Source organism: Oculina patagonica, chromosome 12, assembly GCF_052425735.1.
Source record: "Oculina patagonica isolate OP01 chromosome 12, crgOcupat, whole genome shotgun sequence".
Taxonomy (NCBI): Eukaryota; Metazoa; Cnidaria; class Anthozoa; order Scleractinia; family Oculinidae; genus Oculina; species Oculina patagonica.
In genome coordinates this window covers 2,405,454-2,466,401 of record NC_135769.1, presented here as the reverse complement: position 1 = coordinate 2,466,401, position 60,948 = coordinate 2,405,454, and the positions used below count along the sequence as shown (strand labels likewise).

At 38.9% G+C, this 60,948-nt stretch overlaps 6 protein-coding genes across 10 annotated transcripts in view; 1 reads left to right on the top strand and 5 right to left on the bottom strand.

The window, feature by feature from the left end:
- Positions 1 to 3,827: 3,827 nt before the first annotated feature.
- Positions 3,828 to 11,556, bottom strand: LOC144631363 (uncharacterized). 2 transcript variants are annotated; one of them, XM_078489788.1, is made up of 9 exons: positions 11,415 to 11,556; positions 10,938 to 11,005; positions 9,076 to 9,205; positions 8,076 to 8,297; positions 7,293 to 7,444; positions 6,791 to 6,967; positions 6,472 to 6,576; positions 5,369 to 5,419; positions 4,312 to 4,450 (listed from the first exon to the last, which is right to left on the bottom strand). In XM_078489788.1, the coding sequence occupies exons 1-8, from the start codon at positions 11,438 to 11,440 to the stop codon at positions 5,409 to 5,411; spliced, it is 891 nt and encodes a 296-aa protein (XP_078345914.1). In that variant the 5' UTR covers positions 11,441 to 11,556; the 3' UTR covers positions 4,312 to 4,450; positions 5,369 to 5,408. The 2 variants fall into 2 exon arrangements, with proteins under 2 accessions (XP_078345913.1, XP_078345914.1); XM_078489787.1 differs by lacking the exon at positions 5,369 to 5,419 and having other exon boundaries at positions 3,828 to 4,450.
- A 64-nt stretch (positions 11,557 to 11,620) lies between these two features.
- LOC144631370 (large ribosomal subunit protein bL28m-like) lies at positions 11,621 to 14,095 on the top strand. Its single transcript, XM_078489795.1, has 2 exons — positions 11,621 to 11,829; positions 13,078 to 14,095. Exons 1-2 carry the CDS (start codon positions 11,672 to 11,674, stop codon positions 13,436 to 13,438), a joined length of 519 nt encoding a protein of 172 aa, XP_078345921.1. The 5' UTR covers positions 11,621 to 11,671; the 3' UTR covers positions 13,439 to 14,095.
- A 100-nt stretch (positions 14,096 to 14,195) lies between these two features.
- On the bottom strand, positions 14,196 to 28,465 carry LOC144631362 (cyclic GMP-AMP synthase-like receptor 1). The gene is made up of 4 exons (XM_078489786.1): positions 28,060 to 28,465; positions 17,559 to 17,709; positions 15,773 to 15,924; positions 14,196 to 15,304 (listed from the first exon to the last, which is right to left on the bottom strand). Exons 1-4 carry the CDS (start codon positions 28,364 to 28,366, stop codon positions 14,799 to 14,801), a joined length of 1,116 nt encoding a protein of 371 aa, XP_078345912.1. The 5' UTR covers positions 28,367 to 28,465; the 3' UTR covers positions 14,196 to 14,798.
- Positions 19,076 to 26,149, bottom strand: LOC144631348 (uncharacterized). Of its 3 annotated transcripts, none has more exons than XM_078489765.1 (12): positions 26,082 to 26,149; positions 25,839 to 25,900; positions 24,614 to 24,673; positions 23,899 to 24,455; positions 23,327 to 23,379; positions 23,166 to 23,221; positions 22,725 to 22,790; positions 22,491 to 22,556; positions 22,303 to 22,356; positions 22,152 to 22,214; positions 21,963 to 22,031; positions 19,076 to 21,451 (listed from the first exon to the last, which is right to left on the bottom strand). In XM_078489765.1, the coding sequence occupies exons 4-12, from the start codon at positions 24,389 to 24,391 to the stop codon at positions 19,078 to 19,080; spliced, it is 3,294 nt and encodes a 1,097-aa protein (XP_078345891.1). In that variant the 5' UTR covers positions 24,392 to 24,455; positions 24,614 to 24,673; positions 25,839 to 25,900; positions 26,082 to 26,149; the 3' UTR covers positions 19,076 to 19,077. The 3 variants fall into 3 exon arrangements, with proteins under 3 accessions (XP_078345891.1, XP_078345892.1, XP_078345893.1); XM_078489766.1 differs by having other exon boundaries at positions 25,793 to 25,900; positions 26,082 to 26,143; XM_078489767.1 differs by lacking the exons at positions 24,614 to 24,673; positions 25,839 to 25,900; positions 26,082 to 26,149 and having other exon boundaries at positions 23,899 to 24,036; positions 24,167 to 24,171.
- A 2,780-nt stretch (positions 28,466 to 31,245) lies between the features above and the next one.
- LOC144631352 (cyclic GMP-AMP synthase-like receptor 1) lies at positions 31,246 to 55,437 on the bottom strand. Of its 2 annotated transcripts, XM_078489772.1 has the most exons (9): positions 55,313 to 55,430; positions 54,086 to 54,228; positions 53,452 to 53,744; positions 52,818 to 53,037; positions 52,291 to 52,442; positions 39,106 to 39,411; positions 37,618 to 37,729; positions 32,651 to 32,799; positions 31,246 to 32,240 (listed from the first exon to the last, which is right to left on the bottom strand). In XM_078489772.1, the coding sequence occupies exons 3-9, from the start codon at positions 53,738 to 53,740 to the stop codon at positions 31,576 to 31,578; spliced, it is 1,893 nt and encodes a 630-aa protein (XP_078345898.1). In that variant the 5' UTR covers positions 53,741 to 53,744; positions 54,086 to 54,228; positions 55,313 to 55,430; the 3' UTR covers positions 31,246 to 31,575. The 2 variants fall into 2 exon arrangements, with proteins under 2 accessions (XP_078345898.1, XP_078345899.1); XM_078489773.1 differs by lacking the exon at positions 54,086 to 54,228 and having other exon boundaries at positions 55,313 to 55,437.
- A 4,402-nt stretch (positions 55,438 to 59,839) lies between these two features.
- The window catches only part of LOC144631357 (cyclic GMP-AMP synthase-like receptor 1), a 21,828-nt gene continuing 20,719 nt past the window's right edge, over positions 59,840 to 60,948 (bottom strand). Inside the window, exon 4 of the mRNA XM_078489780.1 lies at positions 59,840 to 60,948. This exon is cut by the window's right edge and continues 1,739 nt beyond it. The gene's annotated coding sequence lies outside the window, so the exon portion shown is untranslated.

Here is a 60,948-nt window from a genome sequence, read left to right as displayed (position 1 = left end):
TAGCAACCTAAGCGGTACCAATCCACAAATTTTACCCCCTAAAATGTGCGAGGAGCACCCCCCCCCCCCCCCCGTCATTTTTATAGAAGAGTAACCCCTGGGTTTTCTCCATTATTGAAAGTAATGTAAATAAGAGAATTACAATGTTTGGGCCGAAGTAATCAATGTTATCAACCCTGTCATGCCGAGTCCATCCTCTAGTCAATTATTAATTACAATGTAAATGTGGTTCTAACTTTTAAGATTATGTGTGACCATTCAAATGAAAGCTACCTTCATGTGGTACTGTTTATTATGCTGTACAAGAACTCATGGTTCCAACTTTAAGTCTTTGGATGAAATCCTAGTGTGCAACAATTCAAATGAAAGCTAATGTGGTACAGACTGTTTATTTTGTGGTATTTTTGTGAAATGAAATGTGAGTATTTTGATTATTTATTCCACATTAATTTTGAGCTTAAAATTTTTTTATTACTATCCTTTTAATAAGCTGGTTCTGTTGAGATGCGCCAACTCTGAGGAGTGACAGTTAACAGGGTAAATAACTCGTACTCAAGTTTATACAACTGCTCTTCGTATTTTAACAAAAATATCTTATTAAAATCAATGGTTCCATGACCAGGTCAACAGTTGTAATTTCTAAGCCAATGACATCAGATGCCATATTTTTTAACATCCGCTTAATGGCCACCCAGTTTATACAACTACCTCCGTATTACAGCTACTTTCTTTCGGCCCCAGTATGAGCTTTGTCAATTATTTAGGACCCCTCCGCCCCCCTCCCCCAACCAAATTTGGTGGGCAATTAGTGGTTGAAAGAAAAGGGAAAAGGGTTTCACTCTTCAATTTTTGTTTTGAACAAGAAAGAGAAATTTTATATTCATCGGCACAAAACCAAGGATTGAGTTCATGCTTACGAGCTTTAGGCAGGTTCTTTTGAACTGTGAGTATTTAAATTCTCCCAACCTGTACAATAAGAAATATTAAGAGACAGGATATTGACATAAAGGCTTAAAGAGCTTGTTTCCTTGACTGTCAGGTGATGACCTGATTCATGACTGGACAAATTTCTATTAAATGAAAATATGCTAATTATCTTCACTTACTATTAAGTATTTTGGAATGGGAATCCCTGCCTGGCAAAGGGGGCTACATTGAGCTATTTTTGTCAATTCTTGCATATATTGTTATACTTAAATATCCGGTTGTTGACCCAAGTGTTACTTCTGTTGGCTTGTCAAGGGTCAACCCATTCCTTGTGTCGTAATTTAACATTTAAGCTATTTATGACATTCAAGGCATTTCTCAAAAATCTTGTACTTGTAACATGCATTCATGTAAAGAGTTTTTTAAATGAGTGGTCGTCAAGATAAAAATTTGAATCGGTTGCTGTGAATATGCTTTGAGCTTAGGGACGGACCATTATTTTCTTGGAGGGGGGGGGGGGGATGAAAAATTTTCCTCTGCAAACTTTTTTTTTTTTAGTTTATGCACCTCTGCAAACAATTTTTTTCGAAATTCTTACTATTTTTTGTTATACATATCGTTTTTGCAAACAATTTATTTTGTCTTTCCAGCCCCTGCAAACAATTTTTTTCAATATTTTTCATCCCCCCCCCCCCTCCAAAAAAATAATGGTCAAAGGTCCGTCCCTTAAGATGCTTGTACATTTGAGAAAATGTGCCCATGGCATTAACATTTTAATTAATAATAATTATTTTTGTGCAGTGGCGCAAGACTGAACAGAAAGGCTTTCTGGGGCTGCAAAGAAGTTCCATGCAATGACCACTAGTTACATGTATGGTTGCTTTAAATGGATTTGCTTAACTCTGTTATTAAGAGTAGAAAAATTATAAATACAATAAAAAAAGAAACAACAGATTTTCACGGTGGTTTTAAATATTTTAATCCAATTACCAGATCTGGGAACAAAATGTACTGATTGAATTTGGTCAAGATGACCAGAATTGTTTTCAAAGAAGTTTTGCAATTTTTTTTGCAGAATTTTTGTTCTGGAAATAGTTGGGAAAATTAAAAAAATAAATGAAAATATTATCCAACTTCAAAAAAAAAGTTTGGAAAATCTCATAGCCCTTTATCAAGATTTGTGCACAAACCTTTGTCAGAGACAAATGCCACCCCCGTTTGCTTGTTTTATTACTGTTTAGCAGATAAATAGCAACCTTTTGATTGGACTACGATAATGAGGTTGAGTACAAGTACGAAGTTTCAAACCAAATTTGTGTGCCTCCTATGATCACTTATCACACCAATCTTTTCCCTAACATTTATTTATGTGTTAGTCAGCAACGGGAAAGATAAAGTTATAATTATTTTGGGGGATACAATTGACTCAAAATTCCAAACTGGTACTCATACTTGATCTCATACTCGTAGTCAAATCTAAAGGTCGCTATTAGGTAAAGGCAAACTTTATTTATGCAGGGTGGCCCAGCTGGTATCCAGAGGGGCCCTGCTAAATACAATTTCTAAAAATGGTAAGAGTACTTCATGTCATCCAATGTTGTCCACTTAAACATTGTATGTATTTTTGGAAACTAATACAGTCGAAGCTCTCTTAACGGACACTCTCGTAAGCGGACAGCTCTACTTACGGCCACTTTGTTAGAAACCCCGTTTTTACTCCCATACAAACTCTGTATTTTTACATTCTCGTAAGCGGACATTCCCGTAAGCGGCCGCGGACACTTTCAGAGATTACGACTTAGATTTTTTCTTTGTTTTAAAGCTCCCGTAGGCGGACACCCCAAAGAAAATCTTATTTACAACCTCTGTATCTTGTTTTTATCAATCAACTTCACATCGTCATTCGTCACAATGATTTAACAGTAATTACAGTACCATATTTCAGTGCTTGTTTTGTTGTCATCCATGACCGTCCGGTTATCGTTAGCTGGGCAAGCTCCCGTAAGCGGCCATCTATCCCCTACACCTCGAGTGGCCGCATACGAGAACCATTCTCGTAAGCGGCCATCTCCAGTTACGGACACTTTTTTCGCGTCCCGAGGGTGTCCACTTACGAGAGCTTCGACTGTAAAAATAATTAAAATACAAAAAAAAAAAAAATCCAATGTTGTCCAACATCAAACTCACAATTTGTAGTACAGTGGAATTCTGATTTCTTTAACCTCTTTCAGGGTTGGAAACTAAAATTTTGGAGCACTCGCCATCTGGGCTAGTGACCTACAAATTGCGCTCGCCCAGATAAATTTTCTCTCGCCCAGTCTCCTCCATTAAAGAAAGGAAAATTTAGCCCTCCTCCTCTAACAATTTTAATCATGTTCAATACTCATTGTGCCACAGTGGTGGTCGATCATGATACAGACTGCAATCTAATTCTTGAATGAAAAATCGCCAAAAAAGACCTTCTTTACAGTTTAACCATGAGCATGCTTACTTCAAAAGTTGATACGCAGTTTTCAATTTGATAAATCTTCCCAAATTCCTGTATGTTGCAAGCAAAGTGTCGAAATTGTACAGAAAAAGAGGCAGGGAAAGCAATCTTGCCGCGTTTCGTGGATCAGTGGACGCTTATTTTGAAAACTATAATCTGGATACGAAAATCGTACTCGCCAAACTGGGCGAGTGATCCGTGATTTGTACTCACCCGACAGTTTTCACACTCGCCTCGGCGAGTGGGCGAGCGCTAGTTTCCAACCCTGCTCTTTGGGAAACGTTTGGTTTGAGTTATTGGGAGGTAAATTTGAGAAATTGGAATTCCACGGTAGTGCGATTTGACCAAATCAGATTCCACTAAGTCTTATTACCATTATCAACTGAGTACAGAATGGAAAAATAACCTTGCGGCAAGTTGCAATCACTTTATTGTAATCCCTTCTTAAAACTACTTCAAACTATACAATCATGCAGTCTCAATTCACTGATCTCTTCTTTTCTAGAACTAAAATATGACACAATATGGCACCTAAAAATAACCGAATCCCTTCAGTCTAAAAAGGTTTCTCTCCCCCATTAAAAGTGTCTAAATGTGCAAAGAACCACAGTTTGCAGCATTTTATGTTTCTTCTCCATTCATGTATCATTTCCTGAGCTGGACAAGCAGTACTGGCAGTCATCAGTCAAACAAAGAGAACTTGGCGTTATTTAGTACTGATTCGCAGGGAATTCCACATTCTGACTTTGTGATGGTTCCATTTTCCTGAAAGGTTTCATTTGGCAAAATGACAAGGTACATTAAGACAGAAACAGAGCTCGCAAAAACTTTTCAAATTCCAGAATTAATGTTGAACAGAGACATGCGAATGGAGTGGTTTGACTCGAACGTTTCTTGAAAGTCCAACACGTATTGGAGGTCCAGTAGTGTTTATTTTTACTCCACCGAGACCCATTCCTGGGCTAGTCCTGGGGAGTGTGGCGGAAGAGTTGGCCTTGGCTTGTTGTTGTAAAGGTTGATTTCTTGTGGACGGAACTGCAAGACATTGTAGAAAGAGTATAAAAAGAGATAAATATGTAGATCAGCCAAATCTCCAAGTAGCATAGGCATGCAATGCATGTAGAGTGTATACCGTAAAATTCCGGTTATAAGCCCCCCTGCTTATAAGCCCCCCGGTTATAGGCCCATCAACCTGGAAATTAAAAAATACATCCGATTATAAGCCCTCCCAGATATAAGCCCCCCTCTACCAGATGACATTACTGAACAGGGCTAAATGTTGCTTTTTGTGCATTTTTAACTTAAAAATGTATTTCGATCAACACTCCCGAGGCTCGTTTCAAAACGTTTTTTTCATTCCGCTTATAAGCCCTCCTGGATATAAGCCCCTCCGCTTATAAGCCCGCCCAAAATCCCTTACAAAGTTGTATAAGCCCAGGGCTTATAACCGAAATTCTACGGTATCAGAATGATTATGATATTTAACACTTAATGACTGGTCCTAAAGGGAACAGTCAATTTTGTTTCCTAAGGATGTCAATCTTCCTCTCAGCTCCACCTCAGGAAACACTGTGATTTGAGGCAAATCAAAGGTGATCACTGGTCAACATTTGTGGGTAACATTGCACTGTTACCATCTGACGTCACAGATTTTGCAATGTTGCCTGCTTTAGTTAAAGACTTGAAGGGAAACAGTTTTATGTATTGTTAGATGTCATCTGACCTCAAAGTAGCCAATGACAACCTGCATTGCTAGGGGGGAAAGTTAATTATTAACTTTAAATATTGAAGTGAGATGCAATGAGGGCAGCTTTAATTTGTAAGTTAAAATTTAATGGTCTTTTACTGTTATCATTACCGTTATTATTATTATCATTATTATTATTTATTAGTATATTACTTTAGTATTTATTTTTCATTTTATTGCCAGTGAAAAAAGCTTTTAATTATTACCTCTCTGTGGGTCAGTATACTGACAGTAATCTTTTTGTCTTCAGAAGAAACCTGTGAAAACACAGGAGACAAAAAAGACAGCTAAGTTGCTTGTTAAGACGAACATTTAACAATAAATTTAACAATAACATGTTTACAAAAATGTTGCTTTACTTTATTTTGGTTTGTTACACCTTGCTCATGAAGTTACATGTGTTTAGCAGATTTATCACTTTTTTATACATGAACTCCTTTAATGTTACAGGCAGGGTTCTAGATAAATTTTTTAGGCAAGGTATCATTCAAGGAATTCCAGCGGGGTTAAATACCCACTGCTTCCACCAAATCATGAGAAGTTTTTTTTCTGAATTTCTTAAAAATAATGCAAAATTTGTAGTGACAGACTAAAGTGGCCCATGCTGTGGCATGAAGCAACACGGAGTATTGCTACTCCCCCTGGATGGGATGCTACCTTATTGTTACTTATTGACATGGAAACTTAATTTCGCAAAAATGAAACAGGCATATTTCGCAGGACTTAATTTCCGCGATTAGGCCAAAAAAATGTTACAACAATTAAGTATACTGCAGAAACGTCAAGAAAATTGTTTTGCAGGTCTTGTAATCTTGCGATAATTTAAAAAATTATGAAAATCACAAAAAATAAGTCCCATGAAAATAAGCAACAATAAGGCAGTCCATCACAAGCTACCCCTAGCATTTTCTCAGGTCGCCATGGGTAGTACCCATCTATAATCCTGCACAGAGAGAGCCACTGCTAGTGAAGCATTCTGCCCAAAAACACCACAACATGTACTAGTTTGCGTTTGTTAGATCTTGCTCACAAAGAAACATGTTTAGTTTTGAAGACAGAAGTTACCGGTACTTTTACTGGGTGTCATTTTTAGTTTAGCTCAAATTATTAGGCCATGGTAACATAATAATGTCTTTGGTTAATGTTATTTTACAAAGCACTGCCAGTTAAAGTTAGTCTTCTGGTTATGAAATCGCATTGAGTACACATATCGTGCATGTTCTCTTTTTCTGACACGGTAATGCGACATTGCAGTATTTTTTTTATTATATTCTAATGGTGTATTTGTTTTCTGACATAAGCAACATACTTGATGGTGAATTGGATGCAGAACTGGACACTGAGTGACTGCTGTTGGCTGACGATCCTCTTCCTTTATTTTTGCCTTTGCCTTTGAGCATCTTGATTGGTGTGACTGAAAAATTGGAAAATGTTTGAAAGCAGTGCATCAAAAACACAAAACAAGTCCATAGTGCCTTTTACCATTAAGATCAAAACAGCTCGAGCTCCTGTAAAGGGTGAATTGCCCAACATGAAAATCAGTTTGTCCCAGACGACCAGACAGCCCTTTTGTTGAGCCCTGCAGGTGTCAAATACTCAATGCTCCTTTCACCATTAATTCTACCAACCTGTTACACTTGTCCTGGGTTTGACGCTGGGCTTTGCTGGTGAACTTGTTGTTGACTTGCCACGCCCCTTTCCTTTCTTACTTTTCTTCAGTTCTGTCTCCTCATTAAAATCACTGTCGTCTCCTTCACTAAAGCTGTCCTCATTGCTCAACTCTTCACTGAGATCAAAATCGCTATCTTTGTTTGAGACAATGTAAAGAAAACAAAAAAGCAAACTGAGAAAATGTAAATTAAAATGGAGAGATGATTTAATTGATTATTGATGTTTTGAACAGAAAATATGTTTGTAAATGCATTACTTTAACTGTTGTCAAGCCCCAGGTACGTTGCCGTGTGGGGGACTGCAAACCAGTGACAAATATTGGATGCGACGAGTGAAAAACCCAGTGTAAGTACATGGGAAGTTGTTTTGTTGTGGTTTTACGTTGCTTGAAAAATAACATTTTGTTTGAGAAAAGTGGGAATTTGAATTCTGTATGTAATAATAACAAAGAAATTGTACCATGATCATCGTCTTCTGCTTGTTCTTGTTTCAAAGCAGCTTTCTTTGTGGTTGGTTTCTTTCTACTTTGTTTAAGTTTTATGTCATCATTGCTACTTTCCTCCTCTTCAATGTTTAGATCATTCTTTTCAGAGTTGGCATGTGAATCATTGCTGCAAACCAACAAACTAATAAATTAGAAGTTGAAATTTTATTGTTTTGTACTGCACAATTTTGATTGACTTAAATCACAAATGTTGGCCGAATGCATCATTCACATTCTCAGGGCACAAAGAAAATGGTTTGCCAGCTTAACCTGCATGAAAGTTGAAACCACTGTGTGCTAGCCTGAAGCTAAGGCCTTCCTCTTTTGTGTTACTTCATCTGCTTGCATGATAGGGCAAGTGATTGATAAAATCCACCAGTCTGACAGAAAAATTCACTAGTCTCGGGCTAATGCACCTGACTTTCTTTACATGCTGATACTGCACTCTGATTGGGATTTGTTGTCTGAGTTGCCCTAGCAAAGCAGTGCCCTGAGAAAAATTGCAGGGTGCCCAAAGACCCTTATGTAAGAAATCTTGGGTGCCCAGCTCTTAAAAGCTTTTATGATAGCAAAGTTATAAAAGTCGCTCAAAGGCAAAAGTAAGTCGCCTGTGGCACCCAGACTCTGCTAGAGCACATCTCTGCCCAAGTTTCAGTTGCCATACTGTAAAGCTTTTTCAAAGGGGTCTGTGGGCCACAAACTTACTTTTAATGTTTAGTTACCAAATGTAAGATTTACGACTTAGCTATTTCACTCACCCACTGTTTTCTTTATTGTTGTCTTCTGTATCAGAAGAAGGAAGTAACCTAGGTTTCTTTGGTTTGGATACAATCAAATCTTCGTCGTCAGAAAGTTCTTGCTGTTCGTTATCATTTGCATTGCTACTGCTGTCATTCTCAGAAGACTGTTGCGACTCTTTTATGGAGGCTTCTAAAGCAGCCTCGAGCTCTTTTTGGTAAAGCTTTTCATCTCTAGATAACCTATGGAAGAACACAAACAGAGGAAAATCATCAAAAATGTTGCTGATGTCACTGTTTACATCTCAAATTTATAAGCTTGCAGGGATGTACATGTAGCTAAAAAAAACTAAGCTGGCTCATTTACAGTCAAAATAGTTAGCACGTTCCGCCTTATATCTTGGAATAGTTTTGATTAATGGCGAACTGATTGCATTATTCGTTTCAAACATTCAAATTCAATTTGAATAAATTATTGTAAATCATCCAACCGTGAACATGAGAACCTGTCAAAAATTAACCAATTTAATACTGCTAGTCGCTTCATTAAAAAAAATCAGAGTAAAGTGCTGGCTGTATAGCAGGCTGCTAGGATAAATCACAGACTTCACCTTTATGCAAAAAGTTCCTACTATCGGGTTTTCTTGATCAATTACCTTCACTGAGACCACCACATAAAAAATTTGGTAAAAACATGAGTCAGAGCATTAAGGACCTACATGTACTACCATTATGTTCATCTGAGCCAATACCAGCATCAGGTGGATTGTGTGGTTCCAGAAAATATCCATACCCTCCCAACGGAAGGGATTTGCCTTATGACCCTCCCCCCCACCTCTGGAAACTAATTTAGCTTCATACATTGCTTTAAAGTTTTGTGTTTTTGTGACCCCTCTCCTCCCCAGAATTTCCAATCCCTTCTGCAGGGGAGTATGGATATTTTCTGGAACCACACATTGTTAGTACAAATTTGTTTAGTATACTAATTTCATTCTTTATTTGCTGTGACATGTATGTTTACCTTTCTTTCCTTTTTGAAGATGTTGGTTCTTTACTCTTTGCTTCTTCTTGTACTTTAGGTTTTACTTTTGTCTTGTTTGTGGATTTTGCCTTCTTTAGTGGTGCTGGTCCTGCATCATCTTGAAAATCATCTGCAAAAAAATACACAGTAATTATCATTAACAATCCGAAGTTACTAGCCCAAGCTAAGTGCCTCGTTGAAAATGAGGGAGAGTAGCGTCATTGTTTTAGTAGAAACTCTAAATGATAGCAATCCAAAACTTATAATTTTATGCACTTCAAAGCCAAAAATCAAGAATTATTGTCTTTTTAAAAGAGCAATGCACGCGATTTTGTTCTACCAGTGAGTAGAAAACAGTGGGGGAACAAATCAGATCTGCGGATTTCCAGTACAACATGACTGAGTTTCCACTAACAAAGATTATTTGGTCAGTTGAAAGTTTAGCTGAACTACTGCAACAGTGGAGGGGGGGTCACTTTGACAAGGTATAATTTTTCTGTGGCTAACTCACAATACAGTTAAAATAGTCAAGCTAGCAGTGATTCCAGCGAACTAGCAGGAATCTATTATATGCGAAGAAATCTTTTAATTACAATATTCTCCAGAGAATCTTTCCAGTTTCCTCCACAGAATATACCCTGTGCAGAGGTGGATATCTGATGCCATCTCCCTGTATTCCCTGACATATCCCTGTAGTCACCCTGGGGCTTAACAAGCTAGTAATATGTACATTAAGTGTCTTGTCCGAAAATACAACATGATGAGCAGTTCTGGAAATATCCTTATCCATCCAGGAATGTAGCTAAAATTTGCAACAGGCAAAATTTTCTTGATCACAGCTGGAACATTCGGGTCACATTAACAGAGATTCCAACCCTTTTTGAAGGAAAAAAGGGAGTATTTCTAGCGCTGAAGGTGTGCGCCTCTAGGGGGGTCTAGAAGCATGTTCCACCGGGAAATTTTGCAAATTTAGGTTCTCTCAAGTGCCATTTCCGGCATTTTGACATCATTTTTGAGTTATTCTATAAGGTCTTTATTCTTTTCACAAACATTTTTGGTACTTTTCTTTACTTTTGCTACACTCAGGTCGCAAAAAGAACTAAAAATTAGCAATTCTTCTTTTGTTTTCAGAATTTCATGATAAATCGGGAGAATCTGATATAAATCGGGAGAGCGGGAGGCTACGCATTAAATCGGGAGACTCCCGATCAAATCGGGAGGGTTGGAATCTCTGCATTAAAAGAAAGATCTAACCAGATACAGTCTTTAAGCCGGAAACATCAAGTTCTCAGGTGGTTATTTTTATCGCCTTCTGTCTACTATTTACATCCTTGCCATCCCAAGGAAAGTCATTGGGGAGGGGAGAGGGAGTAAGGTTTAAAAGCCAAAGATTTTAAAAGAAAGTATGAAGCTTGACTGAAATTTTCAGTTAGTTGGTGGTGATGGGAGAGGAGGGAGGGCCGGGGGAGGGTCAAACCAGAGAAAAACCTTCTGTATAAGAGAAATGGATATTTTCTAAAAATCCCACCTTCTACATTTACTTTAGCTAACATTACTTATTATTTTAAGGGTGCTATGTTCTCATGTAAAGCCTAAATTGTACGGTCTAGTGAAATGGTTTCTTGTACTGAAAAATCAAGGGGAAACGTTAAAAGGTCTTAAAAGAGCAAGGAAATTCATGGTTTAGTCTAATGCCTTAATTGCATGAGTAGAATAACAGAAAAGATTAAATGAGAGTTTGCTGAATTACAGGAAACTATCAATATTAAAATTACACTAAGTTCATTACAAACTGTAGTTTACATGTGATTTATACATGTAAGCTTGTGTTAATTTACATAGCCTTGTATTTTACAGCTCACCATCGCTATTGTTTGTGCTTTCCTCTTCATCTTGACAAAACTTGGCATAATCGACTTTTTTACGTACTCTGCGAAGAGACATTCAAGGATGGATGACAAAATAAGACGAACAATTAAACTGCAGATAATTAAGCCTACTCTGATGTGAATTAATTTTAGAACGCAAACGTAATTTGTTCGTTCAAAACACAGTCGACCGAAAGCTAACACGGCCCGGCTGTTTACACATAAAATTTGTCAAAAACGATCAATGAATTCTGACTCTGTGACAAGGGAAATAAAAATGTCGATCACAACATGACATATCTAAATTTTAAATGTAAATTGAGTCAATTTTGGTAATAAATGTTAACGTTTCATTGATGAAATATTTAGCGAAACGACAAAAGCAATTTCATTTTCGCATGATGATTCCATAGAAATCGCACCGGATTCCCGCTCTGGGAAATGAATAAAATTCCTTCACAAGATTGTTACCTGTCCGATCTTCTCCCCAATGACATACCAGGACTTCAAGTACTTGAATACACACCAGGAACGAAAAAAATAAGAAAAAACCTTTTGTTATTCTTTTTGAATTTCTTGATTTGTAATCGTGTTATAATGAATTGGCGCCAAAACACTGGTTACCGCGATGCAAGTTTCCAGCGGTAAGAAGCATGCGCTATTCGATAGAAGAAAGAAGGATATCGGCGATGAAAAATCTCTTGTAAAATTTTAGCAGCTTTTTCGCCATGGTACGTCTTGGCGTTCGCTTTACGCTTTTTAGGACGCTTGCAGAGAAAGCGAGAAACCGAGCGTTACTGCGAGAATCTCGGGAATTGCCGCACAAAGGACTCTATCATGGAGAGGAGTATGTGTTTGGTCACAGAACCACATGGTCTGGAAAAAAGTAAGCTAAGTTATTTAAAAATTCAGTCACTGTTAACTAGATTTTCGCCTTATAACCGAGAAGATGATTGATCTCTCAGCTACAAAAGGGTTAGAAGAAATTTCAATGAAATATCGAAATATTATTGGTGGGGAGGGGTGAGGGGTGTGCACCCTTAGACCCCAGGGGGTACTCGGGGTTTCAAGTGACGGGGATTCATGAGCGAAGGATTTTTGTTGGGTTTGATATTTTCGATTCCGGGATTTTTTGGGTAGGAAAATTTGGCAAGTATTTTTGTATTTAAGTAGGGATGTTTTTGGGTATTCTAATTTTGTGGTGGTGCCTTGGCCGCGTAGTTCTGTGAATAAAGGGGTCAATTTTTGATCTAGGGATTTTTTTGGGTTATGTTGAAAGCCCTAGGGACTTTTTTGAGTCTGGATTTTTGCCCCTATTCGATCATCCCCGTCACTTGCAATCCCAAGCACCCCCCCGGGCCTTAGACAGGCTAAAGAGTGTGCAGAACTGACAACCCATGCAAATTGAAAACCTGAAAATTCAATAAACCAGGGCCCGGTTGTTAGAAAGCTGGATAACGCTATCCACCGGATAAATTGCTGTCCGATGAGTAGCGTAGTATGTTTTGCTAACACTTATCCGCGGGATAGTGATTTATCTGGTGGATAGTGTTATCCAGCTTTCGAACAACAGGGGCCAGGAGATCTTTGTTGAAGCCTGGGGACTTAGTTACAAACATAGCAGTGTTGGTATCAAGGTAGTCAGCCGCTAAGATCTGCAATTGTGCCGTGGAAGCGGCCTGACCTTTGGCTGTAAAGGGAGATACTGGTCAAAAGCAAGAGCCCCTCAGTGGGACTAAGAAATGGCTGGTCTGCATGTGCATGTGTATCCCTTTTACTGACACTCTTAGGCTTGCCTGCATTTCTACAGATTATTCTTTTAAAACCCCCACCCCCCTGGAATTTTCAATGAGCTTCCTTGGACTGGGTATGGATTCCTGGAGTCTGTAAACACAATAACATTTGTATTTTTCTAGCCTGGAGATGCTGGGATAGCTATCAAATGCTGACAAGTTACATCTTATTTACTTAAAAGCCTTTTAATGGAGAAATTATTATTATTATTATTATTATTATTATATTGTTATTATAATTGAGGCCTTGTGCGTCAAGTGGCGCAATAAGGACAGATGTTATCTTTATCATTGTTATTATTATCATTATTATTATTAAAATATCCCAATTACTTTCACAGAACTCCAAGGGTATGGAAGCCACATGTTGTTAAAAGGAAATTTTACAGTGAGGTGTTAGAACAAGAAATGACGATGACTGTCACTATTAAAGCTCTGAGAGCCATTGACGACGCCGGTGGGTTTGACAACTACATTATCAACACCCACGAAAGAACACTGCACTCCAAATTAGCAATTGATCTAAAGAAACTCATGTCGAGTGTTCTCAAGTGTAAAGAGGAAGGTGTAGAAATGGATCAGATCAGAGAGGAAGTTTTTCCTAAGCCCCCGCCAAGTCGCCATGTTTATGTTCCAAAGGAATATACAGACAGATTTTACTTCGACTGGAAGGGACCTCATAAACAAATGATTTTTTGTTAAATTTGATTAAAATTGGCATGTAGTGAGTCTTAGTAATTTTGTTGTCATTGTAACCAAAGCAAACTGCAACGCACAGGAGAATAAATAGTTTATTCCTGATGGAGACATATAGGACACAGAAGTTCCCTACTGAGCAATGATTTTTCACAGTCACTACAGGCATCAATGTACTATAGTATTCAAGTTTTCGTCTTGGTGTGGCCAGTTTAGCCCCTGCTTGATGAACATAAACAGTGATGATGTAGCACAATAGAGAATTGTAAAATTTCCCCTTCAACTCCCTGTTGGCCATTGCTAATTGGGAACACTACACGGAACTCTGTGTAAAACGCCACTTGTTTATTAAGCTGAGGGATAACGAGAGAAGTGGACATTGTATTTATCAGGCTACTGAGCAATCAACCAAGACACCACACAGATCTGTGTGCGCATGTCAGTAGTACGATACTTATGGACACTCAAATCTTCAGTGTATGTCTTGTGGTGTTGGGAAGATGAACCAGAGGTGGCTGTTTCCTTAGGCATTTGCTACTTAAGGAAGCCAAGAATTATGCTGGATCCTTGTAGAAACATAACTGCAAGGGAGGATCTTATGTCGACATATACCAGTAGTAACACCACTGAGGCATGTAATTTTGATCCAATTCCTATCAGGGTTTCAATGATGGTTTCATAAAACATCCCTCAAATTCATGTGATGTGTTTAAAAATAAATGTAAAAAATACTGGCACTTTTATCCGAACACAGGGAAACTATTTTATTATTTTAATGTCTTTGCTTTATTTAAACTGTAGTAAACTCGTCACTCCTTCTAAATTGTTTGAACAAGCTATACACTATCACATGTACATTCTTAAATTTTAACAGCATTCTAACACTTTTAAATAACAGTTTATATAATATCCTAAAGTTCTCTGTAACGTTTATACCTTTCCTTGTGCTTATATTTTTGTTACAGTTTTGTCCAACCTCGTTCCCAGGGCAACAAGGTTGAGTTTTGTCATGGTATTTTACAGTTAAGATTCACAAAAACTCAACTTGTAAAATTTTAAACCTCTGATTACTTAGGATAGTCTACTCTACATTAAAGCAAATTGATCCAAATAAAAACAGAAAACTGAGAAACGATACTATAGATAGACTGCTCAAAAAAGCTAAAGCTAGAAAATAAAATACAAAATTATATTTTCTAGCACATTTTCCTGAGCCCTAATATAATTTGAGAACCTGGGGAGGCTAAAGTCTTAGGCTCTCTCTGAATGGAGCAGAAGTGAAACAACTAAAAGACCCAGGGTTTACAAAATTTGAAGTAAAAGCAGAAAGTTTTGAGTAGATACCATTGTTTTTATCACTGTTTTACTAAACAAGTTCATTTAACTCTTTTCCTGGTTGCAGTCTAATCTGCCTTACCCTTTTTGCCAACTCAAAGCACTTTTGCCGGTTGAACAATTCAAACAAATTGATCTCACGGATAAAATAATGAGGGCAATTTGACTGCTGCAAACAATTTTCAAGCCTCTGAAGTAGGCCTAAGAATCGGTCTCCCAGATAAGGAGAGCTCCAGTGGGAAGGAAGGGGGTTTGCCTCACACTCGTACAACAGGATTGTTTTAAGGTGGTATGACGTAAGGGGCTGCAAATGAAGTTCCTCTCTCAGGGCCTTCAGTATACGAAAAACCTGCTTCCGGCAAGAGCTTGCTTCACCTTGATCACCCTCGCGAAACAGCTTCTTTATGGATGCTGAGAAGGTATATCGCCACAGAAATTCTTTTTCGCGTTCTGGAACACTGTGACCTTTTGGTGGCTTGGCAACCAGGTGACAGCCATTTTGACAAATTTCATGCACAAGTGATGCATTGGGCCAACCTAAATGCAAAGTCAAAACAGCAGCCATAAACTTTATGATGGGTATTTCTGACCTTTTCAAGCATCTTATGCCCAGTGAAAATGCCAAATAATTTAGAAATATAATGAGGTAGAAATAAAGGGTTAATTGGCTCTCAGCTGGGGTTAGTTTTACCTGCTTTCAGTGTGATGTCCATAGCTACTCCATCTTTCAACACTGTCTTTCGACATACTGTTTGAAATGAGCCAATCAAAGCCCATGCATACCAGTGTTGGTTTCATATAAATAAGCTCACAAGTTCAGAAGGTCATGTTAGTGGGCTGTGATTGGTGATTTGATCCATCTTGTTTGTTTAGCATGTCTAATGACGCATGGATGTCGACAGAAAGCCGCTATGCACATAACACTGAAAGCAGGTGTATGGTTAGGGTCATTATCTTCAGATAGACAGTCAAAAATTATTAGTTGGGCAAATAAATTAATGATACCTTTGCGACGCCTTGTTTTCCACTCCTCTGCATCGTCTGGCCAAGACTTATCCTTGATGGCAAGAGTCAAGTCAACTGAATATTTTCTTCTGCTCGCATTGGTTATCTTAAGGGTAACAGCTGGGCCATGGCATGCCACATCAGTAACAAATCTAAAAAATTGGATTACATTGTCAGAGGTGGTGGAGCGTTTTGAGACGTGGGGGTCCATTACTCCAAGCCAAGCGCAAACCCCCCACTCAAATTTCCCAAAATGTCTTTAACAGTGTCCGTAAATTTGTGACAATGCATAACTAGGCAGTTAAGACGATCCTGCTTCATGGTGCTTTTTGGGTTGTTCTTTAGACGTCGGAGTGCAGAGAATGTATGGAAAATGATGCCACAGGTATTGTCAAATACAATCTTACCAGATTGCGGACCTCTCCTAGTAGCATTTGTTGAAACAATTTATGTCTTGACAAACCAATTTTCTGCATTACAAATACAAGTAGTGATCAGTGTAATAATCCCATTACAGATGTGGTTAGATGAATATAAATTTACTTTTTTTTCTAATATGCCTTTCAAAGAACCATACCTGACCATTTAAATGATGTAAATTTTACCATACAAAGTTTTTTTACATTTCCCTGGGTTAAGCAGGGTCCGAAATTAAATTTTTTACATCGGCGCCACCTGGCGACCGGACCGAAAGTTTTAGTCGCCAGATGGCAACTTCTGGTCGCCAATGTTTTTCGATTGACTTTCCTTTTACACTTAAAAGACGAAACACTTGTTCTTCTTGTGTATTTTTGGCCATTCATATGCTCAAAAACAGCTTACTTATACCACAAAACAACGATGACAATCACTCAAAGAAATGCTGTACCCGCCTATAAGTAGAGTCTTAAAAAGTCTTCTTTATCGAATGTTAACTCTCTAACATTTAAACGGAAAATACTTTACAGTCTTACCCAAACATTCCGCTCTTTAATAATATAAAAAACATCATTTCCACCAACTTTCTGACATATTTCGACAGGTAGTTTTTCATTCAACACTGAGTGACAACAAGAACGTGTTGCGTTCGTGGAACGTCGTAGCTTAGTAGCCTGGCATGTAATTGGAAATATCTAAATCTTCCACAAAGTTTTTTGCATCTGTAGCCTTACCAGTTTCAAGTAAATGACGGAAATATTTCAGCGTGTCCGCGGACATGACATCGCCAGAATGAATATTCATTGCATGGACCATTGCATGCGAAAGAAAGCACATGTCTGGGCGCGCCCGCAATAGTGTCATGGGGAAAACCGCTGAGGAAAACAACATGGCGGCTTGCAATGTACGAATCGTGTTGATCGCAGCTGTTGGCTGAGCTGTTGGGGAGTTTATACATTATGTAGCGAGAAATTTACTTCAGTGTTATCTCAAGGACATCACTAAGATAAAAAGTGAGTCAATAAATTGTTAAAAAACGGCTCCTAATTTTATTTTTAATCAATTTCTCTGAATACTCTTACAAAGTAACTTTATAGTCGCCAGTGGGCGATCAGTTGTGAAATTCTGGTCGCCAGCTCTCAATATTTAGTCGCATTGGCGACCAGGAAGGCGCAATTTCGGACCCTGGTAAGGGGCATTAATTTTTTTTGCTATACCTCTTTGACCCACCCCATTGACACCTGTTTTCTAAATAGTGCATAACAAATGTTCGAATATCAAACTTGGTTGTTAATTAATCTACTAACTCTCACCCACTTGCTATATATGGAATAGTGATTAATCACTTTTTAGAAAAGTTAAACAGTACCGTTCATTTCCTGTTGCTGTGATGGCTTTCCTGATAAGCCTTGCAAAAACTTCTTTGACCTGTTTGGCACTTAACATTCCCCTAGAATTAACACATTTGTCTGCTTGCCACTGCACTTCCTCGCCCTGATCAATCATTACTGTGGTGGATCCTATATCACAAAACAAAAATTATATTTGCCTCTTCATAAAAAGCTTGCCCAGTTTTATGTGAAAGTGCACTACCTGACAAAGAACAAACAGTGATGCCATCCCCCCTTCTGTGTAAAACTTTCTTTCTGCCCCTTTTTTTTTATGAGAAAGACTGAAAAGGCCCGATTCAATCCAGCCCGTTACCCTATTAAGGTTTGTCTTTAAGCACGAAGCCCCACCTTTTTGCCCAATTTTTTAACGAGAAAGAAAATGTTCAGCTCTCTCCACCTACTCCCCCCCCCCCCCCCCCACCCCCTCGGAAAAAATAAGAGAAGTCTGGAAAAACAATTATCGATTGAATACATTAGATAAATCTAGAGAGAGATTAAAATTAACTTTCTAGAGAACAGGTCTAAATGCTTTACTATTTTTACTTTTGACTAGCTCACTATCCTCAATTTTTGGGTGACCCTATTCGGCGGAATGGCGCAATGGCGGAATGGCGGAACGGCGGAACGGCACGGCGGAATGGCGGAATGGCGGAATATCCTAAAACGCGGAATGGCGGAATATCCTAAAACGCGGAATGACGGAATATCCTAAAACGCGGAATGACGGAATATCCTAAAACGCGGAATGACGGAATATCCTAAAACGCGGAATGACGGAATATCCTAAAACGCGGAATGACGGAATATCCTAAAACGCGGAATGGCGAAACAGTTAAGAAAGGAAAATTTAAACCTCGCTTTGATTTTTAGGTACTTTATTTTTTTCGATGACGCTAGAACGATTTGTCAGGAAATGGCAAAGTAAACAATTAAAAATCAATTATCAGGTGGTTGTGATTAAAGTTGCATGAAAGAAAGTTAGTTTAATTTGGCGAGTATTAAGTACTCCCGAAACTAAGTGAGAATAAGGTAGTCTCAAGTTTTAAGATGGCTAAGGCCATAAGATCGCCGACAGTCCTTTAATAGTAACAAAGTACCAAAACAGCATGTTTCAAAACTATTACTTTACTCAAAACTTCTTGAATAACATGACGGCTTCAAGCCCCTAGGAAATAAGGGTTTTCCAGTTCTTACTTGAAGTTTTTATTACTTCAGTTTCTAACTGAAGCATCTAACGCAACGGTTACATAACACATAGTACTGAATGCACAGACATCATTAATTATTCTTAATCAGCGAAGTAATCAGTGCCAACAAAGAAGTAGCAGTTGTGATTGTAGTTATTGAATGTGATCAACGGACGTAACAGGAACTATACTTTTAAATGTCAACAATCAATCAATCCATTTTAAATGATAACGTTTCATATTACAACCATTGTATGCACTAATTATGCAGCATGAAGTGTTTTAGATTATATAAAGAAAAACGATTTATTTACAATGTAAGACCAAATTGGTCTTGGATAAGTTTAGAATGAATTTCATTCATCACCTCCTTGTCAGACTCGCCAATGTCTATGCGTGGAAAGTACTTCTGGCCATGGGCTTTGCGGATGCACGCTATCTGGGGATGGTAGTGAACAGGTTCGGGCTTTACAGACATTCTGAGGCCCCCAGCTGGATCTGGAATTGGTCTTAGCTCCAGCCTTGCTAGCACAAAGTCCCAAGGTGGGGGAGGGATTGACTCTTCTTCTCCTTTCTTTGGTTGTGGGCGAATGTTTCTTCGGCAGCCATAGCACTTGTAGATTTTGGTTCCCTTTAACCACCTTACCTTAAAGGTGGTTGTGTCCAACTGAGGCTTGGGAGCCTTTGGTACTCTTTCCTGATAGTTTTCAGTGCTTCGTTGGACTCCATTACTAGAACGGTCTCGCCGCCTTTCCGCTTCTCCTGGTTTTCTTCCGACCGATTTAGGGATGTTGATGTAGGCACATTCTGTTAAATTTTTCCCTTTTCCTTTCTTGCCATGTTCTTTCGCCAACTGACTGCAGGAGAAATCTTCTAGAGACGCTGAGTGAACCTTCTGATTCAATTTGTGCTTTTCAGCGTGCGACTTCTGAATGTAAGTATGAAATGGTACAGCCAACTTGGGAGCAAACTGGCGTCGAACACGGAACGGTCCCTCCCCTACGATGGCTCTTTCCACGTTACGTTCTTCCTCTTCGCTGATACCCTTGATGAGGTCGACTGTCTCTGTCCAGGCCAATTTTCGTTCTCCATACAACTGCTTTTTTCTGTCCTTGATTCGCTTGTGCTTTGATTCGGCAGCGTTATTGAAGAAGAAATTTTCTCCTAGTCCGGCACGTCGTCGCACCGGAGCGATCATCTTCCTCTTCATGTCTTGGGCAATGAAGGATAGGAAGTACTGGTGAAACTCAGCGTCACTTTCATCCATCAGACCTCTTTCAGTTTTTTCCCTTTTGTTCCAAGTTGCTTCAAGACTCAACAGCTTAGAATCGAAGTCATCGCAGTCTTCGGCATCTATAAGCCCTTTTTCTTCAGCTTTATCACTACCGAAGATATCCAATAGGAATGGAGAAGACTGGTTTTGTAGCATCCCAAGCGAGCGAAGTTTACGGCGACAGTCATCTTCGACATGACGCTTACAGGCAAGCCATGTTGCAAGTGGAAGGTGAACGCTCATGCCCTTCTCTACAGCATCCTCCCGGTCAGAACCCATGAATCGAATTTTCTTTAACTCTGGTTGGAGTCCTGTTAGCGCTGACCCAAAGTAGCTAAACGTTTCGGTGTCCTTTCGCGTATGGATTAATGTAGGACCCATTAGAAGCGGAGGATTTTCAGTACGCTTGTCTTCCAACAGAAGATGGCGGTACGTTGTTGGTGTTAAATAGAAATCACCAATGTTAAATGTCGTGTCGATAGACAGAACAGATACGTTGTCTGTGGTGTTTGCACAAAATCGCTTGATGTCGGTCAGCTGTCTATCAGAGGCAACGACGCATGCTGCACTTGGAGCGATTTGGAGGCGTCGAATGTACGGTTTGCCCGCGTCCTCTTCTTCTTTGGATTTGAGGGTGAGATCGTACAATTCGTCTTGGCTGCGAGCCTCTTTTCCCCTGTACTTGGCGTTTTCCACCTGCTTTCTGTTGCGAGGAACACTCGATAAGCTACGTACATTAACTAAGCCGCCAGCCTCTTCAAACACTTTATCATAAACTACAGCTGGTGCTGCGTTCGTTTGGACCTTATTCTTTATGCTGTCCAGCACCCCTGGCTTTGAACGGTGAAATTCATTTTCGGTCTTGGAGTTACCATGCGGCTTTGCAACAACAGTGTGGGGTTTTCCACTGAAAAGATACTGCAGAAGGATGAATCGCCCTTTTTTGAACTCTTTCCCGTCAAAGTAACTCAGCTCAAAGGCTCTTCTTTGGAAATCTGGGCAAACAGAATGTTTCCAATAAGTCCTCTTTAAGACGACTGTGTTTCGATTGCACTTTTCTGGCTTGGTCTTTGACTGTAGAATCGCTTTCTGAGCTTCCAAGGTGAAATACCCCACAGGGTGTGTTCCTGCGTTTTTAAATGCCCCGAGGTCGTCTGCTTTCCAGTCATCTGAATTTCTCATTGACGGAGACTGCGTATCAACTATAAAGACGCAGTTTTCTTGACACTTTACTGGAGGTCGGGTAGCAATCTTCTCTCTGGGTGGATCATGCAGAATTTTCACGAGCTCACTGTATGATGCATCCTTGATGTCTTCAGAATAAATTGGTATGTCTTTGTCATCTAAATAATACGTTAAGGGAACAGGGTCGCTCTTCTCCTCGTCTGAGTCATCTTTTTGCACCATGCCACTAAAAAAACAAATGCATTTCAATATTTTTGCAAGCGATCTTTTTAAACATTCCAAGTGCCACAACTAAATTAATGCAAAGACGTTACTGCTCCTTTTTTTTAAAAAAAACTGAACTTCTAGCAGGGCTATTTTTTATGCATAACTGCAAAAAGTTTTATGTCGTACCAGTGCGTAGGCAATTGATTGTCTAGTAATAGACATGTTTGCTTTTCTGACGATAGATTTCTTTTTTTACCAACACCAAAAACAGTGAAAGGCCTTAGCTTAAGAAATGCCGAAATACATTGTTGTAATATTTGACTCTTGTGGAAGTTAATTCGGAGGTTAAACGTTATCGCCTTATATAGCTTATGACTTATGACATAGCTTATTTTATCCATTTTTTTCGTGCCCGAAATTAGATATAGCAAATTGGCTACGTAATTTTTCAACAAAAAACGTTAAAATCTTTTCTGAAACGTGTCATATTGCCTTTCGTCATTATCCACAATTAACTAGAAACCTCTTACCCATCAAAGTCATCACTGACTGAAAACCTCAACAAACGCGAGGTAGCACTATGGTAAAGCTCATCTTGTCTGAAAATAGAAATAATCAAATGTTATGGGGTTTCTCTCGAATAGAGTGTAGATGTAATGTTCACATGGTTTGTCCGATCGGCCCTCAGCAGCATTAAATATTGAATAGAAACTACTCACTTATCAGAGTCATCACTGATGACGACTGGCAAATCACAGGCATCACGGTTAGGTTTTACACGTCTGAAAATATAGAATACAAACAGCGCGTCAACACATTTTTCCTTAACGTGGCACACGATCTGATGCAAAAATTGTCGTCTTTACTTACCCATGTGAGTTGTCGGTGCCGATGGATGAAGAACTAGTACCATGTTCGTCTTGTCTGAAAACAGAGAGACCTCAGTGTTATGAAATATACCTTGTAAGTGTATTTTATTTCGTTTAGACGTTTCACACACTGTAGGTTCTCATCAGCTTACGTATAAAATATAATCTACGTACCCATCAGAGTAAAACCCATCAGAGTAATCACTGAATGCGTCTGAAGAATCATCACTGTTTTCGCGTTGAGGATCATCTTGTCTAATAACAGAACACAGACAGGGCGTAAATACCGTATTTTCTCGATTAAACGCCGGCCTCGTATAAATGCCGGGTCAAAATTGCTAATTTTAAAATAAACGCCGGGGGCGTTTGTTCGAGGTCCCGGCGTTTATTTGTTTATTATTTATCGCGTTCATTATTACTTACCTATGTGAGCCGTCAGTGGCGGAAAACAAAACACGAGACACACTTGAGTTCTGGAGATCAACACGTCTGAAATAGTAGAGAGCAAAGTGTAAAAGAATGCAGAATGTTTACACGTCTGAAAATATAGAACAATATATATATTTATGATTACAAACTGTCAATTGTACGATTGTAGTTCCTGCGTTTTGATTGATTTCAATCTCGTGGTATTTGGGCTCATTTACCATGGACCGCAAAGATTAAGGTGTACGCGTCAGTTAAAACAGCTGGGGAGCATAAATGTTGCGATCATATGATTCCGTGGATGTTGTTAATAAAACAATTATTTCACTCCCGTTTGTTGGATATGAGATGATTATATTAAGGAATTCGGCACCACCCGCCTCGTGGACTACGTGCTATCTCATATCCAACGCGCGCTCATGTTTACAATTTTCGTACCTTTTTGTCTTTTTTTTCTCTGGAGATTGCCCGGGCGATGGAGCAGGGTCTTGATTCTATAAAATAAAGCGCATGTCTCAGTTCTAAAAGCGGTATATTTTATTCTTCAACTTAGCTCAGCCTAATGTTTAAAATTGTGATAGGAAAGTTCAAATACTTACTTCGTACTTGGACTGTGTAGGCCCGCTTGATTCTGGGTCATACTCTATATCTCCTGTTTAGATAGAATGTTAAAAGAATTTTGTGTAATGAAGTTAAAAGTACCAACCTTGGTATAATGTACAGTCTCAACGTAATCTTTCATATGGTGGTGTCAGTTAATCTATTGATTTTACGTTGAATTAAGGCCGCCCAGTTCCTTGCATAACTTCTCAACGATCATTATGGATTCTATAAAACGTATCAGGTGTCATGTGGACAAGACAAGGGCAAATTGAACAGCAAAAGAATATGTTTTTTTCTGCTATAAATGGTATAGGAAGGCGTTATGCTCCACCAAGAGGGTTCGAAACAAGAACAACAACTGAGGGAACTGGGTGTCCCAGATGTAGTTTTCCTCGGAAAGTAAGTACAACTGTACAAGTGACGAGCTAACACCAGCCATTACTTTATGAAGGAAAACGTATATCGTTAGGAGTTTCAGTCTTTCGGTGTTGATGATATTCTCCTCGAAAACTTCTAACTGTCCATTTTAATCTAACTTAGGTGAAATAATGAAAAAAAAAAGGCTTACCTTCAATCTTTAATCGACTGGCTGCCTCTTTGTCTAAAACTGCATCGTAATGTTCACCAATTTTGCAGAGATAGATTGTTCCTCTCGGTGTCGCTTTTGACGGTGGGATTAGCAGAGTACGGACTTGACCTTCAAGAACTGAAAACACCAAAACAGAACACTCCATGGCATTGGCTAATACGTGTAGCATCAAGTCAACCACACAGGAATTGTATTTATTGGAGATGATGTAAGAATCGAGTTCTGCAACAAGGTCCACGTCACCCACAAACGGAGAATAGAAGTCAATATCTCCCAAGAGCTCCTCCCTGATCTTAGGTAAAAGCGATGTTACTCTGTAGTCACTGTGATCTTCTATCTCTCTAAGTCCGAGGCTAAATGCGTGTAATATGCAGTGCCCATCGCCTGGGACTGGTTTTCTCTGTTTCCCCCAGTTGCTGACATGGATGTCGATAAGTTTTCTTTGCTGGATGAGAGCTTGCTGGTCATTCATGGAATCCTCTACAGCACACACAAAACACTCACTTTTCTTTACTTTAGCTTTTCCCAGGGAATGTCTGAAGGAACAAAAAAAGAAATAAATAAATGCAAATAAAAGTAGCAGGCTGAGCCGCGTGGGTCTGGAACGATTTATCGTAAAATATCGACAAAATAACGCGGCCAGATTATGAAACGGCTTCGAACGGTTAATAAGTTTTAGATCATATAACTTTACCTTATACAGTAGGTTTTGCTGTCGTCCAATGGCTCAAATTTACTTGCAGTTGAGCAGCCACTAAAAGTATATAAACGTACAGGCGTTAGATGTTAGCTAACTGAAGACAGCTGGCGTTGGTGCTTATATTACTCTTTCAATTCAAATTGACAAATGAAATTGAAACAGTTCTTAAACTGATTCAGCGAAGCTGGTTTTACATAAAAAATGAAACATGTCCAGCCGTAATAAAAAAAGGTGAACACAATTGTGTGGGTTCACATTATTAAACATGTACAACTAGATGTTAAGAAATTGGAATTATTTTACCTTGATATGCATGGTCAAAGAAAACGCATATGTATTCTTGGTTTTCATGTTACGTCATAAAATTCTGAAATCAAAATTCACTAGGCCTGCTAACTTTTCGTTGTCATTGGGCGAAAGATAAATTAAAAATATATATTTTTGCAAATTTCCAGATCGATAGTGTCATTCGTTTTTAAAACAAAGCATTTTGAATATTTGAGTTCTCCGTCGTATGTGACATCAAGCTGAGTGCCGTGACAAAGCTGTTTTGTTTGAAAAAAGGCCTTTCCTTTCCATTTTGTGCAGAATGAACATTTCAGATATAATAAGTGGTGTTTATGTGAAAGTGTACTAGCTCTTAAGCCAAGGATGGCCGCTGTTGTAAACAGAATTGAGTTCCAGATGGTTTCTTTGACATCACGGCGGCCATTACTGTGTCCCTCGGCAGGACACAGTTATGGCGGCTCCATACTAAGCTTTACAAATTTGCGTGGAAAGGTTCGGAAAATAACTCGCGAACGGTACACCGCACAGACCCAAAAATTGGAGAAAGTGTTTATCTATTTATCATCTATAATATTTGAAATTCAAAGCTTCTGTAGTTGAATGATTTCGAATTTATTTTGATTTCGAATTTATTTATTGCGTGACAGTGAAAACCAGCAATAACGTAGGTGGAGTTATGAGTTCTGGGCTTTAATATACAATTTCGTAAGGGGTTTTGAGTGGGCTTATAAACGGAGGGGCGCTTATATGGGGGGAGCTTATAACCGGAATTTTACGGTATTCATGCAGGGAAAAAAATTAGCATCTGGAGGCCAACACTTGGGATGAAGCATTCTTCGTAGTGGGATATGTGCCTTCCATCCTAAACAGAACATCAAAATTTACCTAATTAAGTCCTCCTTTGTTGAGCTTATTGTATCTTCATCCTCACCACTGGAAATAACGATCACTTCATCGGCAGGTGTTGATGGCCTCTGTGGCTTTTCGTTTTGTCTTTGGATTAAAAAGAAAGTTGTGAGCCGTTGCCCCACATACTTCCCGTTCGTGCAATCTTCTGTTTAATACCGCAAACAAAACGTTACAAAGTAAGTTGACCACCTTTCGGTTTTCTTTAGAAATACAGAACGCTTGGCGTTTTTTAGGAGAAACAAACTAAACAGTATGTAACCCTTACCTTTTTCGCTTTCTTGAGTTGTCATTTTCTTCATATTCTATCAAAAACGAATACAGGTTACCATCAGTCCAAATCCTACGTTTACGTCATCACGCTGATTATAAAATATAGTATAGTAAGATTCATATTTTACGTTAAAACGTTTGCCAAATAAACGTATACTGCCAAACCATTTTTAAATTTACTAGGCATTCTGACAGTAGACAACATCTATCGTCCCCCGGGTAGGGGGGGGGGGGGTTACTCCCGTTCTTAAACCCCTACCCTATTTAAGGAAAGAGAGAGCGAAAATTGATACCCTCTGTGAGGCCCAAAACCGAGAAATGACCTCGAAGTATTGAAATTCGTAAATTCATGGCATAATTATGGCCATCTTATTACTATTATTATTATATTTACTGCGCAACAAGTACTTTGGGAGAAAATATAAGTTGTCCATGTCATTACGTATACTTAGTCCAACGATGGTTATTTTTGTATACAGCAGCTAACACAATTCTATTTACTCGAATATACTGATGACTTATAACATGCGGCTCTTGTATTCCTGGCCAATTTTTTCAAATTAGTGTCGGTCAAAAGTAAGTTTTAGTCAAACGCTATCGAAAGAGCTTAAAGATTAGATATTCGTATGATCGTTGTCAGGGCTATCGCTAAGACTTCGCAAAAATAGTGATATTTAACAAATTGTGACGATCGGGCGATCGCAGAGATCACATTGAAACCAGGAGTAACACACGGCCGCTGTTATGTATAATTAATGTCTTATAAATGATGAAAGTAAAACAGTCCTTACCATAACACTGACGGTTGCCCTCCATCCGCGAACGTAAATACAGGCCGCGAACGTAAATGGCCGGCAGAAAAAATTAATGATGAAAGTAAAACAGTGCTCACCATTACACTGATTGCTGCATACCGGCCGGAGTTTCTATTTTTCCCACACCTTGTAAAACCGCAAACCGCAAAATAGTACACGCGCACGTGCAGGCCGCTTCTTGCGTCTGGGAAAATCCAAATCCGTTTTCTTGAACCTGAAAACCCTTTAAAATGGATTATTAAAGCAAAGAATCTGCACTTTAGGTGGACTCCAACTCTTAATCTGCATTTCAAGAATTCGTGATTCGTCCGATTCTTGAGAAAGTATTCAAAAAAGGAACAATTGCCCTACGGTAATGGCTCTGATAATAGTACACTGGAGAGCGCCCATTACATAAAGAGAAAAAACACTATGATACGTTTTCGATTAAGGATTATATTTGTACATGTTCACATTCACAGAAAAACAGGAAGGTACTTTCAGTGTGAAGTTTTATTTTTTTCTAGAACAAGCGCTGTAGAAAACACTCTTTTTCCAGTCTGAGGTTTGCTCTACTACTCCGATATAGATAAAAGAAAAACAAAATAAATAACCCAAAAAGTCAATCACACCCGATGTGTTCGAAGAGGTTATTTTTTGGGCAACTTCAAATTTATTTGTTAACACCTACATTTTACAAGTTTGTTGTTGTTGTTGTTTTGCATATGTTGACGCCTCGATTTAACCAAAGATTATCTTGTATTAGTTATTATTCCGTGTTTAGCGTAAATCGTTCTAGCGTCATCGAAAGAAATAAAGTACCTAAAAATCAAATAAATTTTTCTTTCATAACTGTTTCGCCATTCCGCGTTATAGGATATTCCGTCATTCCGCGTTTTAGGATATTCCGCCATTCCGCGTTATAGGATATTCCGTCATTCCGCGTTTTAGGATATTCCGCCATTCCGCGTTTTAGGATATTCCGCCATTCCGCGTTTTAGGATATTCCGTCATTCCGCGTTTTAGGATATTCCGCCATTCCGCCATTCCGCCGTGCCGTTCCGCCATTCCGCCGTGCCGTTCCGCCATTCCGCCATTCCGCCGAATAGGGTCACCCCAATTTTTCAAGTGCTGATTTCTTTTCGTGTTTGGGAAATACCTAGTAGGCTTTAAGCTTACCTATCGGCGGTTCGCTTAAACCGTCGTTTTCATAGGAATCGTATGGTTCACCGTCCAGTTCCAAGTTATCCATGATCAACATCAAATCAAACTCATCGGGTTCCTTTACTTTAGTCCTTTCATAAAAACCTCCGGTAGGAAAGGTTTGAAGACGGGCGAACCGTCGGTCGCTGCGTTTCACGTCATCAAGAATTTCTTTCACGATCCGTTCGCAAGAGTTCAAGGCTTCTGTTTTTCTTTCCTTGCGTAACTGGACGGTTTTGCTAGTTAAACGGTTTAAGATGCTATTCAGTTCTTCTCTATTCATTTTTCTGTTTTTGCTGTTTTCTTCGATACTCTTTCGCTTTTATAACTGCGCCAGTTGTGTAGAAAAAAAGCGCTTACCGCAGCATATTTTAGTACTGCGATTGAGCTTCCGGTAGTTTTCCGGGAAAATTACCAATTCGACATCAGGCTTCCGGTCAGGCAAAAATACTGCCCGAGGCCGACCCGAGGCCTGCCTCGTCCCCGGACGTACCGGACGTTGAGGCGGTAAGGCGGGAAAACAGGGAGCGCGGGGATTGATGGTTAGGGAGCGAGCCGCTTCCCCGTCCGCATCAGGCCCAGAACGCCAAGCGAACCGTGCACGTCAGTCCCACAACACCAAGCGAACCGTGCACGACCAAGGACGAGGACGCCTGGGGACGAGGCAGGCCCGAGGCTGTAAAAAACAAAAGAATAGTGTAGGTACTTTACAGAAAATTCTGATTTGAAGGGAAAAATCCCCTGTCACTTCCTTATTATTGAAGAAAAATTTGTCAATCAAATAACAAAAATTTGCGTTCTCAAATTCGCCCCAGTTCCCACCCCCCCACTGACCCGTGATCGGGTACAAAATCTTAACACAAGAAAAAACGTTCTTGGATTCAATGAGAATAAAATTTATAAAAATAGACAAAACAGAAGCATATAGTTCCCGACGTGTCCAATCGATGTAAAACGATCATCGGAAACCAATCAACATAATCAATCAATATAATCAATAAAAATCAATCGATTAATATCGACTGGTTCCATTTATCGATGAAAATCGATACCCACGCTTCAAGTCCTCTTTTTTAAAATATCGCGAAATTAAAGACCCGCGAAAATTTATTCTTAACGTTTTAAACATATTTATAAATGTTTTAACATATTTTTGGCCAAATCGCGAAATATGCCCGTTCCATTTTCGCGAAATTAAGTTCCCGCGAAGATAAGGGTAAATGAACCATTTATGAATTCTTACAACATTTTGTAATTTTAAAAGCCCCGCGCGTAAGCGGATACGTTACGCATCCATTCTTGCCGAAGTCCTACGAGTCATACAATAATAGAGGCTAATGTAGAGGGCAACCACGAGTGCCCATTTACAGTAAAGACAGGTGAATTTTTTTCCCTCGAGAAAAAAAATTGGCGACATCGCAGAGGCATTTCTTTTTTTTTTTTACTCGCGCCCGTTCACAGAGATTATGGAGGGCTGACCACGTATCGCCGGTTTAAACTGACCAAACTTTTCTAAGAGAGTTTTGAACACACTTTTAATCAAGTTTTTCGCAATTTTGACACATTAAGAAGAAAAGCAGCAATTGAACTACAGAACTTGTTCAGAGAGAAAAATATTACAATAGGTAGGTTTCTGGTAAGACTCAATTGCCAATGCGTAGCGCAAACGTATCTGAAATCATTATTAAACGATTGCCAATGACAATCGATATAAGCGATAAAAATTGATGGAAATCGATGAAAATCGATACTCACAACTCTTTAGGTCTTCGATTTTTATCGATTTCCGATATTAATCGATTAATTACTATCGATTATCGAATTTCATCGATTGGACACGTCGGGATAGTTCTTCTCTAAAAACAAGTAACCGCATGCATTCTCCGACACTAAAGAGTCCTCAAAGAAAAGCAAAGAACAAAGGAAACTGCTTGTTTTTTTTATGCCTAAAGCATTTGTTGGCAAGGCAACGCATTCGAATTCTCTTATCCTCCAAGTGATGGCAACTTTCTCGCTAAGTCCGCACGCTTCATCTGTGCAAAAGTTCACAAATTAATGCACCTATCAATGTTAAACCGCTGGTGGGGGGGGGGGGGGGGCGGCCGGGCATAGGCAGGGGATTTGACATTTGCCCGTAGGGAGACTTTTGACTGTTTTGATGAACCTGCTTACATTTTATTTAAGTTTAGTGACTCTTTTGAACAACCACAAAATCCCTGGGATAGGGCATTTGAACTGAAAGTCTCAGCAAAGTTCAAATGCCCGGCCTCTCCCCCCCCCCCCCCCTCCATCCCACCCGCAGCAGCTTAACATTGATAAGTGCATAACTCGAGTTATATGGAAGTGTAATTATGCCTTTATTTCGAGCCCAGTTGTTCTCGGACAATTATCGTACATTAGGAAACAACTTTTACACGACATCACATGAAGTTTCCAATGGTAAAAGATCGTTGCAGTCAAGCTAGACAAAATTATGCCTTTTTCCATGCCAAGTTGTTCCCGGGCAAATTTGACAAATTCTGAGGTTTACAATTTGTCAGCAGCATAGCGACAACTATCTTTAATGAAAGCCGTGCTATGCGCTATATAAATCAAATTATTCTAGACTTATTGCCTTAGAGAGTTATTATTATTGAAAGACAAATCTAGGACAGGTAAATTGCAGTTGAACCCCGGTAACTCGAACTCTGAAGGGAAACGAAAAACAGTTCGAGTTAGCGGGGTTTTCGAGTTAACCGAGTAAAAATGACTGAAAAGTGGGTCCAAGGGAAATAGAAGTCAGTTTGAGTTAGCGGGGTTGTACGAGTTATCGAGTTCGAGTTACCGGGGTTCTACTGTAGTAAGGTTTACTTTACCCCTTTTTCTACCTCCAAACAATGTTGTAAACGACAGAATAAAATTATTTTGCACGGCTGAGAGAAACAAGCAATTTATGACATGATCCTCACCCAGCAGTGATGTCACGGAGGTAACGGGTTGGAATCCCATTGAAATCCTGAATTTTTATCAGACTCCTTTCCCCAATTGCCAGTACATTGGTGGGCTCAGTCAGTGAGGATTTGTGTCATTCTTTGTTAATGTTGTACATACAGGTACCCAAAATTCGTAATCATTTTCGGGTCGATGACTGAATCAGGTTTGCCTTGAACGCAAATGGGAAAAAGGGTTCCCAGTTAAAATAATAGTAACAATAGTATATTTAAAGATCTCTGCAAATCTTTCCACTGGTTGCTTTCACTGTTACATATTTCAGTAGTACATACGTAAGTGCTTGCTTTAATAATCAGGCTGATTTTTTTAAGTTCTCGCATTTTTGTTTCCAAAAAGGGCTAGAAAAAGAATTCGGTTGATATCTTTCTTTGGTGTTCTAGAATTATTTTCTAAGCAATTAGAGTTATTATATGACAGTTTCGACGAAAAACAATCTAAATCCCCATGATACTTCCCATTTAATATTGTTGTCACGGTCATTAATTTTGACATAGTGTAAATTTAGTCCATTTGAATCACAATTTGATAGCATTCATATAAAAGTATAAAAATACGAATTGAAACTAAAAGGTCATGCATGTTTAGTTGGCTCCGGGCTTGTCTAATGATCTGCTGCATTATTTGCTCTAGGGAATGCAAAGCAGATTGATTTAGAGATTCCTTTATGAGTTTGTTCAACACCTTTTCCGGTTCTAGTGCAATTTCTACCACCTTCTCTGCTAACTCCAGGCACCTTTGGCGGGTGAATGCTTCAAACAAGTTTAAATTTTGGATGAAGTAGTGAGGACAATTTGACCTCATTAAACAACATAAAAGCCTATAAAGAAGGCCCTTGAATCTTTCACCAAGATGAGTAGAACTCCATTGCCAAGGTGAAGGGTATGCCTCACACTCATACAACAAGATTGTTTTAAGGTGATACGACTTAAGGGGCACCAGATTTAGTTCCTCTCTCAGGGCCTTCAGTATACGCAGCACCTGCTTCCGGCAAGAACTTGCTTCACCATGACCACCATGAAGAAACAGCTTCTTTTCAGCTGCTGAGAAGGAATATCGCCACAGAAATTCTTTTTCCTGTTCAAGAACATCATCCGCTTTTGGTTGTTTTGCAACAAGATGGCAGCCATCTCGATAAATCTCTTGTACAAGTTGCTGACTGGGCCAACCTTAATGCAAAATATAAAAAAGCCATTAAAAAGCTTTCCTAAAAAAGTAATCCTAGCAAATCAATAAATTAAGCCCTCGTGTGATAACAAATGTATCTGACAAATTTGAAGTCTGTGCCAAGGCAGATCCGGGAAATACACAAACAGGCCAGTGTGTAGCAGTCCTGGCAAGGGTGCCATCTCATACTACGCCTTCAAAACATTAAAAACCTACTCCCCTTGACCCTCCCCACCCACCCTATATCACCAAGATGTGCTGATTAGAAATGTTTGTGGTAAAACTGCAACCTCAGGGAGGGGGAAGGGGTGGGAGGGAACTCAGGGCACTCCTTTGTTTGACCTAAATGGACACATGCTGCTAGAGGCCAAGATTCTTTTGGTCTGCATCAAGAATGACAAGTTAACAATACCGTTTCGACGCCTTGTTCTCCACTCATCTGCATCTTCTGGCCAGGACTCATGCTCGATTGCGAGTGTTAAGTCAACTGAATATTCTCGCCCATTTCTATTGGTTATTTTGAGAGTAATAGCTGGACCTTGAGACCTCACAGTAACATTCCTAAAGGAAAAAAATATACCGTACATTAATGTTATACAATATACTATTAAACACAGACTGGTTAATGCATGTTTTTTTTTCACATAATTATTTTATTCAGACCATATTTGCTACCACTGACTTGTATATTACTATCTCTTGGTGGGCAACAACCCTCAAACAATGCAGTAATGAAAGTTGCTGTAAATTGTGACAAATCAATTATAGCGGCGCTTGTCTGCCTCTAGCTGGACCATGCAAATCCCACTGATCGACACAACGAATATCGTACCAATTTCTTTTATGGAATGCCTAGCTCCTTTAATGTTGTATCTGAACGTGAAACTAAAAATAATTGCTTTACAAAATTAGGGACAAGAAATTAGCGATAGACATTGTTGCCGGATCTGGCGAGAGTTGTCACTGAAAAAACCTTTCCTTCCTTCGATAAAAAACGACAGACAATTTCTTTCCTTCAGACCATGAGTGCTTGCGAAATCGATCAAATTATTGAATTACACAATAGATGCGTTCTGTGTGGAAATGTGATACGACTTAAGGAGCGTGTGATGAGCCACCTAGTGTGACTTTATAGATTATTAATTAAACAATAATTACTGAACCATAGGGGCACTTACATCAATTGAAGAGCGGCGGGAATAAACGGCCCCTGGACTTTCTGACTAAATCGAACATTATCGAAACAGCTCCAAATTGCGCATGCAGGTTTGTTTACGTGTGCTTAACAATGTCCTGTCTTTCATTTCACTGGTCTTTGTTTCGTTTTTGAAAAATTACACATGCAAAAAGACAAGGTTTTTGCTCGCGCGGCTTCTTTTGTCTTTTCTTTTACAAACGATAAACAAAGGAAACCTTTTGTTTCTCAAAACGATGAAGTCAGCTAAAGTTTTGGGATTACAGGCCTAGCCCCAACCCCTTAGCTTAACCCTAGCGAAAAAAGCTTAACCCTAAACCCCAAGGGTTAGGGTTAGGGTCTGACGCTAGGGTTTCATTTCAAATTTAGGGTTAAAAAGCTAAACCCAAGTTTAAGGGTTAGGGTTAGCGTTAGCGTTTCAAGCGGCTAGCTTTCACTGCAGTCTGCTTGCGGTTAGCTTCTTTTTGTTGTTTCGGGCAAGACTATTGTAATCTGTTACCGTTAGCTGTAATTTTGAGGTGAAAGTGAAATAAAGACTGATTGTTGATTGAATACGTTTGCTCGAGTTGTCACATTATACTAGTTTTGCTTTCAGTTAAGTGCCGCCGGCTTGCTCTCACTTCTATCTCCACTCCTTACATCATCACACATCTACAAAATCCCGCGAAAACAAGATAAACTAAGGCACGAATCGATTGATTGATTGATTGATGAATATTTAATGAGGCACAGAAAATAATTTTGCAAGGGGAGGTCCCCCCCCAAACCTATAAAGAATTTTTTAAAGTCTAAAACCAGGTCACTTCTCGGCAACTTTGTCGCGGCAGAACCCAAGCGGACCCTGTAAAACTCGCGTTGACGAAGTTCCCGGCAAGAAACCTCTTGTTTTAGGCCTTCTATGCGGCCAGGCTCAAACTACCTTGTTTGCAACGTTTTTTCCGAAGCGCTAAACAGCGCTGTTGTACAAAACAAAGGCAGAAACATCACTCAGTTCTTCGAGCGATGCTGTAAACTTACGGGTATTCAGACTTAATGATGTCCTTCAACCACCTGGCAGCCGCAATCGAGCTAAAACTATAAACTTTTCCGTTTTACTTTCACAGACACGCCATTTCGCTTAATTCAAACTCTTCCGCCTCTAACATGTGACCTTACGTCACAATGCAGTATCCAGTCCTACGCTACTCAAATCAACAAAAGACATGCGCACCGAGTCGAAGAAATGCTTGTTAAATGGTTTCTCGTCTTCCGTAGACGCTTAGAAAACCCTACAGGGAAAGATGTACACGCGATGCGTTGGAAAACTCAGTCTGCTAGCTGACTGGGAGCACGTAAGCTTGCAAAATGCCTTTTTTTTGCATACATAATTTCTGAAAAACGAAGAAAAGACCAGCCGAATGCAACACAGGACAGTGTTTAGCACACGTAAACAAACCTGCATGCGCAATTTGGAGCTGTTTCGATAATGTTCGATTTAGTCAGAAAGTCCAGGGGCCGTTTATTCCCGCAGCTCTTCAATTAAAGAATAGTGTTAAGTAGGAAACTTGGCTTGAAAAATGACAGAAATTTGAAAAGGACATTGATTTTTAAGGAATTTATTATTTTTTTTTTTAAATTAATTTTTCTGGGATATCTCATTATTATTATTTTATTGCAGTTTTCAGTGAAATGTGAACTCTGAAATTCAAAATCTAACTAAGGATTGCATTTTTCCCTGCTGTCAATCATAATTATGGGGACAGCCAATGAACCATGAAAAACAGAAACAAACAAAATAGATCGAAATCTACCACTCACAATTGACAGACGTGACCTTAGTGACCCGGTTGAAGTGAACTTCTGTTTCTCGAGAGGTCTGCTAAGATGATTGACGACAGCAAAAAGTGTAAACCGTTGATTGAGAATTGAATTGAGTTTGCGTATTACTGAAACCGCAATACTATAGCCCCAAAATCAGATGGAATTGGCCATTAAAAAATCAAGCATGCAGGCACATGTAATATCAAGAGACTTACATCTTGCAACTACAATGTATTTTTTAATACAAGAAAATCACATAATACATATGTCACCTGAGCAATTTATATAATAAGGAAGAGAGGACACATTTTTTAGTTATTTTTTCAAAAATAGCCCTTAGTCGGCATGATGGGCCGTGTAGTCAGTGACTCAGTGAAGTATGTTTGTCGCACCAATCAGATTTCAGGTACTATCAGAACCAATCAAATTGTAGTTTATAAGGGGGAAACAATGTGACACAGTTGTAGTGAGCGATTTCGTTCGAAGATTTTAGATTTGTGGGAGGCGGAATTGGTGAGTTGTGAATTAACCCTGGATTAAAATGTGTTTCTCGTAACGCTTGCCTGCTTACAACGCACACGCCGTCAGCAAAAGGCCCGACATAAAATTGTTATTTGTCTTATTCGAGCGTTCGTTTTGAAGAGGCTAGCTTTCCTGACCGTGGTAAAAATTACATAAAGCATTTGCACACAGCAGTTTTAAAGAATAATGTTGTCATTACTTTTGCCGCCCGTTTGCGAAGTTCGTTGGGAAATTGGAAAGTTTGTTACGAATTCCAAGTTGCGAAATACCTTAGGTTGTGAGTTTGCGAATCAAATTACGAACTTCGATACAAAGTTCTAAACTTCGGCCCGAATTTATTAAAACCTTCTGTAATTATGTTATCAAAAAGGGCTTTGCTACGCTAAACTGTTGGAAATAAATGTCATAAAAATAAAAAACTTTTATGTTTAGCGAGCTGTAAATATGTTGTCTCAAACAAATTAGTCTTCCCTGTCGGGTCGCATCGTGTCGGCTTCAATTAAAACCAATTTTACATATGGGTAAACCATCCAGTTTCATCTGGCTTACAAACGCAGAAGACTTGAAATTGAAGATTATGCCTCACAAAAATCATTAAATATGTGTTTTCATACAAAAAAGTTAAAATTTGACCAAATTTCTACATGCATAAGAATTATTTATCGGCAAATCACTTGCGTGATCGCTGATGAGAAACGTTGTCTTGCACTTCAACTTTCCTTGACAAGCTCTAAAATCTTCGAGTTCAGAAATCGCCATGACTTTCGAGCAACATGTCTTGTTTCTCCTCAACTACCAAACTTGGAAAGTTCAGTCGGGCCGAAGTTGGGAGCTTTGTATCGAAGTTCGCAATTTGATTCGCAAACTCGCAACGTAATTGGCAAATGCATAACAATGTTTCCAATTTCCCAACAAACTTCGCAAAGCGGGCGGCCAAAGTAAACTGAAATCAACTGTAAAACATCTTGTTCAAACATTTAATGAACCGGTACAAGTGTTAACTTTGCTGTTAAAAGCAACTACAATCGATAGCAAAAACAGAATAAGAGCATGCCATTCCGTGACAATTTGATAATTCAATTAGTTCTTGTTTGTTGAATAAAATTTAGGTTGTGAATGAACCAAGATCTTTGTTGAACAGTTCTGACAGGAAACAAATACTCCAGGTGTACTGCGCTTTAAAGAACTTTCCCGAAGAGAGTGATTTTTGATTTGATTCGTTTATCACTTCGTTTATTACAGTACTTTTCGTTCAATGACTATATAGAGACCTGGCTTTTTCGAGAAAAACAAGGGTATCGTGTTACGTTCGTTTTAAAAAAAACAAAGGTATCATGTTACAAAAGTGAGAAAAACAACAGTATCATGTTACAGTGTTTGGCAAAAAGCCAAAAGTATTCCGTAACAAACAAAAGTAACATGTTACGGTTGCTACAAAGCTAACAACAAAATAACCGCTTTAAACAGAATAAGAACGTGTTATTTTGTGCCATTTTGATAATTGAATTAGTTTTTGTTTTTCAATTAAATGATGAAAATTTGCGTATTGAATAAAACAGTTCTGATGTATCAAAATGCATGTTAAAATTATTTTGTTTGCAAGCAAATTTTGTGCAAAAAAGTGACTCCGCGGGCCGCCATACACAAATAGCTCAACCCATGGCATAAACCATCCCAACAGGACAATCACCCAGTTTCACCCCAAGCCACCCCATAAAATGAAAAAATAACTCCTGCACGCTTAGCATGCCTATGTTTAATGACAGGAGGTGTTGAGCTGGGAGAGAGAGAGGGGGGGGATGCTGTATATTTTAAATTCTTTGGTGGTCCTCCACTGATGAGAAATATTTTACATACAGTACCTTTCACATCCCAGTTCCCTGATGGCTTCCCTGACAAGCCTTGCAAAAAGTGCTTTGATCTGTGTGGCATTGTAAAGATCATTACTGGTAGTCACAACTCCTCTAGTAAATCCTGTAGCAAATGACAATAAACAAAATACTATTTGGACCACTCAGCAATAATTTCTCACAAGCTTTTAATTTGTTGATTTCCCAATATTATTATAACAAAAAAATTAAGAAGCCATCTCCCTTTTTATATCTGATTGACAGTTTGGTTTCTATTAGAGCAGCTTCAAAAATGAATTGTACACTTTAATTGGTTAATTCACAGTTGTTATACATATTGCATCTATTTATAATACATGCTAGTTGTTGCTGCCTTACAAGACTGTGATAATAACGGGAAAATGGAAAAAGTGGTTAAATCACAAATATGAGTTATTGATTGATTAAAGTTCTTCAGGGGTCACGAAAAACCTTTGGATCACGGATCACAAAGAATAAATTTGTAAAATTCATGTTTAACGGAAAATTACATCAGCTAATCACGCAGCACGAAAATACCCCTATACGACCCTTTTATTAATTTGGCATTAACAATAATTTTGACACCTTCTGATCACTTCCCTGAGTGTTTGAATTTTGCAATTTATTTATTTATTTTGGCAAGCAAAAGGAAAGGGAATTCATAACACAGTAAAAGTGGCAAATGTTGCCTTTTAACATCACCCTACCCCGGTTTAATAAAGCTTCACCCATTTTACAACTATTCCCCCTGGTCAGCTTTATAGTGAACCTAGGGTAGAAGCCAGTGGATTGGAGTGGTTTGTTGAGTATTACTATTTTAAAAAAGATGCTTACTAAGCCCTGTTGTTTTGGATTCATCATGACTTGCAACAAGTTTTCTTGACAGTTCCAAGACAAGTTAGGCTCGGTTAGGCTCTGAGTTAGGCCTAATTTATAACAAAAAAGGAGGACAAGCCTAGTGCAAGGCAGAGGCTACTCTCTATGACTAAAGATAGCCCAAATTTCCAAACAAAATTTTGAGATTCCAAGAATGAAACTTGGGCGTCACGCTGTGGTGAATTATCCATAACGGATTATTATTTCAGCGCCAAATCCGATTTTCTAGATTTTCGGTTTTAAACTACCAGTGAAATTACGATTTATAACAATTATGCTTTTGAGTGAAAAATAAGCGACAGTAGCGATGTAGAATTTTGTCAAAAAAGCCTAAAATTTAATATCCTTTCAAATAAAAATGAAAGAAAATTTGAATGTTTCATTCGGTCACAAATCGTTGATTTTGTCGGTATTTTCTTCGAATAATATTTTTTGCTTCTTGGAGCCAAAATATGTAAGTAGTGAGTTCATAATATCCCGAGCAAACCAAGGGCAAAATATACAAACCCCCTGATTATAGGATAAGCTCGCATCTGCTGAAAATACTGCTATATATCACAGTAACCCAACCATTAAAGTATGTTAAAATATATATATATTTACCTGTCGGCGGTTTACTTAAACGAGCAGATCTAAATTCGTCGAATCCCACGTTGTTCATGACCAACATCAAATCAAACTCGTCAGGTTCTCGTACTTTTGTTTTCTCATAGTAGCTTCCAGAATTAAAAATCTGAAGAGCGGCGAAACACTCCTTTTTCCTTTTCACGTAACCAAGAATGTCTTCCACGATCGGTTTCCAACAGTTCAAAGCTTCTGTTTTTCTCTCACGACGTAACTGTACGCATTTGGTGGTAAAACTGTTTAAAAGGCTGTTTAGATTACTTAAGTCTTCTCCACTCATGTTTTCTGCAAAAGATAAACGGAGAAAGTCACGGAGAAGCGACGGAGAAACTAATCCAAACTGTCTCGACATGGCCGCCAGCTACTGCACTAATTTGGCGCCAAAACACCAATCTCGTTCTCAGACCCCGCGTCCCTCTTGTCCAGCGGTCGGAAAGGCAAACAACAGGGACCAGGAGGGAGGGGACGGGAAGGAAGTGAACTGTTTAGCCCTGAAGAACGACATTACCAGGTTAGCCTACTATTTTTACCTCGATAAGCTTGAGGGGGAAATATACCTAGAGGTCGTGTCAAACGGTGTTTTGTAAATTTTGGGTGATTTTGGGGATGCTGGGAGAAGATAGTTTTTTCGCAAAGGATCAAATTTAGAGAAATAAGAAATATTGGAGATCCGGCGTTTTTAAAATTAGAATTTTTTTATTTAAAAATTGGTAGACGGACCGTGAACAGACAGTTACGGTATTTACTCGAATAGCGCCGCAGCGCTTATTAAATTTTTCATGACTCAAGTGCGGCGCTTATTCGAGGGCGGCGCTTATTGAAAATTTGAACGCCACAAGGAATCTAATCTTTACAGTAATTAAAAATAGCGTCATTTGATTGTCAGTGTTCGTCTCTTGCTGAAGAGAGAAGTTGCGCTAGCTGTCCTGGCAAAGTTTGCGGCCTTTACAACATTTACAGAACTACGTATTGTAAGAATGTTGGATAGAAAAACTAATGTGTGAGCGGTAAAATAATCACATTGAACTGAAAAACATCATTTTTGATGAAAAAGAAATGTCCAAGTTTGTTTTAGAGTTGCTTTGTACATGTAGTGCTGTTTTTAGTGTAACGGAATTCATCGAATAAGCGCCGTATCGGGACTGCGGCGCTTAGGGCTTTCCACAAGTTGCTCGAGATTTCCCAAAAAGGTTCTCGTAATTTCTCAAAAAGTTGCTCAAAAGTTGCTCCAAAAATTCAAAAAGGTTGCTCGAAAGTTGCCCAAAAAAATCCATGGGCTCCAACATGGCGACTGGAAATCAATGAAACATCTGACATTAAATTCTGCTACAAAACGCGGTCAGATCACTCTCATGAACAAATAAACATTCACATAAACATGCACCTCTCGCAAAACCTCAACTGGTCAGATTGTTAAAAATCGCAGGATGAGGCATTTTTTAAAGAAAACGTGACAGCCTTCTGGCGATCTCGTGTGGCGTGAAACTCCGAAATTCAAAGTGCTCTATCTTAAAGACGGCGAATGCTATCGAGCTAAAAACCTTCAACAAGTAATATGTCCAGAACGTCTAATATCGGATTCCAGTAAAGGGTAAAACTCAGGGGTCTTGCGATTCTGGGTTTTAGAATTTTGATGACGTCACGTGAAAACCAAGAAAACGCGATTGAGGAGTGAAAAGTGTGCCTTTCGTAAACGATATCTGGCCGGAACCAAACAAAGTGCACTGGAAAATATGATCTTGATATCGTTCATAACTTTCGAATGGCAATAAGAATGAAATCTATATAAAAATGATCAGTGGGTTTAAACACATTTCTCTTTTAGAATATAGCGTACCTTTTACTGCGAAAATTCGAGAGCCGAATTTCGCAAGTATTAATTTTCGCGATTGCTAGAAAAATTGGAGCAAAAGTGTTTTAAATTTCGTAATTTTGTCAGTCTTTTATGAATCAGTCGTCAAAGACTAACTGCAGGGGCGGATTCAGGGGGGGGGGGGGGTCTCTTGATCCACCAGAAAAATAAAAATAAATATATTAAAATAGAAAATAAGGACAATGTCCATCCACCTTTCATAGTCAGGCGGCCGTTCAAAGTTAAGGACGGCCATTTTTTCCAAAATAGGAGATTTTTGACAGCCTGTTTTACGAACTTCTGGCTTAATGTAACAAAACATGTGTGTATTAGATTCCTTTTAACTTTTAAGAGTTGTTTTAGCCTTGCTGGAATGATTTTCTTCTCCATTTACATCTTTTTTTATCGTTTTCGTACCGTTTGTTCGCATCGAAGCGACTTCACAAGCAAGTCGCCAAAGTTGTCCCCAGGCCACTTTGCCAAGGGCTAAAAATTTTCACGCACGTGGGCGAGCAAAAAAAACGCATATCTGTTCTTTCCTGTAAGTTCCTGGCTTGTCAACTTTAAATTTCAATCACTGTTCATTTCATAAGAACTAGACTTTTTCTCCGAAATATAACTCAAGGTAAGTTGAAGAAAGAATATTTTGCCAAATTATCAAGGAAAAACAGTGGTTTAATAGCTTAACTGACAGCTGTATAAAGGTGGATTTCCACTGACGCGTAAATATTTACGTACGTAAAACGTGCGTAAAAAAGATACGTAGGCAAATTTCCACTGTCGCGTAAAAAGTAATAAAAAGCGTTTCCTTTTTACGCGCGTTGAACGTGCGTAAATGCCCGTCATACTGAATTATCAAGTTGGTGAATAGAGTGCGTGATTGTCGGCCATATTGGAGGAGTGAAATAATAAATTGCTTTTCCTTTGGGAAAAAATCATTAACATTTTTATGCAAATATCTTGTTGTTTGACTCTTCCAACATGGCTGCCATGAAAACACTTTGTACCACACGCTAGAAAAAGGAATGCGTGAATATGACCAAGAGGCATTTTATAAATACTTCCGAAAGACACCATCAAGTAAAAGAAGATTTGAGGCGACCTTCCCGGATTCCCGGTTCAAAGCCTACGTGACCTGACGCCAGGCGTTTTCTTTCACTACTGCGTTCGGCTGTAGTCAGTTCTATAGATTACTTTCTTGAAATGTTAAGACTTTCTCGATGAGAAGTGTTTCTACATCTCAATGTTTTCCCAAGTAAATCGATGGGCGATTTAAAACAAAATGGTTTTCCACATGGTAAGTGGTGTCATGTGACGAAATCCAAAAGTATGATTGGGTAAATCGTTGCGTAACCGCAGACAGTCGCGAAAAAAGTTGAACTCGGTTTAACTTTTTTCAAAACCCCCAAAATCGCTACGCGCGTAAACGTGCGCGTCACGTGCGTAAATACCTGGAAAAAAACGTGGCATTGGAAATTGGACAACGCAAATTCGACGCACGTAATCGCGCGCGTAAAATTTCATTTTACGTATGTTTATAATTTTTACGCGCGTTAACGTGCGTAAACAAAAACGCGACAGTGGAAATCCACCTTAAAGCTGCTCAGAATCGCGGAAATCACGTCTAAGAGGCTTCAACTTTTCAAAATTTTCTGAGGGGGGCATGCCCCCAGACCCCCCTAGGGGGATCCTTTGGCCCCCTTAAATATGGGCCTCAGACCCCAAATCATCTGCTCTCCCACTTTCAAAAAAATGCCTAAAAGCCCGAACCCTCCCCATAAAAAACAAACTGGGGCTTGAACAATATAGTAAACAAAAATATTGGTAAACAGCCACCCTCCTTTGAAAAATCCTGGATCCGCCCCTGCTAAGGAACTACTGAACTGGAAAAATTAAAAAGTCTGGTTCAATGTAACTACGAGGAGTCTGCAAACGGAACTTTGGTGACTGTATTAAAGAGGTCTTGGCCGATTTACAAGCTAAAGAAAAACAGTAATTAGAGCAAGGGTTATAGTCGAAAACAAGATGGAAAGAAATTTTCAAGGATAGATAGACGCAGTTACAAACATTGAAATTTATAATTGATTAGATATAAAATATATAATAATAAATAAATAATTTTTGTGTTTTTAAATTTCGCGCAACGTTTTTTTACGCGCGTATTAATTTTACGATTATTTTAAGATTAGTACTCGCGAATATTAGCAAGAATAAGGTAGAAGACATCCCTTTTGCCTGACACCTGCAATGTGGAAAAGCAGCAGATGTGCTCGTAAATGCTCCCTACAAAGAAACTTGAACTTTTAAGTCATGTACTAGATTGCAAAGTGAATGATGTGCCACAGGATTTGCTTTCTGCTTTGAACTATCCACAGAACCGTCAAAGTTAAGCTTAGGGAAAGCTGCGTGATTTTTTTTTTTTTTCACGTCCATTGCCTGCGCTGGATTTTTTTATTGTCACGTACCCTGCGCATTTTTTTTTCATAAGATACATTTGATTTTTCTGCTACCACAGTATTAATCTTGATGTTCCCCCGAAATCTATTCCAGGATTTTGAGGATCAGTCATTGAACTACTTGTGACGTCATCAGTTTGCGTCAGCGGATTTTTGTGATAAGCAGCTAATACTAGTACAGATAGGATAGATCTTTTTCAAACTCATTAATAATTTATGAAGTTAAAACAAAGTAAATCATAACCGTGAAGGAAGTTTTGATACCCGGTCATAGCAAAACCGAGCAACAAATTTGTTTTGGAAAAAAAAAATCATATGTTGTGTATAAGAACAAGCAGTGCCTCTTTTTTCTTTGTCTTCAAAATAACTTCACATTTTGATTACACATGACAATTTGGATATGGTTTATTTTGCCCTTGAAAATGTATTTGAAGCGCATTAGATACGTGCAAATTGAAGAAAGTGTTCTAGTAACTGTTTACGCTTGTTGAGATCATAGTTCTTTTGTGACAGGAGTCGGTATAAACACAAATCCGACTTTTGAGAGAAAATGTATCTGGTCATTTGTCATTTCTTTATTTGAAATGTTTTTGATTTGGGATTTTTGCATTCTCTTGCATTCTCTATGCGTTTTGTTTTTTTCCTATTCTGCCCACCCTTTGCGCAATTGTTGTACTAAGGTTCACTTTTCATCTTTGCCGTTTTTTGCCAGCAGATCGCTAAACTTGTTGAACTTTTCTAGGGAATTTACAGCAATTTTATTTTACATCCTCTGCAAGTTTTATTCTACTTGTAACTAAAGCAGTGTTTCAGCAGTTCCTTTGTTTGTTAAACAGCATCCTGGATCTCTAATGCCGCTTGTTCCTTTGCGGTTTCAAATTTTATTTGGTGGAAGCCATTTGACCACCTCTCGTTTTGCCGTTTTGTGTGTCCTCGTGCGGTATTCCAATGTACCGTAAGAATTTCACTGCAGGGCGATTTCAGTCTTTTTCTAGTCAGACTGCACATTCTCGTTTTCGGTCGACTTTGATGTTTGACTCAGGGCCTCGCCCCTTGCCATTAGCCAATACTGAACCACGTGCTTACCAGCCTATCGTGCGGAAAAAGAAACATGACTTTTGTACATTATAAACTGACAATTTGGGCGAGTTCTTAAAAACATAGAATGGCGGTAAAATTTATTTGTTGACAGTTTTGTTTATAAATTATGCTTGTGGGCCATAATGTATAAAAAAACACGTTTCAGGTGCAGAAAAACTGTTGGCCCTCCAAAATAGTTTGTATAATTTATCATGACCCCCCCCCCCAGTATCTGGTTTACATCACTTCAAGAAACCAGTTAGCTGTTATTTTAATCGTTAAAAACATATATACATTCTATTTTGACAATTCACTGTTTGTTCAAGTCAGGAAAGAATCTAGACATAGTACCAAAAAGTGTTATTAAAAACCCATGTTAATATTCTACAGTCATCAAATAAAGAATGAATATTTATAGAAGAGTGACTGACCTCAGAATTCTAGGTTGACTCCTTGACCCAGCAACTTTGCATAAAAAATAATGACCCCCCTTAATGACATGCACAAAATTGTTTGACCCTCCCTTTTGTGCTTGCATGAAAAGCAGTGACCCTCCCCATGTTTGCACCAGCCCATCCCCCCCTCCCTCTAATTTATGACCGTTTCCTAACTGCCAATCAGAGACATGACACAGATGTTTGTAAAGATAAGTCAACAGTGAGAATTTGCTTTTACTTTGGCTGCAGTCCTGCGGAACAACGAACCTTCATAAAAAATTACCACAAGTTGACAGTCAAGCAGTCCTAGTTAAAAACTTGTGCTTTATTTGATATACAGTGTAGCAAGTCTACCAAATTGTTTAAGTAAGGGTTATTTTTAGGCAACGAGGGGATATGTGATTTATTCACCTCGGGCTGCGCCCTCGGTGAATAAATCACCTATACCCCAGGTGCCTAAAAATAACTGGCTTATTTTTCACATGGGCGAGGTATCAACAGTAAGAAACATGCTTTTCTTCGTTGTTTTGATGTAGGTGCGCTGAAGAAAAACAAATGTTTTTCCCGACACACACTTAACAACAGGAAAAAGGTTTCGAAAAGACGCACTGGGGCTTCCACATTGTTAAATTTTATGATAAACAGGTTATTTTTTCGTTGTTGATACGCCGACCAAAACAATCAATGTGCGTGCCTAACAAGCTTTACAATAGATTAAAGATTCCGAAAGTACCGTATTTACTCGAATAAGCGCCGCCCCCGAATAAGCGCCGCCCTCGAATAAGCGCCGCATTTTGGACAAAAAAGTTAATAAGCGCCGCCCCCGAATAAGCGCCGCAGTCCCGATGCGGCGCTTATTCAAGGAATTCCGTTTAACTAAAAACTGCACTTCAAAGCAGCTCTAAAACAAACTTGGACATTTCTTTTCATCAAGAGCGATGCTTTGCAGTTCACAGTGATGGTTTTACTGCTCGCCCATTAGTTTTCCATCCAACATTCTTACAATACGTAGTTCTGTACTGATGTTGTGAAGGCCGCGAACTTTGCCAGGACAGCTAGCGCTACTTCTCTCTTCAGCAAGAGACGAATACTGACAATCGGAAAACGCTATTTTCGATAGCTGCAAAATATAAGATTGTTTGTGGCGTCTAAATTTTAAATAAGCGCCGCCCTCAAATAAGCGCCGCCCTCGAATAAGCGCCGCACTTGAGGTGCGAAAAATTAAATAAGCGCCGCGGCGCTTATTCGAGTAAATACGGTACGCATTGGGATTTTGTAATTGCCTAATGGTTCCGACAACTTTGTAACCACCTTTTTTCACCACTTTTCTGCAAAGTTGGCAGAAGTGAGTGAGTCTGTGCGAAGGAAAGTTCTAATTTTTCGACAAATCCAGGCAATAACTTGGAGAAATTGTTATCCTCTAAGAATCTGGAAGAGGACTAGGAATACGCTCGGTTTACCCGGGAGTTTAGCATTAAGGAGGCGACAGAAGGGTTGCTTAGCTTTAACCAGGCGGAAAACAAATGGGAAGAAAACGTCGAAGAGGCTAGAGATATCATCGTCGAAGATGACAAATTAAAGAGCTGCTGGCCAGGAACAATGAAAAGATCCCAAAGAACACTAAAAAAGGTAACCTTTTGGTGTTTGAATGTTTGGAATGTGTTAGCAACCGAACGAATTGAACTGTTTCGGAATTCTGAAAAAGCAAACGTCGAGGCAAGAGTTCCGGAACGCATTTCTCATGTTTTCAATCAAGCAACTGCTCAGTAGTATTTAAAATGTAACTACAGTCAAAGTAAAATAAATGTAACGTTATAAAAGTAAAGTTGTAGTTTTGTTTGTAATGCGAGGCTTCTGGCTGTGCTACGAGGGGAATATTACCGTAATTTTCCCCTAGGGGATTATCAACTTTAATATTCCCCTAGGGGAATATTAGAATATCAGCCCCGTTCCCCCCTGTTACAATCAAAGCCGCCCCAGCTTTTCAGACAGTTGCTAATTAGCGTGGTTTATTCAATATAATCAACCTGGAAGAACAAAGGAAAACGAGGCTGGTGAAAAATAACACAAGTTGTTTGAAGAGTTGTGAACAAACCAGGCTCTACTACGTTTTCAAGTAAACACAATAAAGCAAGTTTATACATTGTACTATTTAATAGCGAATAAGTAAATGCCTTTGTTCTTAGTACCTAGAGAACTCATATTGTTCGGAGGTAGAAATGGTACTGCGATCACCCTGCCATGATAAAAGCTGTATCTCTCTGATTAACTCCGGTTGCAATAATACTAGAGGATCAAAGCAGCTTCACAAGACATTTAACAGAACAAATTATGGGAAATACTCCACTAGGAAAAAGATAATTAACATCTGGAATGAAATACCAAAGACTATCAAATGCTCTGCATCTTTAAAAATCTTTAAAACGAAAATGAAGCAATTCTATTTGCAAAATTGATACTGACATAGATCTTATTTTGTTAATCGACTACATAGCTTAGCTCAACATCATTTGCAATGGTTTGTTAATTTTTTATATAATTCCAATCTCTGATACCATCTGACTAAAATTAGATAGCGAACTTTTATAAGGGAGACTACTTTGTAAAAGCCCGCGAGGGTTTCCTTAGTCTTCCTCCCTAATGCAGATTGTAACAGACAAAATACATGCTGTATTATTCTATTATGGGAAATAAAGTCAATTCAATTCAATATTAACTCTGGTTGCAATATAATCGATCTTATTCTTGTGGCTAATTTAGAGCACACATCAGGGTGTAACGTTTCAAATAAATTACGACTGGGGATAAAATAATGAGGACAATTTAACTGCCATAAACAAGTTTCAAGCCTCTTAAGAAAAGACAAGACTCTTTCACTGAGAAGAGAATAGCTCCATTGGGAGGGTTGAGGGTATGCCTCACGCTCGTAAAACAAGATTGTTTTAAGGTGATACGAATTAAGGGGCTCCAAATGAAATTTCATAACTTTCAGTATACCCAAAACCTGCTTACAGCAGCTATTATGACTAGGTTCACTTTGAAACAGTTTCTTTTCAGCTGCCGAGAAGGAATATCGCCATAGAAAGTCTCTTCCAGGAAGCCAGTTGTGTCCTTTTGGATGCACTGCAACCACGTGATAACCATCATTGCAAATGTTTTCAACAAGGAAAGGATTTGGCCAACCTAATAACAAGATCAAATTAGACTAGCATTATAATGCTTGCCTGCCAAAAAACAAACAAACAAACAACAACAACAACAACAAGAAAAAAAAAAAAAAACAGCAAACTAAACCATCTTTATGATGGTACTTCTAAATGACGTTTGTGGCAATGCTATTCCTGACAATAACACAATGACCAACAACAATAATATAAAAAGACTGAAGCAGTAAGTTAAGAAAAATATTGTGGACAAAGTGGTCAACAGATTAAACCGAGTAATCTGATGTACGATTGCAAGATATATCTTTTTATCCCAGATTACGGTGAGTGGCATCAATAATTGAAGGCACACAGGCAAAAGTAACACTCGAATTTTGGCTAAATTGAACATTGTCAAAAACAACTCCAAATTTCGCATACAAGTTTGTTTACGTGTGCTAAACACTGTCCTGTGTTTCATTTCGCTGGTCTTTCTTTCGTTTTCGAAAAATAACACATGCAAAAAGACAAGCTTTTTGCTGTTCCTCAAAACAATGAGACCAGCTAAAGTTTTAGGGTTACCGATATTGTTTTAACCCTTACCCTAGGGTTAGGGTTAGCGGCTCAGCCCTAAGATCCAAGTCAGCCTTAACCCTAAGAACGCGCTTTTCTTGCAGTTTTCACTCCAGTTTGCTTGCGGTTAGCTTTGACTGCAGTTTGCTTGCAGTTAGCTGTTTTTTGTTGTTTGGGGCAACATTATTTTGATAAGTTTGCTCGATAAAGCGCCTGCACAACACTCAACTTCTGTGACACGTGCGCCGTTGATCCAATTTAAGGAACGTCAAGTAAACGTGCATGGCGAGCGTGCTCAGCAAAATCACATTCCGCTGGTTTTCCCATTACATCTTACTTTTATCACATCACACAAACTACAAGACCCTGCGCGTGTAATCAAGACAAGATCGCACATACTTTTTGACCAATCCATTCGTGCATATTTCATGAGGTAGCGAAAAAAAATTTGAGATAGAAGGTAGAGCTCCGGTCACTCACAAATATTTTATAAGTCTAAAACCAGGCCACTTCTCGGTAACTTTGTCACCGCAGCACCCAAGCGGACACTGCAAAACTCGTGTTGACAAAGTTCCCGGCAAGAAACTCTTGCTTTAGACTTTTATGATGTCAGGCTCGAACTACCTTCGTTTGTGCAACATTGTTCTGGAGCGCTAAACAGCGCTATTGTACAAAACAAAGGCAGGAACATCCCTCAGTTCTTCGAGAAATGCTGTAATCTTACGGGTACCGTATTTACTCGAATAAGCGCCGCGGCACTTATTTAATTTTTTGCACATCAAGTGCGGCGCTTATTCAAGGGCAGCGCTTATCTCAAATTTGGACGCCACAAAGAATATAATATTTTGCAGTTATCGAAAATAGCGTCTTTTGATTGCCAGTACTCGTCTCTTGTTGAAGAGAGAAGTGGCGCTAGCTGTCCTGGCAAAGTTTGCGGCCTTCACAACATTTACAGAACTGCGTATTGTAAGAATGTTGGATAGAAAACAAATGGGCGAGCGGTAAAACAATCACTTTGAGCTACAAAACGTCACTTTTTATGAAAAGAAATGTCCAAGTTTGTTTTAGAGTGGTTTTGTAGTGCTGTTTTTAGTTTAACGGAATTTCTCGAATAAGCGCCGCATCAGAACTGTGGCACTTATTCGGGGCAACGCTTATTGACTTTTTTGTCCCAGATGCGGCGCTTATTCGAGGGCGGCACTTATTCGAGTAAATACGGTATTCTAATAACGGAGGCTTGGGTAAACAATTAAGAATAAAAATCAGCGATAATAAATGACGTTTCGATGAATCACAGTTTATCATTATCAATTTCCGAAAAGTCAGATTCTTATGAGTTCAATATATATTGAGAATGCGTGTGAAAGTCTCGTTGCGTATGATTAAAGACTCTACAATGAGAAGAGAGTTAGAGAGTGTTTACTAGTAATAATCAGAGATTAGGGGAGTGCGTTCGACCCAAGATAGGTACCCAAGATAAGGCTAGCAAACGTAATCCGAGTTACACGACTGTTTATATCGTCATACAAATTGAAAACGACCGCGTGTGCAACATAAAGCGCGCATCCAACATCACTTGAAACTATCAGAGAAACAATCTCAATCCAACAGTGCACGAGGCAGCACACCAATTTTTTTAATTTTGTTAATTAAAAGGAGGACTGCCGAAACGTTTATTTTTCAGTACAACTTACAGGTCAAACTCGAAAACGCAAACCGAAGATCGTTAGAACGAATCAACCTCGTTCCCAGGGTATCTTGTAAAGAAACTGCGACGTCATTAATTAGCCAACCTGCCACATACCAAGATACATAGAACGACACATAAAACGACTTTCACTGGACAACCACGAGATCACACACAACCACAAGATTAGGATTTGTTCTCCTACCGTCGAACACAAAAATTGTTTACAGTCTAGCGTTGTCGGCTTCATGAATTGCTTTTGCGCGCGCTGTCTTTGTTGACGTTGCTGTGACGCAATTAATTGCTTTCTAATGTCTAATCACATGAGATCGAGGCCAATGTGCCACATACCGACATACATACATAATACGACACATAGAACCACTCTCGCTTGAGCGTTCACAGGACAACCACGGGCCCACAGGCAACCGCAAGATTAGGATGCGTTCTCCTACCGTCGAACGCAATTATGTACTAAATAGTTTTGCTTTAATTGAGTCAGATTGAGTGTTCAGCTTAGGTTTCATTTCTTGGACGAAGAGCATTTCGTAGATTAAGCATTCAAATTTCTCACAACATTTCTTCAAGATTGTAAATTGCTTGTTAAGATCTTTGTTACTCTGATTGTGGTGTACTTTGCCAGTACTCGCAAGGGAATTGTTAAGGAATTATGTGGTGTATACAAGGTCTTCCTGCTCCTAAACGAATATGTTGACTCCACTTTTTAACTCGGAAAAGAGTTGTAGTGGGCGAAGTGAATTCACTCCATCACTCCTTCACTCGTTTCCTGTTATACATATGCACGCAATGCGTGCAAGTGTTTTAAGGCCTCTAGAGAATTAGACCTTTTCTCTGATACCTACATTTCTTGTTAAATTACATAAAATTAAAATGCTTAGTCACCAACCGAAATATTGTATTCATGTCAGTTTTCTTGAAATAACATTATGATATTTATTCAGCTATAAGCTGAGACCGTAAACCTTTGGTTTTTTTAAAACCAGTTGGAAAAAACTAACCCAAAACACTCAGCTAAAGATGAATTTATTTCAGTACGATTTGGTGAAAAAAAATCGCTTGACTTATAGCCAATGATATTATTATTATTATTTGTATTAGCAAACCTTTATTTGTCAGTTTGCTGTTTTCGATTCTTGTTTCATAATAACTTTTCCGAGTTTAGTGGCTTATAGCCACTTTTAGTTATTTATTTCAAAATTTAAATCCCCTTAAGGTAATCAACCAGTAGGCAAAGTTTGGTTGAAAATCTATGTTCAATTATATTTCGGGGCAATGACCTTAAAGCAATTCCACAACATGGCGGCTAGAAACTATAAGCATGCTCTGAAATGTTTTTCAACCTCCCCAGACAGTTAAATAACCCTAGATGGAAAGATTTACATGCGATGTGTCGAAAAACTCAAACTGCTGGCTGACTGTGGAAAACGTAAGCTACAAACCCCCTTTTTTGCATACACAATTTCTAAACAACGAAGCAATTTCAGTCCAGCGAAGTAAAATACAGAACAATGTTAAGCACACGTAAACGAACTTGCATGCGAAATTTGGAGTTGTTTGTGACAATTTTCAATTTAGCCAAAATTCGAAGTGTTACTTTTGCCCGTGTGCCTTCAATTAATATGTAGTTCAGACAACTGGGGAGAGGTAATGCTGCAAGAATCAGCAAGTGCAGTATGGTCTGACCTTAACTTATTCTGCTGCTCCTCACTTGGAACATCTGCATACATTGCAGGTGTTCAAAGAAAGAAAAGGTGAGGTTGCTAAAAGTCGACTACAAAATTCTATGTTGTTTGAAAAGTAGTGAGAAGGCAAGTTTGGGGTTTAGAGTTTAGCAGTTCTTGGGTCAGACACCTTTTTAGTGGTGATATTATCTTCAGATAGTGCCTGTTAATGACAATATAAAACAATATTATACCACATCGATATCTTCTTTTCCACTCCTCTGCATGTTGTGGCCAAAACTTAAACTTGAAAGCCAATGTCAAGTCAACTGAAACTACTCTTCCATTTCTGCAATCCGTTATTTTAAGGGTCACTGCTGGACCTTGAATCTCCACAGTAACACAACTGAAAGTTAAAATTACAATTAAATATTATTATAAAATGGTTGAGTAATTGCGCGCCCTGTGATTGGTCAATTCGAACTCATTATAGGCACAATTAAAAGCATTCTTCAGTCATAGCAACATTTTTATCAAATCACTTGACAAATTTCATTGTTTGATTTACTATCACCTCTTGTATCTCTCGTAGGGATAGAAAGAGATAACTTGTAACTAAAATTTAATTAGTTTTTAGGTATTTAAATGGAAGCTACGGTTAAATCATTGCATTATTCTGTTTAAGACAGGAATCTTCAATTCAAAAATCAAAGCAATACTGGATTAATGAAAGCATTATCATGGGGTGGTCAGGGTTCAGTCAGTTGAGGGTAAACAGTACCTTCCATATCCTCTTGCTGTGATGGCTTCCAAGACAAGCCTTGCAAAATCTTCCCTGACATGTGTGACATTTAACAAAACTCCAGCATTAACTTGTTGCTGCACCAATGCCCCAGGCTGCACCGTTGACATCACCGCCCCAGGCAGGGTCAGCTGCCACTGCTGCCATGCAAGAGCTGTTCTGTTCCACCATGTATTATCAATCATTAGTGTGGTGAATCCTGCAATAGAAAACAACAAAAAATATTGTTAATTTTTGTTTACAAGACCTTGCCCAGTTTACTTTTAAACAAAAATGGTGCTGGCCTGACAAGTAAATTTCAAGTAAAAAATACAATTTTATCTTGTGCACAATGTACCAAGCCAAACTGGAAGTGCTCAGTGTTCAGAACCTCAAGGATTCACTGAAAATATATGTTGTCTTTGCAATCAAAGAAAATCAAAAATGAATTATTTAAGGGGGGACCTTCTTAACTACAGATCTTGAGCAGTTGCTGAGGAATTGCTCAAGATGCTTTTTGGTGACAAGCTATTTTGAAGCAAACTAGGGAGTAAAAACACTGAACATTTCTTGTATTTGAAATCGTGAGCAAAGTGTGACTACTTTAATAAGTGATTGGTCGGTGGCAGCTCACCTGGAGGCGTCTGGATTGAACCATAACCTGCCGTGTCGTACAATTCCAAGTCTTCAATGACCAGCATCAAATCAAACTCATCAGGATCTCCTACTTTCACCCCTTCATAGAAGCTTCCTGTTCCAAGGATTCGAAGGCTGCCAAACCGATTTATGTCTCTTGCCTTAACGTAATCAACAACTGCTTCTACGATCGGTTGCCAATAGTTCACTGCCTGTATTCCTGTATTCCAATGTATAAACGAAGGGGTGGTGATGTCGGTGTTAGTTGGTGGTTGTAAACAGATCATTTCTCTGCAAAGATAATGTACCTATCAATGGTAGGCCACTGGGGGGATAGGACGGGCATTTGAACTTGCTGAGACTTTCTGTTCAAAGGCCCAACCCCAGGGCATTTGTGGATGTTCAAAAATGTTTTAAGAAAGTCCATTAAAACGGTCAAAAGTCCCCACTATATGCCCGGCCTCTTGATAGGTGACTAATAGGTGACACATTGATAGGTGCAAATTAGTTGTCCTACGTCGTCTCGAAAATGCACAATAAATTGGCGCCAAAATCAACCGGACGAGATTGTTGTTTTTGGCATCAGGGAGCAGAGGAGTTCATTAAGAATTGATCAATAAAATACGTCTTACCTCTTTGAAATACACTCTCGCGTTTTTTTCTTCCTGTAATCAGCTTGTTATGCGACCCAAAATGCACTCATTTGCGACGTTCCAATGCTTCGAATCCCAACAAAACTTGTACGATTCTTTTTTAGCAGTAGTAGGAAAATGACCTGGAGAGAGATTGAAAAGATTCGAGTTAGCTGACGGTTCGAGTTATCGAGGGTTCAAGCTATCAGGATCAAACTGGATTAATTTATTTACAGGTTACACAATTATTATTTTCCGAATATAACGGCTATGTATTCTTCTTTTGTGGAGAATCATATGCAATAATACGTGTGATTCCTACTTGATTCCACAGACTTGTGAAATACACTGGATCGTAAGTGTTTGATTCTACAGACAACAAAATTATTTTCCGAATACAATGACATACCGGTATTATACTATTGTGAAGAATCATAAGTAACGCAAGAATCAAATGTATGATTCTGGACAGATCATTTTTTCGCTGCCTGAACAGAACAGATTGATATTTATCCTTAAATATTTTTTCTGTTTTTTTTATTATTCGTGATATGACAGTGGCTTTCCTGAATGTGTTCAGTCAGTACAAACCGAAAAACTTAAATTGAACGCAAACCAAAAGAAATCAACTTTAATAGCAGCCTACCACATGGTGAAATCGAGGTAAATCAGTTGATGTGAACGTGGAAAGGTAAATTTTGATAGAAAGGATTATATATTTCCCTTCTAGTCGGCATCAGTAGAAATGTAGTGATATCAACACTTCGAACTTATAAGAATTCCTGCGTTGGAAGCAAAGCTTCACTTGTTTGCTTCCACCTACTCGAGCAGACATAAGTCAGCTAAACTTTGTGTTAACTATCATATTCATCCCAAGTTACCAGTGAAGGATAATTAACTGACTTTAAAGACAAATTTTACTTGGCAATTAATCGTCTTACTGATGGCTATCTGTCAGACTTCAGGCTGAGAATTTACAGATAAGGGCTACAAATCGGTTTACGGTCTTCAACAGTTTAATGGCAATTTCTTCCAACATCAATAGTTTATCACTGAGCCAAGTTTCAAGCTTCCACGCTTTACCGATTTTGAATGAAATGGATTTTCCTGTGTGAACAACCTACATTTACCGCCACAATATCCCACTCGTGGAAAATGACCAAAAATCTTCAGACCTTCTCTATGAAGTTAAGCTTATATTTTCACTTAGAGTTATAAGTTACTCACGTTTTCAGAAATACAAATCGCAGATAATCATTCCTATCCAAACACAGCACACTTGGAGGGTACACGAGTGGAGATAATCAGCTTGAAAAGTTGTTTCTTTGCGAAGGCAGCCATTTTCAAAATCATGAACTTTCGCAAATTCGCGCTCTTTTGTTTCTTCGTGACGTTACCATTCTCGTTCCCAGAGTCCGCGTCCCCCTCCCGACCGCTGGTCTAGGGGGACGCGGGCTCTGAGAATGATAATGACGGGGCGCTTTCCATTCGACCAAAAATCCCGTTTTGAAATTCCGAGTATTCCGTGTGGCGAATGGAACACTGGGCGCTTTCCATTTGACCAAAAATTCCGGAAATTTCGGATCAAGGACGAATCGTACAGAAATTTGCTCGGAAAGTTTCCAGAAAATCAGGAAAGTGTTGACTTTCCGAAATGCGAACCATTCAACCGAAAACCCCGGAAATTCCAGAAGAAAAATCAAATGGAACTGAAAGTTCCCGGAAATTGTTTTCGAGAATTTGGGGGCGCTTTTCATTCGACCAAAAAGTCTGGTTTGAGTTTCCGGAAAATTGCAGTGGCAAATGGAACAGCATTTTCCAACTTTTCCGGTTGACTGCACGGAAGGCAAAACAAAATTTGCATATGGTCAGGTAGTGCGTGTAATGTGGAAATTTCTACGGTGCATTAAAATAATGCACTGTTGCCGGTTTCCTGCACATATAACTGACTACCCTGTATTTGTAGCCACGATGTCATTCATGGCGTTTATTTTCAGTGCTCGGAATGCTTTTTATTTGCAAAAATATCGAGTTATATGTGCAGGAAACCGGCAACAGTGCATTATTTTAATGCACCGTAGAAATTTCCACATTAGACGCACTACCTGGCCATATGCAAATTTTGTTTTGCCTTCCGTGCAGTCAACCGGAAAAGTTGGAAAATGCTGTTCCATTTGCCACTGGAATTTTCCGGAAACTCAAATCAGACTTTTTGGTCGAATGGAAAGCGCCCAGTATTTTCCGGTTGTCTGCACCAACAAAGCAAAACAAATGGCGGCCGGACTCTGGTTATCTGAGACAGCACTCCGTGCGTTTTGAAGACAGTTTGTAAGGCAACAAGGCAGGTAAAAGTGAAGGTAGATAAAAATAATAAATTGCTGTGTAGCCGCTTTGTTCATGTACTTTGAAATGTAAAGTGAAAAGTAGCAACGACAATAATCCCAGGGTATCCAATCGAACAAAATCGAACCAAAAATCAATCGAACCCAATCAAACACCAATCGTTCGATTGGGTTCGGTAATCGAACAAAATCGAACATCTATTTTGCTGTGAGTTCGATTTTCGAACCAATCGAACATAATCGAACACAATCGAACTCAATCGGGTTCGATTTTGTTCGGAATCTTTCTCTTGATAAGTAAATCACGCAGGACTAATCAAAATCAACTTTTATTGAATGGAATAAATATAAAAACGTCCAAATATCGAACTGAATGTCAATGTTTAGTAAAATATATTTGGTAGAAGAGAACAAAACGACGGTAAAATAACTGAAATGCATTGTTTACATTTCTATATTAGAAGAAAGGATATGGTTTATGCACTGCTTTTCACCGTTACACTCAAACAGAAGTTGCACCCATTCATTCACTGCAACACAGGCAGTTGTGTTCAATATGTGAAGAACACACATCTGGCAAAATTCCTCCCAACCACGTGGCAGACTGGTGTGCCCGTGGCTATTGTGCAGACAATCGTCCTATCCTGGGGTATGGCGAATCGCCAAAAAAGGATTAGGGGAACGGTGCACCGTACAATATGTACGCAGTATAAACAAACAGGAGTTCGGAAATCGAACGTTCGATTGAGTTCGATTGTTCACTGTTCGGTAATTGAACGTTCGATTGACCAAATTTTATTGTGAGTTCGATTATGTTCGATTACCGAACCCAATCGAACGATTGGTGTTCGATTGAGTTCGATTACCGAACGTTCGATTGGATACCCCGGGAATAATCTGGTACATTTTTTAAATTCGAAAACGTATTTTTTAGAAACAGAACCTTGTACAGTAAACGTATTTTACAATAAATAGCTAACTGTGACGGCAGTACATAAAGGAAAAGATAGGTGTCATTATTACAGTTTAAATGGTAAGTAAATAAATCAGCCTGAGAGTCGGTTTGTTGATCTTTTTAATAGCACTATGGCAAGCTCCAACCTTGTGTGCTTCCAAGCCCAACAAGTACCCAGTCTCCTTTCTTTTTTCTAGCGCCTGGGAATATTAATGGCACTTCGAACGGTCCGACTAGACTATGAAGGACATTTGGTAAAATGTATAGTTGAAATTAACCTAGAATCACAATTTAGTCAAAAATATACCACACGATTTTACAAATGGTGGACCTTCAACCCAAAGGACCATATTGAATGTTACTGTACAGGAGTACAGGAATACCATTTCTCTTTATTAACCGTATTTATTTATTCATTTTGATGGGGTTTTCTTACAATGAGCGGACCCCCTCCCTACGGGCCTGGATCGATATTTTAAGGGAGGACGATGATATTTTTTCAGTGTAGCTAGCTGTTTATACCTGCGAAGGAATTAAAATAGAGTCCGCGATCCTTTATAGGAAAATCAGAGGTTCGTGTCTTAAACAGGGTCAAGGTTTAGGAGGCCGGGCCGCACCTCCCCACCCGAAATTATGTCGAGTACCCCCCCCCCCCCCGGGCCGAATACCTAGTTCTCACCCAGTGTGATATTGTGAAAAATTGAAGTTCAGTTTCCAAAATGAGGCTAGAAGAAAAAAAATTAATTCTAGAAGAGTCACTTCTTCAGTTTGTTCTTTCTGCGATGTTGTTTTTAAATTCTGTATTCAATGATTGTTCGCGAAACATTTATTCAACGTTTGTTCAGCTGGGTAATTGCGTTCGTCCTTTAAGATATGACAATTAAACACTACTTAAAACGCCGTTAAATAAACTTATTATAGGAAGTTAACGCTCGTGTTAACTGAGGTGTTTGAAATTAACGCGACTTAAATCGACGCACATTAGAAATCTCGCAGGTTGATAAACTCTTCTTTACTTGAAGATCTAATCAGTACTTCCTTTTCTTCTGTCCAAATACTGAATTCTTAAAGATTTAAATTGGAATCAGCTACACATCTAATAAATACAATCTAATTACCCCGTTCACATAGAAGGAGATCGCTTTGGACTGAAAACTGCACTGTTGAGCAACGTTCATTTTTTTGCGGCTTTCGGTATTCCTCTTGTGACAGACGGCGCTATAACATGGCTTTAGAAGGATGTTGCCATGGTAATGTCATACTCGTGCGCTCTCTTGATATCTATGTCATGTCCTTCGCCTGAAGTTGATAAATATGCCATCGTTTATATTCACAGCTCATTCCTTTCTGAACTCTCACGCGCCGAGGTGATTAAATAGGTTGGATAGAAGGAAGAAGGAAGAGGTGCCGTGTAAGGTAAGTTATCAATGATTGTACGTTTCCATGTTTCTGTACCTTACAAGAAAATTGAATGAAAGAAAAGAATTAGTGAAACTTAGAAAAAGTAATCACAAATTAATGATTGAAATTGGTAGATATGATCAAATCCCAAGGATTAATAGACTCTGCCCTACCTTATTTTGTTACCCAAATGTTAATGTTGAAAGATTTGAGCAATATTTTACTATCAATTCAGACTGATGTCAAATAATTGTTATTTCTTTTTCTTTATTACATTATTGCTACTTCTTTTCGTCAAGTTATATGAGCTTATATGCTTTTGCAATACTGTATAAATTTCTGGTCATGCAAAAAACGATATCTGTTGTTTATTGCGCACTGTAACATAGTCTTGTGAAAAAAAGTCGATGATTTTCCTTCTTTAGCGCGCAAATTAAAAAAACGTATTAAATCTTCTGTGTTGTCGTCAAGTCTTTTCAAGTTTGGGCTTTGGTTTTACTAAGCAAGCAGTATATTTTTTGAGCAGTCAAGCACCTCAGTCGAGCGTTATGATCGAGCATCTAAGGGGTTGGATCTCCTGGCGGAGCCTCCCCGTACAAAACTTTTTCGAGTACCCCCCCCCCCCCCCCCCCCCAGGAAATTAACGCTCGTGTTAACCCTTTCACGCCCGAATTTTCCCCCCAAAACGCGGTTTTTTAACCGTCAAACTGAATTTTGGTGCTATGATATTGAATTTACCTAAACTTTGCTAGAAAATGAAAACTGAATTACAAGCAATTATCTCCAATACTAGCCTTCAAAAAACTAATGATCATGAGCTCTTGTGATTCTTAAGAAGATCGGAAATTCAATCAGTCAAGCACATTTGTCAAGCAGTAGGATCGAGCATCTGCGAGACCCAGTGGTACCTTGGATTAGGTTTCGCGGGGTTATGTGAGCTGGAATTTCGAGATAAGCATCAAAGTAAGGCTAGGATAGTCGTGATTGTTATTTATTTCATTCCGTATTCATTGATAGTTCGTGCAACATTTATTCAACGTTTATTCAGCTTGGTTTGCTTTCGTCCTTTTAAGATATGAAAACTAAACACTCAAACTACTTCCAACGCAGTTAAATTTTTGAAAACACTTTAATAAAGGTAAAACCATGGCTAGTTTTAAAAAGCGCTTTCAGATATCCGAACTAGTCAGGTAGAGCAATTCAGTTTTTACTGGAGACTGACTTAATTCCTTGTTTTGGCTTTATTAGCCGGTGTGCGTGACTTCTTGAAGCTAGCAGATTGGGTCAACACTCGAAAGATACAAAAGCGCTAGCACTCAGTATACTTTTGACAATGGATCGTGCGATATTCATTGCACCCATTTGAACCTACAAGTACATGCAATGTAGTGCACCTTACATTCTACACTTGAGGTGTGTTTTCATTTCATTGTACTGTATAGAAGCAATCGTCAAAGAGTTCGATCCGACGACACCGCAGATTACAGCTGTCGTGTGTCCACATATACATGCATAACCTCCTTTAACATTCATCTCCTAGACAACAAAAAAATAAGTGAAAAGTTTTACGTGGAGATTTCTAAAGGCCTGGCCAAACTGAGACGCAAATAGACGCTAGTTTTCAACTTGCGTCTCCGTTTGGCCAGGACTTGCGTGCACTTGCGTTGACTTGCGTTGACTTTGGTCGAGATCAAATTTACACGCAAGTTAACGCAACTTTTTCACTGTTTTCCTCCCAACACAGGTCAGCGCAAGTCTTGCGGCTAACTTCAAGTACTGAATTGCAGCGCGCGCAGTAGCATTAAGGTGATTCCACGGAATTGCATCAGTAGTAGTACTACTACTGATGAAGGCAGCACTGCCGAAACGAAACTCTTAACAGAATTAATGGATTAATCAGGATATAAAACACTGTTTTATCCCACATGGAAACGTCCCTTTGTACTCACGGTGGATTAAACCCCATCCCCTCTTGAGTAACCCCTCCCTCTCATAACACCCCTTCTAGAAGTTCAATTTTTTAACAACTCCCCCTATACAGAATCCCTAGATGGTAGATCGACAATTTATGAACAAAGCAATTTTACTTTTTTAGGTTGTTGTTGTACGATATTTACTTTTTACTAACTTTGGAGGTCTCTTCTAACATCTGTTATTTATATATG

Excerpts from the sequence above, each read along its gene's own strand:
- LOC144631363 (XM_078489787.1), bottom strand. The coding sequence starts at position 11,440 with ATGTCATTGGGGAGAAGATCGGACAG. Across the intron at positions 8,298-9,075 it reads TCTTCAAAAAGGAAAGAAAG|GTTATCTAGAGATGAAAAGC; the intron begins GTAAACATACAT and ends GTTCTTCCATAG. Across the intron at positions 6,577-6,790 it reads ACCCAGGACAAGTGTAACAG|TCACACCAATCAAGATGCTC; the intron begins GTTGGTAGAATT and ends CCAATTTTTCAG.
- LOC144631370 (XM_078489795.1), top strand. The coding sequence starts at position 11,672 with ATGGTACGTCTTGGCGTTCGCTTTACGCTTTTTAGGACGCTTGCAGAG. Across the intron at positions 11,830-13,077 it reads ACCACATGGTCTGGAAAAAA|AACTCCAAGGGTATGGAAGC; the intron begins GTAAGCTAAGTT and ends TTACTTTCACAG.
- LOC144631348 (XM_078489765.1), bottom strand. The coding sequence starts at position 24,391 with ATGAATGACCAGCAAGCTCTCATCCAGCAAAGAAAACTTATCGACATC. Across the intron at positions 22,215-22,302 it reads GGCACCGACAACTCACATGG|ACGTGTAAAACCTAACCGTG; the intron begins GTAAGTAAAGAC and ends CTATATTTTCAG. Across the intron at positions 21,452-21,962 it reads GTCAGTGATGACTTTGATGG|TGGCATGGTGCAAAAAGATG; the intron begins GTAAGAGGTTTC and ends TTGTTTTTTTAG.
- LOC144631362 (XM_078489786.1), bottom strand. The coding sequence starts at position 28,366 with ATGAATAGAGAAGAACTGAATAGCATCTTAAACCGTTTAACTAGCAAA. Across the intron at positions 17,710-28,059 it reads TTTAAGCGAACCGCCGATAG|GATCCACCACAGTAATGATT; the intron begins GTAAGCTTAAAG and ends TTTGTGATATAG. Across the intron at positions 15,305-15,772 it reads GAAAACAAGGCGTCGCAAAG|GTTGGCCCAATGCATCACTT; the intron begins GTATCATTAATT and ends CTTTGCATTTAG.
- LOC144631352 (XM_078489773.1), bottom strand. The coding sequence starts at position 53,740 with ATGATCTGTTTACAACCACCAACTAACACCGACATCACCACCCCTTCG. Across the intron at positions 53,038-53,451 it reads TTCAATCCAGACGCCTCCAG|GATTCACCACACTAATGATT; the intron begins GTGAGCTGCCAC and ends TTTCTATTGCAG. Across the intron at positions 32,241-32,650 it reads GAGAACAAGGCGTCGAAACG|GTTGGCCCAGTCAGCAACTT; the intron begins GTATTGTTAACT and ends TTTTGCATTAAG.